Source organism: Glandiceps talaboti, chromosome 13, assembly GCF_964340395.1.
Source record: "Glandiceps talaboti chromosome 13, keGlaTala1.1, whole genome shotgun sequence".
Lineage (NCBI taxonomy): Eukaryota > Metazoa > Hemichordata > Enteropneusta > Spengelidae > Glandiceps > Glandiceps talaboti.
The window spans coordinates 9,193,128-9,265,216 of NC_135561.1; the positions used below are offsets into that span (position 1 = coordinate 9,193,128).

General features: G+C 34.6%; 4 protein-coding genes across 4 annotated transcripts in view; 2 read left to right on the forward strand and 2 right to left on the reverse strand.

The window, feature by feature from the left end:
• The window catches only part of LOC144444714 (mitochondrial inner membrane protein Mpv17-like), a 9,009-nt gene extending 8,380 nt beyond the window's left edge, over nucleotides 1-629 (reverse strand). The window contains exon 1 of the mRNA XM_078134239.1: nucleotides 391-629. Coding sequence (XP_077990365.1) covers nucleotides 391-466 — 76 coding nt within the window. The 5' untranslated portion in view covers nucleotides 467-629. The remainder of the gene's footprint in view (nucleotides 1-390) is intronic.
• A 1,170-nt stretch (nucleotides 630-1,799) lies between these two features.
• Nucleotides 1,800-11,057, forward strand: LOC144445046 (adenosine deaminase-like). Its single transcript, XM_078134597.1, has 8 exons — nucleotides 1,800-1,857; nucleotides 4,309-4,370; nucleotides 4,963-5,085; nucleotides 6,536-6,789; nucleotides 7,499-7,617; nucleotides 9,335-9,579; nucleotides 10,177-10,306; nucleotides 10,826-11,057. Exons 1-8 carry the CDS (start codon nucleotides 1,804-1,806, stop codon nucleotides 10,961-10,963), a joined length of 1,125 nt encoding a protein of 374 aa, XP_077990723.1. The 5' UTR covers nucleotides 1,800-1,803; the 3' UTR covers nucleotides 10,964-11,057.
• Nucleotides 11,058-20,634: 9,577 nt separating this feature from the next.
• On the reverse strand, nucleotides 20,635-55,451 carry LOC144444529 (doublecortin domain-containing protein 2-like). The gene is made up of 9 exons (XM_078133973.1): nucleotides 55,048-55,451; nucleotides 54,558-54,609; nucleotides 34,110-34,192; nucleotides 32,930-33,061; nucleotides 32,257-32,406; nucleotides 31,766-31,832; nucleotides 30,148-30,340; nucleotides 29,633-29,856; nucleotides 20,635-23,549 (listed from the first exon to the last, which is right to left on the reverse strand). The coding sequence occupies exons 1-9, from the start codon at nucleotides 55,320-55,322 to the stop codon at nucleotides 23,046-23,048; spliced, it is 1,680 nt and encodes a 559-aa protein (XP_077990099.1). The 5' UTR covers nucleotides 55,323-55,451; the 3' UTR covers nucleotides 20,635-23,045.
• A 7,812-nt stretch (nucleotides 55,452-63,263) lies between these two features.
• LOC144444198 (mitochondrial nicotinamide adenine dinucleotide transporter SLC25A51-like) lies at nucleotides 63,264-66,037 on the forward strand. Its single transcript, XM_078133615.1, has 2 exons — nucleotides 63,264-63,690; nucleotides 65,523-66,037. The coding sequence occupies exons 1-2, from the start codon at nucleotides 63,264-63,266 to the stop codon at nucleotides 66,035-66,037; spliced, it is 942 nt and encodes a 313-aa protein (XP_077989741.1).
• The last annotated feature ends 6,052 nt before the right edge of the window (nucleotides 66,038-72,089 follow it).

Sequence of the window (72,089 nt, forward strand, 5' to 3'; positions counted from 1 at the left end):
AAAAAACCAATGCTACATATTGCAGCTTTGTTAAGTTGGCAAATAATTGCCATTGTCATTTCTATACATTGTACTTGCATTCTTGACATATCATATGTGAATATATTTACATAATCACAATTTAGTTGTATTCTATTTGACCTATTGGTATTCTGTTACGATATAAATTATAAACTTGTGTGGAGGAGATCCTCATTGATCGATGAAAAACTTTGTTTATGTGTTCGATTATTATATACCATGGAGCTGGAGGTCGAAGCTTTATTTGTACATTCCTTATTATCGTCCATGTATGTATCCCACGCGTACGCAAGGCCCTACATGTATGGTCTATGGGTTAAGGTTAGATCACTATAGTGTAGGGTCTCAGAGTTAAGTTAGTTAGCTTACCTGCTGAATACGCCTGTGATTTCATTGGGTGTCTGGCTACATAGTTCAGATAACGCGCCCACACTTTTCCAAGCATGTTGTAGCTCAGTGTCCCGTTTGGCCCGGGACCAGTTTCTTTTATAAACAATTACTGGAAGGGTTCATTGGATGACACACGTCAAATTCTAACGCAAACACTTCAGTGTATATGAGTTATTGTCATTCGACGACCAAGCAGTATATGCAAAATGTCTTCTCAAACTTCAGTAATATGAAAATGGACACATTCAGCTACTTCTGAAGTGCGCCCTCTAGTCATCAGCCTGTAATTCATAATTAGGGTAAGGGAGTAACCTTCCATGGAATAAAGGGAGGGCAAACAATTCTTCGTGAAGATATTTGTGAACCCTCCCCCACCCAGTGTTCAAACAGATATTTAGGGCATCGATATTTTGTTTTTTGAAAGATTGGTCATCAAAGCCATCTTTGACATTGCAATAAAGGCTTCAAATACAGAATTAGTCAAACCTGCATCATACTATTTCCTTTTTGATTTTCAATGATTTTTTGAGCTTTGTTTTTGAGCTTTTTATCATTCCGGGGTTAGTTTGAGTGCACGACAATAATTTCGACCACGATATGTTGTTTGACTGCGTATGTTTGCCAATGTTAAATATATTCGTAGAGTGAAAAATATATCTAATATTGATAAAATAATATAATTATATCAAAAATTGCAATCATGACTTTTATATGAATATTTTACACAAATATGAGTGGTATTGTAAGGGTTGTGAAAATATAGGAGTACATGTACTGTACAGCAATCTGATAAAGAAAATATCACTATTGACTGAAGTTCATGTCTAGTGCAATATACATATAAATGGCAAACACTTCAAATGCATTGCATAAAAATTACATATTAAACATATGGAGGGAAAATATACTCGCTGGTTACACAGTATGGTATGGTTACATTGTTGCTAGATATAGTACTACTGTAGCGGTTTCGATACGTCGCTCTCAACTCTCGGTCCTCCGCGCGCAAACCCGCATAAAAGAAATAAACAGTAAAACGAACAATATTGTGAAAAGCTACATTTGTATACATTGTGACACTTTCGCTTTTAATTATTATACATTAACAGGAATATATTTATAGAATAGTCTCTCTCTCACACGCGTATTTCGATCAGATGACTATATCCGTCAACTAAATTATTGCATTATTAATAACACTGGCATCGAACCATTGATTGGTGAAATGAGTGCCCTTTGCATTGCTTTGTATCATTGATCGTCAGCAAACATATTCGAAGTGCGCGCCATCACCGTTTCGTACATACGCAGCTTAGTGTAAGTGCGTTAGCATTGGTTGGCATCTTTTCAAGCAACACTATAGTATCCCGTCTATGCGTGAACAAACTCATTATGATACGAAAAATGGCTGCTACTGGAGTTGCTCTGAGCTCTTCGAAATTCCGGGTAAGTCAGACGCTGTAGTTTTGCCGCGATCGGTGCTCAGACGCCGGAGATTCGCCATATGCCATTACGCATTTACTGTTTCAACATGTGCTAATTTTAAAAGCCATACTAGGTAGTAGGTCGCCCATTCTGCAATGTAAAATGTGTTGAAGAAAGAACGTACAACTGGACATATACACTGGTGTGTTATGTATAATAACGTTGCCTACGGTAAACCCTAGCATTGTTGACAATGACCGTCATGTAATTGGCACTTTCATGTGATTTACATGGCTATAGTACCTTCCATCATTTACAGAGTGCAGCATTACGTCACGTTCCTACGTAATGTGTGTGACTCATGTATACACTAAATGTATGACTATTTCATTTGATTAAACTCAGCTGAAGGAAATGTACTGTGTTGTATCATGGAAGTATAACCTTTCCATGGTTGTATACACTACATAGAGAGGGTCGATTGTTAGTATATATGTATGTCAAGGCTTTGGTGTCAGATAGATCATACCACGTTGACCTTTCTGACAGTTCGACCTTGAATAAGTCAGTTCATGTTTTGTAAACACAACACCCCGTTCAACACATACTCTCCTTTTTGCATCGTCTTGTTCGCATTTGTAATTTTTTTAGTGTAATAGTATAGTGTAGTGCACTTTCATGATTTCAAAAAAAAAATTCCTTTCATTGTTATAAAATAAACTTGTTATTAATTTCTGCTATTCTCTTTAGGTCACACCCAAAGCCAGTGTAAAATTATGCAGCCTACAACTAAAACTATACATATTATATATAGATTATGGGCAACATTTTGTGAATTTTTAAAAGTTTTATGTATTAGTAGGGGGTGGGGGTGTTAGAATTTTATATGAACAATATTATGTAATTTTCCAGTAATATTGTACACATCAGGGGGGGGGGGGGCTATACTTGAAAGTATTGATAACTGTTGTAATATATAATACAGTCATTGTGTTTCTCTAAACTTTAATTCGATTTTGTCTAGAAAAGGTTTCTTTTGACAAATTAGTTGCTTGCAGTTTATGTACCAGTAGCTCAAACCCCAACTGCCATAAACAGAGGCTTCACATTTTGCCAATTAAGCAAAACCTAATCTGGGAATGCAAGGAGTCTTATTTCAATTCTGGGACATGGTATTCCATTCTGGGATCCGACCTGCCCCATTTCTAGTCTGGGACTGGTTCCATTTTCAGTTTGGGAGTGCATCACGGTCCCAGTTCCAATCTGGGAAATCTGGGACACTGTTTGTGGTTCCAATTTGAGCTACTCTTACATAATATCCTACCAAAGATATTTTATGTTACATGAGCTGTGTGACACAATGCAAGTCTGGCAACTGTGAATTTGAATTTTCCTTGTTCACTATTAAAATGTGGTACTAATTGATGTAAAATGGTGTGTGGGGAGGGGGGGAGAGACAAAAAATTAGTCTGAAAATGATACAAAAAGTAGTCATGACCCTAAAAGAATGACATGAATTTGAGAACTGCACCTACCTATTTTTGAATGGTATGTAATCAGAAACATGATATATGTATTTTTTACTTGGCTTCTATGAAGTAGACAGAATTCCAAGTCAACATGTATGACATTATTAGAAAGTCGTCATATCGTCATTCTCTAGTTCACTTATATGTCCTGTCAGTGAGTTTATAATTATAGTGGCCATATGGATGAGCAATATGTATTTCTTTATGATTATTATTTTTCATGAGGCATAAAAAAATGTTTGGTTCCGGTTACCCAACCCCATCTAGTTTTTCACTGCTGACTCTAAACATTTTTTAGGTATTCAAGAAAAAATAATAAAATCGTGAAGAAATAGTGGATGCAGGAACTGAGATCAACTTAAAAAGACAATATATAAATGTTCTTCTAATCTGTAAATGGCTGTATATCTGATAGGAAGAAATGAATAACACAGAGACCATTTGGAAAATGATGGAGAATCTGAACTAGACACTCACACATGAAAAAAAAAATAAAAAAAATCTACCTACCCCTCCTATTCTAAAATTGAGTGTAATTGGAATCACATAATTGTTTTACTTGGGCCTATAAAACAACTTTTAGTCTGACAGATCCAGTCATTGGTCCACTTATGAATGGCACAGTTTTGGACAGTAGTGTAGTTTTATCAGTCCAGTCACAAGGAAGAAACAGGACCATCAGAGTCAGTAGACAACTAGTCTGGATGCCATCGTGGTCTCTAACGAAACCACAGAGGTGTAAATCATAACGATACTGTATAGGAACTAGAGTAGTAGACAACTGGTTTACACATCATTCTTCATCTTAATCTGACTGACCAAAACCTTTGCTGGCCTTACACATATATGCAAATCTCTGTACATGTACATGCTATAAAATTAACTCCAGTTGTAACTGACCCCATTTAGGATTTGACAATGTTGTTTTGTTATTGTTTGGTAGGTGGAACTACATTGCCACTTAGATGGTAGTGTCAGGTGTTCAACATTGTATGATTTGGCCAAGTGAGTATATAGATGTATTCTATACTATGACTGTCAATTAGTAAGTATTGTGCCAGTGTGTATTGATGGTGCAAATCTAGAAACCTGATTGGTCAAGACACAAAGATTTCTATGGTGTCACCATTACCATGAAATCGTGCTATTCAAGATTCCAAGTGGCCCTGGTGATCGATTTCATTTGCATCCACTTCAACCATTCATGCATCTGTACTGTTAATGGCCTGCAGAATATATAGATGTCCATGTTTGTCAAAAATAGATCTGTGAGGGAAAAATGAATGAGATGTGCCCTCTACTACATACACATATGGGGACTCTTCTAGATTTTACTTTAATACTTACCACCCTTAGCAAAAACACTGGTAGGGAACCCAGGTAAAATGACTAAGGAACTCTGGTAGATTTTACCTCCTTACCACCCTTAGCAAAAACACTGGTAGGGAACCCAGGTAATATGACACAGAAATGCAGGTAGATTTTACCTCCTTACCACCCTTAGCAAAAACACTGGCTTTTGAGATAATCTATGACGCTTTCAGTTCTGTTTTCTGCAAAGAATTTCTATTTATCACACTTCCTCTTGTTTGTTTAGGAAAAATGATTCTCCTGAAGCAAAGAAACCATACGAAGAATTTATGAAAGATGTGACATACTTAGGAATAGGCAACCTACAAAAATTTCTAAAAGTCTTTGATGTATTTACGCCCTGGATTGTGTAAGTATTTTTTGTGATTTTAGATATTTATCCTGTAACAGTTCTGTAACAGTGATTTTGTATGAGAATTTTATATTTAAACAATTTGTTCGTCAAGACACTTTCCTGTCTGACATGACTAATATTGGCTAAGTTGTGGCAAATAGTGTTGTCAAGTAAAACCAGATAACCAAGTCTTTGGGCTGTATATTTCTTTCATTTTTTTGTGATTTTGTAAACTCACAACTCTAAAATGTTTGTATTATTATAAATCACATTTTTAAAAAATATGATTTTTTTTTTATGAGTATGCCAGAATGAAATTATTTATTTATGTGTATTTATAATGCATCTGTTCCCTTGAGAGCCCAAGGCACTCACAGATATTACTCCTGGTAAGGAACTATAGTGGCAAAACAGCCCTCTATACTTCCCCAACTCACTGGAGAGTATTATACAATCCATTGCAGCTTCTAGTGCACAGGATTAAAGCATTCACATTGCAACCTCTATCCTAACAGGTCCCCAATTATACCCAATTGACTTGGGACACAATCATGGTTCAAATCTTGCCCAAAGACTTTAGCCATTTCAGACACAAACCAACAGTGGTGAGGATTGAGCCTGCAAACTGCAGATTCAAAGCCAACCACGGTAACCATCATGTACATTTGCCCATCACCTACATTAACAATGAAACCACAGTTGTTTGTTGACGTTGGCTATTATTGACTTTGGCTAGAGATGAATGTAATTACTCCATGCAATGATGTAATATTGTGTTGTTAACATCAAAAACAATAAACTGAATAGCCACACTTTCTACTATACACAGTAATTATTGACATACCAGTAGCGGTTTATTTGTGTATGTAGACATCAAATTTTCCTACATCTACAGAACAAATGCTATGCTGTAACTTGCAGGCACTGTACTTTTTTGTTTTCTCCAAACCAGGGCTTTATTTTCCTGTTTCAACAGTTGTATATGTTAATAGTTTAGCATTACATACAGTAAATTGATTTTAACATGAAAAGCATAATCCAGTTGTAAGTAGAGTTTAACAAGCTGGTGAGTGTCGAATTAATGTCTGTATGATCTATGAATTTTACAGCTGAGTTTAAAGCTGCACTGGCTGTAACTGAAGTATGATATTTTCAGTCAGACAACCAACCAACAATATATTCACTGGAAATTGTTAAAATACCAATAATTAGATATTGTGCATGATAATTAGGGGTTGATCACATCCAGAAGTAGTACATTTAATTTCAAATACTGACCATGTTCCGGTATTTTCCCATCGTCGTAAACCACAGCCTCTTTTATGGCACCGTCTAAAGACGCACCTCCCAAGAGGCTTTGTTGCCTCAGCAGAAGTGTATGGACTCTGATTTGCAAGAATGGTATTTGCCATTCTTATTATGTAAAATATTGGATTCTTCATGGATAGACATTTTGTATCCACAGGGGGGATAAGGAAGCCATAGAAAGAATTGCATATGAACTATGTGAAGATAAAGCTAAGAATGGTGTAACATACATTGAAGCTCGGTATAGTCCACATTTATTGGCCAATGACAACATTGTGGAACTCGGACGTACAGGTGGAGATGTATCACCTCGGGATGTGGTGATGTATGTAAATGAAGGCTTACGTAAAGGAAGCAAGGATTTTGGCATTACAGTGAAAAGTATTCTATGTTGTATGCGTGGATTTCCAGGTAGGTTTGTGGATGAGATTATGCAATGATGGTGAAGTTGTGGTTCATCTATTGTTTAAGTGTGTTAACTGAGAGTGTATGTGCTAATGTCAAAATGTCATGTTATGTCAACTACGTTCTCCCAAATGTTTTTGTTTGCATGGCTTTTACTTGTTTATTTCATCATGTGTATTATAAACTGAATAATGTATAATTCATTTATCTTTGATCTGGCTAAGAAAAAAAAAATGTGTGTTTTCAATAACACGGTCCCCGAAAATAGAGTAGGTAGGTCAGGATTTGATTTGATTTTATCTTTTTATTGAAAAATATTGAAAAAATATTGCTTTGACCAAAACAAACTCCTTCTGTGATGTTTTGATGAAATATGTACAGACATCACTGGGGAAAGAAAACGGACATGCATGAAGGTCAAGAAGACAAAGAATTTCTTATCTTTTTGCTTTAGATGTCTAAAAAAATGTTTAGGGTAGAAGGCTTAAACTAGGGTTGGTCGGGTTATCGGAAGCACACAATTTTTTAAAAATCTCTTTTGCGAATCTGTCCTATTTTATAGTCATTCAAATTACTTGAATTACTCTTTTTATTTTCATATCTTAGTATGTGTTTTTGTCATCAATTCATGATACTTAAAATAAATCATGTTAATTGATTTGCCGTCACTGCCCACTCATTTGTTAAAAACATGTCATTTGATTGGACATTGCAGGTTGGTCACATGATGTTGTTGAATTATGTAAAGAATTTCATAACGACACAGTAGTGGCAATTGACTTAGCTGGGGATGAAGATATATGTCCCAGTAAAGAAGACATCGATGCTTTCTTGGTATGTATTAAGCACACTCTAAATGCTGACAGGATGGGCAGTGGGAGTGGGGAGGGGAGGGGGTAGGATGGGTGAAACAGTATAGTGACAATTGACTTATCTGGAGATGAAGATATACATCCCAGTAAGGAAGACATAAATGCATTCTTGGTACGTAACGCACTCTCAATACTGACAGGACAGGCAGTTAGGTGGTGGGTGGCCCTGGGGGAGGGGTATGGGTGGGTGAAACAGTAGTGACTATTGACTTAGCTGAGGATGATCATGAAGATATATCTCCCAGTAAAGAAGTCTGACATAAACACTTTCTTGGCATGTAACACTCTCTAAATGCTCAGGGCGGGCAGTGGCAGTGGGGATGGTGGTGGGCTGGGGTGGGGGGTGGGGGGGTTGTGAGGTTATGGGTTTGACATAAAAAATGACATAAGTAAAGTCATAATGGTTCATTTACATTTATGTCTTAAAAATTTCAAGCTATGAATCGTGAAAAATACTGCATCATTACAGTTACTGTAGTCATTACATGACGTACAGTAAATTTCTTGTACTGATCACTTTTAATGGATTGTTTAAGAATAAATTAGTATTTACAAAATTCTCCAAACATTAAATTATGGTTTGGTTGCCTTTATTGGAAAGTTTTTAGAGTTTATGAAAAATAGAGAAAATAATTACAAGTTATGTATACAATCCTTGCAAACCCACATTGCTGGCATGTTGCATGAAGAAAAGATAATTCCTTGATTGCACATTAAGAGCCCCCCCCCCCCCCCCCCCCCCCCCCCCAATTAAAAGAAGAATTGTTTCTGGTCAGTAGAGTTTGTCTAAAGTGGTGTGATGATGCAATTTCTTTTTTATTCTCAACAAATCTTTTGCTCAGTCTACTATTTATGGCAGTTACTGTTCGTTTTATTTATTACTTTAGAGCAAGTATGTATGTGGGACAGATGTCATTTGCTTGTTCATGAATGGCTCTGCAGTTGTCATCTTCAATGAAGTAGGGAGGGTTATTTTTGTGTTTACCACTGGATCTGCAGACTGGGCTTGACAAACACACACAAAAAAGACTGACACGGGGATAATTAAGTGGTGACCCGAAACGATTTTTTTTTTTTGCCTAATACATGCAAGCAACCATTCAGAAATCAAATATGGAGGCACTGCTTTTTATGAGTAATAATGCATACCAGAAATAACATGGGTTTTTGAGTATGTCTTCCTTAGGATTGACTAACATGGCAAAGTTTGGATGATTACATTAGTCAGTGTTTATAGATGCAGACTACATTTTGTTGCATTCTCTAAAACACATTCTTGTTGTTCAATCTAATATTTATTGTGCACACATGTTATGTATGAACTGTATTTTGAAGGCAGTATAAAATATGTGTTGATGCTGTACATTCTTTCCTAATATGTCGTAGAGGGCGCCCTACTGACTTCACAGATTGCTGAATTATAGGAGTGAAGGATCGATGGATATAATTGCGTCGTTGTCATGACTTTACACAAACCTGTACAACTACAAGTACATTTGATAATTCCAAAAACTATGATTTAACGGAAATAAACAAAACATTTAAATAAAAAAAAAAGAAGAAGAAAGCTATGCTTTCATTCTCTTTTACATGTATGAACAAAAATAATATTCAAAGATTTTGTGCAAAAGTCAGGACAAGTGTGAAGTCAATTTGTGATCCATGTTCACATTTTATAGGAAGCTGAAAGTTGTGGTATTCACCGTACCGTCCATGCAGGGGAGTCAGGACCTGCTGCTAATGTGAAGGAGGCTCTAGATGTAATGAAAGCAGAGAGAATTGGTCATGGCTATCATGTACTATCAGATGAAAAACTATATCAAAGAGTTATTGATGAGAGGATTCACCTAGAAGTGTGTCCAATGTCTAGTTATCATCTTGGTACAGCTGGTACCACAGACTTCAAGAAACATCCAGCAGTCAGGTAAGGTTAACAAAGTATGAACTTATCAGTTATTGGTGGAAAGACAGATTCTGTTGAAACCCCTCCCCCTCCCCACCCCACCCCCCTTCTAGGTGTCCAAAGTCAGGACTGTTGATTTTAACCTCCTGTACATGCCCAAAGTCAAGAAAGTTGCTCTTGACCCAGAGTCCTTCTGTAGGTGTCCAAAGTCAAGACACTTTTTTATGTCACACGCACACGCACATGCAGGCATGCATGGATGCACGCACGCACACATACAATCAACCAATCAGTCAATCAATCAGTGAGTCAGTCACTCAGTCTATCAGTAGTCATTCAACCAATCAACCAACCAACTATCAATCAATCAACCTACCTATCACCAATCAATCAATCAATCAATCAATCAATCGATCTATTTCAATTGATCAGTCGATCAGCTAATCACACTACCAGCTGTTTGAAACCACATTGAAACTGGTTTGGTATAATGATGTTCCTTTAGACTCTATGAAAAGACCTCTGATACTTAATATACTGTAAACCCAGAGTTTGTGAACCATTCCTTCTCACCATGACAATACATGTAAGTATAACTTATGATATGTTTTGTTGCAGGTTTGCAGCAGACAATGTCAACTTTTCTCTGAACACAGATGATGATAGTGTTTTTCAGACAACCATAACAAATGAATATAATGTGGCATTTAACAAGATGGGCCTTTCAGAAGCTGAGCTCTCAAAAATTGTAAGTATTTATCACTTCTGTGATGAGCACCATTGCTGCACGAGCTGGAACTGGAATATTTATTTTTTTTGAAATTTTTTTGTTATACTCGTGATATCATGCACCCTGAATAGTATCAAATCACCTGTGGGTGAACATATTTTTTTTGTAGCTGTATACATGATATGGTACAAGAAATCAAATCAGATTTATTTTTGGGTCCATACCCAAAAATCAGCGCCCTCAATGGCGACCTCAATTTCAACCTGTTACTGCACTATTTATGGATAAGATCAACCACTGGTTAACATGTGCAGTGTCTAATTATTGGTATGTCAACACTTTCAGTGAATAGATTACAGTTGTCTGATTGAAAAACGATACTACAGTTACAAACTAGTGCAGATTCAAAGGTGGGGGTGGGGGGTGTACATGGACAGGTACGATATACGGTAACTTCAGAACTCTTTGATAGACTCATCCATTTTCTTTTCTTCATGTATTCGATACAAGTAATTTAATCTATTTATTTGTCTGTAGACTTTTAACGCTGCACGATCTGCCTTCCTACCTGACGACAAAAAACAGCAGTTGCTTCAACATTTGAAGGTCGCATTTGGTGTGATACCAAAGCCAGATGATGCGAACGGACAGCCTTGGTATTGTAACACTTTGTAAAGGCCCAGATCTACTATATTGTAAGGAGAGGACTTATATGACAACAATCACATACTATTTGATAGTTTAGGTCAGTTTGAATGGAATTTGTTTCTTGATTTACACTTTCTATTTGAGACTTATAGTTTTAGAGTACAATGATATTAAGTTCTTTAAATTCAACATTTACACAAACACTTTGAGATTTTGAATGATTTAGTCATGAAATTTCAGAACTTAGACACAAACATTTCATTGTCAGTTTGACATTGATTTAGTTGTAAACGTTTACAACTAAAACAAACATTTGAAAGTTAGATTTTGAATTACAAAGTTTAGAACTAAATTATACATTTTGGGTCATTTAGTTCTAAAAGTTTAGAAATAACACAAACTTTCAAACTTATTTTTGGGTGATTTAGGTCTAAAAGTTTAGAACATCACAAACATTTGAAATTTAGCTTTGAGTGATTTATTTCTGAAACTTTAGAACTTTAACCACAAACTTTAAAACTTAGTTTTTTGAATGAATTTATTTCTAAAAGTTTTGAACTAATACAAACAATTAAAATTTGGTTTCTAGGAGATTTAGTTCTAAAAGTTTAGAACTATCACGAACATTTGAAATTTAGTTTTTCAGTAATTTATTCTGAAAGTTCAGAACATTTTAAAAACTTATTTTGGGTGATTTAGTTCTGAAAGTTAGTAACACAACTCTTTCTAATTTTGACTAATTGTGTGGTGTGAGATTTTATCGCATGACATCTTCAGATTGTTAAATTTTATATTTTGATGAAATTCAACTTGTAGTATGAACACAAGGTTGTCTTAAAATCTTTGATATTGGTTTTGTGAAAAATGAAAACGAACTTACCTTGTTAAACTTTAAGACTTCAAAGGAAACATACATGGTCTTCAACTCCCAAGTATTTTTCGTCATTTTTGTTTCCAAAAAAAAGTTACTCATATTTTATGCTTCACTGTCAATTGTTTTATGGCTAATAGTCATTGGCAAAACTTCCATCATATTAACTGCTGTGATACTGTATTCTCATACTATATATATGATAGTGAAGGGTAAATTATAATAACCTTTTATTTGGCGACAAAAATACTCAGGAGTTGCAGGCCGTCTTCTTTTGATGTATAAATAGGATTGAATCTTTTTCATGGTTGTGTTTTATTTTGGAGTGAAATGAAATTAATCAGTAGTATGTAAGGTATGTCATGTTGGGGCGCCCTCGCACATCGGTCAAGAGAGAATGGGAGTAGGCCAGTGAGGGCAGAATGACATGATGTATCTTAGTCTAATTAGTTGAAGATTTTCCTTCCAGGTATTGTCAGAAATCTGATATAAGGTAAAAATGTGACATTTACAAAGATCCTCATCTCTTCTCAGATAATAATGATTAGAAAAAATATCATGTATGGATTTGGAAATTGGGGAAATTTTGTAGTTTGTTGATGGTACCATGCAGTATTTTTATGTCTAACACTTAATGTGTTATGTTGTGTTCACTCTAGCATTTGTTAATGTAATGTGTCATGACGTTATGTGTCATGTTGTATACACTAGCATTTGTTTATGTAACATTACATTATGTAACATATGTGTTATGTGTCATGTTGTATGCACTAGCATTTGTTAATGTAACATTACATTATGTAACATATGTGGTATGTGTCATGTTGTATGCACTAGCATTTGTTAATGTAACATTACATTATGTAACATGTGTTATGTGTCATGTTGTATGCACTAGTATTTGTTTATGTAACATTACATTATGTAACATGTGTTATGTGTCATGTTGTATGCACTAGCATTTGTTAATGTAATGTGTCATGACTTTATGTGTTATGTTGTATGCACTAGCATTTGTTTATGTAACATTACATTATGTAACATATGTGTTATGTGTCATGTTGTATGCACTAGCATTTGTTAATGTAACATTACATTATGTAACATGTGTTATGTGTCATGTTGTATGCACTAGCATTTGTTAATGTAACATTACATCATGTAACATATGTGTTATGTGTCATGTTGTATGCACTAGCATTTGTTAATGTAACATTACATTATGTAACGTGTTATGTGTCATGTTGTATGCACTAGCATTTGTTAATGTAATGTGTCATGACGTTATGTGTTATGTTGTATACACTAGTATTTGTTAATGTAATATGTCATGACATGTGTTATGTGTCATGTTGTATACACTGGCATCTGTTAATGTAATGTTTCATGACGTTATGTGTCATGTTAATGTAATGTTTCATGACATTATGTGTTATGTGTCATGTTGTGTCCACTCTAGTATTTGTTAATGTTATGTGTCATGATGTTATGTGTCATGTTGTATAATGTCATTTGTTAATGTAAAGTGACATGATGTGTTGTGTCATGTGTCATGTTGTGTACTGAAGCATTTGTTAATGTAATGTGACATGGCGTGTTATGTTGTTTACACTAGCATGTATCAATGTAAAATGATGTGTTATGCGCTACTTATGTGTCATGTTGTTTACACTCTAGCAATTGTCATTGAAATGTGTCATGACGTGTTATGTGTCATGTAATGTACACGCTAGCATTTGTTAATATGATGTGGCATTATGTGTTATGTGTCATGTTGTGTTAAAGTAATGATACTTTGCTATATGTGTTCATGTTTCACTTTATTGGAATTTGCTGTCAGGTATGTGTTTGTGTTTGATTTTTTGTGCTGTATTTCTTGTATGTATAAATATTTTCATAGTTAGAAATGTTAAATCTCAGGGCTTTTAATGTTTAAAATGCTGAAAGGAAACGTGTTTCTAGTATGTTGTTGCAATGTTATAGTTCGGAAAACCATAATATATATGTATGTTAATATTATAGATTAATATTTTTAAAACATCAACATGTTTCTGCTATTTTACACACAGAAAATATTATGTTTCAAGTATGTTTTAATGTTCTAGTGTTTAAACACAATATATCATGTTACTAGTATGTTAACATGATAGGTATTACACACATATGTTTCTGGTATGTTGTTGCAATGTTATTGTTTTACACACATGATGTTTCTGGTATGTTGTAATGTTATAGGTTTTACACAAAAAAATATTTCTGGTATGTTGTAATGTTATAGATTTTACACACATAAAGTAACATTTCTGGTGTGTTTTAATGTTGTAGGTTTTACATATTTCAAACATCTATGTATGTATGTTTGGCATAATTTGTACTTTTAATCTGTTGTTACAGATTTTACGCACATAAAATAACATTTCTGGTATGTTGTAATGTTATAGACTTTTCGCACATAAAATAACATTTCTGGTATGTAGTAATGTTATAGATTTTACGCACATAAAATAACATTTCTGGTATGTTGTAATGTTATAGATTTTACGCACATAAAATAACATTTCTGGTATGTAGTAATGTTATAGACTTTTCGCACATAAAATAACATTTCTGGTATGTTGTAATGTTATAGATTTTACACTTTTCAAACATCTATGTATCTATGTATGTTTGGCATAATTTGTACTTTTCACAAGAACTGAAGTCACCGACACATACTGCCCTTAATGTCAATGCACGTCGTATTATCCATAGCTAGCAATTTAAATATCCACTAAGAACTCAGGTTCTAAATATTTGAACAGAATTCTACAGGTAAAGTTTTAAATATATGTATCTCATCAATTTAATATCAAAATAACAATTTTTAAAAAAAAAAAGAAATATCTTTTGATTTGTAAAATGTATAGATGTCTGCACACTTGAAGGTGATCATGTTTTTAAATGTACAGTGATATGTATAATTCAGAAATCTGTTTCAGTTTTAGAGAAAACTTGATACAAATAATGACTCTAGAAAATAGAATATTACGACGTTAATTCTTCATCTGGAATTGTTCATACTTATCTGACTTTGTTTATTTTTTAAACAGTTTAATATCGGATATTTCAAAGGACATTTTTTTAAAATCATACTGCTAAAATGATTTTATGAACTTTTTATTTTTCATTTTTGATTTGTCGTTAATTGTTGTAACAAAGTCAGACTGTACCGTCTTCCTCAACTATATGAACTGAAAAGTTTTGGTACATTTTATGTTGTCTTTGTTATGCTGTGTTTGTCACTATTTTTGACTTGTGTAAACTTGTTGAAATACTGAAATAGCTAGTAAAGCACAAAAACTTTGACTTTTAACCCTCACACAGTGCAGCTGTAGTCTTTTAGCAATTGCAAGTACTATATGTTTTTCAACTAAGTCTTACAGATGCTGCAAATACTCAGAGCTTGGCTGTTTACATGTTAGTCCGGGATGTAGAATCCATACTACAACTGTATGCAACTGAAATAAGAACAAACTGCACAATTTAAATATTAGGCAAGAAATATTTGTATTTTTTGAAAATTTAACACGCCATCCTAGCTTAGCTGTTTTCTATGGCAATGTTAAATACTTGAGAGGCAAGAAATGTTTTTTTTTTCAAACAAAAAGTCTTCGATTGATATACCCTTTGTAGGCTTCCATTATTGCAGTGTTACTTGTAATCTTTTTGAGAGCAACAAGAAAATAATAGCTATTGCTCACATGAAATTTAGGTAGTGATGGGGCAATGTGTAGATGACGACATCATGATGTGCGCCCTCTACAGGTGAATGTAACAATCATGACTGAACTGGATAGCACTGATCAGAGCTTAAGCAATGTCCATTGTCTGTAATCAGCAGAAGTGTGAAGATAGATTACATTATTGTCTTTTTTTGTATGAAGTTAAGTTAGTCATTTCACTCTGTATACAAACTGTACTCTTTGTCAGGTTTATCAAATATAAGAAAGGTGAATATGTACTTGCAATGGTTTCACTGCAAACATATGGTCACATTTACCCAGACTCTTCCTGTAACTACCCCCACCCCCAGAGAATCTGGGGGAATGCAGCATCAGCAATTATAACATAAGATGGTGACTGTCACTAGACTTGCACAGTTTCTGATTGGATGAAAATGATACCTAATTTTCATTTTCATCAACTCTGTATATATTACACAAAAATCATGGTATTTAATTTTTTGAAAACCAAAAATTAAGAGAAATACAATGTTTGTGTTGATTTTACCATCATTTCTGTCTCAACAGTCACATGGGTGTCACATGAGACCCGTCCAGCCTCCTATGTATCCCAGGGTGAAAACTATTTTTCACGTAGATGTAAGTCCTTGTTGGTTGTCAATTAAAGGCACACAGTCTGTAACTTAATGGTTCCATTAAAGATACACTCTCTGTAACTTTATGGTTCTTGATGACTACATTAAAGAAACACAGTCTGTAGCTGTATGGATCTTGATAGCTTCTTTTGTAACACAGCAATTGTTCAAAAAAGACCTGTCTTCTGTTATCATCTGTTCTATTAGGTCATAGGTTAATACCAGGGGCAAGTGAAAGTCTGAGAACCACCGTATTTCGAAACATCTTACCATCCAATAACCCTCTTCCAAATGATGTACTATTTTTGAATTCATCAAATCCATGTAGAAATAAAGACTGGCACAATGAAACCTTGATACATGGCTATTTATTTAAAGACTTTTAGCATATTTTTAATCTTTTCTAGAGATGTGAATTTATTAATGACGATATCTGAATAAAACTATTTTGTGTGAAAAAGCTTGTGTCGTAAATTTGAATTGTACACGTATGTTCATGGACAGAAATGCTACAGCAACTGTGTGTTAGTATTTATAGTCCAGAAGAGTAACATTCTGGGATTATTAAAAAAAAAATTTAGTCAGAAATTTGGATAACCTTCAAGTTCAATCAAGGGATAGCCATCTTGTCTACAGAGGGCGAAATTCACAATAACATGTGGTTGATATATATTCAAAGATCCAACATGGGTCATCACTTTTGCTTTCATTTACCAAATACTGTTACTCAATACCATAAACCAAGTTCAAGCACAGACACGCCCTTGATTTTGGCAAGGTCAAAGGAAAATTACACAAAGGGCTTTTAATAATTCATTGAAATCTTAGCTGTCGGACTCCTAGTTTGGACACCTTTCTGCTTCTCACTGTTCTAGAGAAGGCTACATACAATATGTCTGGTAAATTCTACACAGAACCTGTACTGATATTGAACATATCAACACAACCATTGTTACCTAGCAACAGCTATGACATAACTTGCATTGCACCATGGGTATGAATCACATTGACAACCATACCATCAAATGTCTTTATAAATGCAACCAGAATTAACATAACAAAGGTAGATTTTTCATTTTCATTAGATCACAATTGATTGATTTAAACCTCAAAGTCAGAGTTCAGTATATTAGCTGCCATTTATCACCAAGTAGAAATCTGTATTATTAGTTTGACAATAGCTAATACATGTATGTCGTTCTAAGTTAGTTCTAGGTAGAAATGTCACCTACAAGCAGCATTGCTAGGTTGTCTGGTTTGGTGATCAATTTCACATAGGTGGGTATATATCACCTACAACTTGGTCCAGATGTAGAAATGCCCGGTTGCCAAGTGTCGGAACTAACTCACCTTTATCCTATTGTCATGACTTTGGTAGTAATAAATAAACGCTTATTAAAGCGGCCATATGGATGAGGATTGGGTATTTATTTTGGATTTTTTAATTAATAAAACAATTTTATCATGGCTTCCTGCTTGAAAAATCTATGTGGAACGATATGTGTAAATTAAATCCACCCTTGGTTTTAACTCGAAATCGTAATAAATATGTAAAATCTCTGTTATTGTATGTACACTAACAAACTTTTTACACACTTTTTAGCTTTTTTGCAATGTATTGAGTTACAAACACAGACTTGGTCTATGTTGTTTTTACATTGATTTTTCAAGTAGGAAGCCATGATAAAATTGTTTTATAAATCAAAAATTAAAAATAAATACCCAATCCTCATCCACTTTAACGTTTATTAGTAACTTGATATTGGATTTAATTTTAGTTCACCACAAAGATAACTGTTACATGTTAATGACTTTAACATTACAAAAAAAGTCCACAGGATTTGTTTTTAGAAAATACATAACATGTATTGTTCTAAGAACCGATAGGACAGTAAAATACAAACTTTAGAATGGCAATTTAGAAATGAAGGCTATGCACGATCAAGGTCGATCGTCCACACAGTAGACAGGTCAAAATGTTGAATTTGTGTCTGCTTTACCGACCCAAAATATGGAAAAAATATTTTGATAATGTTGTCTGCAGTAACTGAGTATGAAAGTTTGGTCAAGTTAAACTAAAAATGGCATCACAATTTTTACATCTAACTTAATGGCAGAGTTTGATCAAATTATCAATTGAAACAATACGATGATAATTGATTTAATTTACCATGTACATCGTGTAGGAAGCCAATGAGGCTTTCAGACCCCTTACTGTTCTTCTGAGTAATCTGCACTATACGGTACAACATTCATGCCACGCTGCCAGCACCCAATAATAAAGAAGCCTGATAGGGCAGAACAACACTACATATCTTAGAGTCTATGTTCTGAGGTGCATGGTTATCAACGCATGTCTAAATGTATGATATGTAGGTGAATGTTGAAACAATAGGCTTCTATGCACAAGGGGGAAAACACCCCAGGCATGTAATGGTTGCTATAGTGATTGCAAATTATGAGTTAAGTGTCAAGTGGTTTAATTACTCCAGTAATGAATCATACACATATCAACAGTTTGTTGGTAACCTTTCCAAGTATATTATTACAAGGAATGCCATGGTAGTAAAGCAATGTCCTCTTTACAGCAACACTGCCTCAAGTGCGTTCCATCAAGAGGAAAACATTGTAAAATTCACATGCCTTTTCACAGCACCAACTGAGATGCACTGCACTATTCAGACTACTAGTTTTCATTGCATCAGTACAAAAATCTATGCTCTAACTTCAGAGAATAAGGTGGCCAGCTCTGGTAGGGGTGTGTGGCCAATGCTGGAAACCCCAGGCCCCCTTTTTAGACCAACTTTGACCAAAAATCAATACCCCAATTTGAGACCATTACATGTTTCTAAAAGATGAAATTTTAGACAAAAAACATTTTCCTTAGGAGGCAACATTTGGGGGCAATTAATGGCAGTTATGATTTGGTAAAGGATATTGGACCACATTTTTGACCAAGCTAAATAAAAAATAATGCAAAGTGGACCCCGTTTTAGACGCTTCAGCTCGAAAAAAGCAGACCCCATTTTAGACCAAAGGGCCAGAAAATGTACCCCAAAGGGCGGCACATATAATATATGTACACTCAAATAAGGTAGCCCCCTCCGCCGCACTGATGCTTACAACCTAGGTACATGATATAACAGGTGTATCTCTCGTTTGTTTTTACCCTTTTTTGTCCATGAGAATAAAACACAGATATTCATACTTCCTCATTACTTTGCTACTAATGACCGATGGAACTTTTTGAAAAAATATTTTCTCATTTCAAGCGATTTCAAAGAATTTATCTCAAGCTATCAGGTTGGAATGTAGAAATTAATTAATATTAAAGTAACAGATTGATACTGTTTAATTGGTATTAGATTTGCACATCGTGACTTGACCAGTTGTTGATTTCAGTGTGGCCAGCTGTTTATAATTTTGTGAAAACAGGTGTAAAGTTAGAATGTACGATACAACGATGTGTCATATATGCCACATGTATCAGCTAAGGGTTGACCGATGCATGAGGAACTACCATGACTCTATACTGTAGAGAACACACATATATGTACATATAGGGACTTTAGGTGGACCTTATTCACAGAGTTTATAAAATCTTGGTTTGGGTTAATTCTCCAATGAGATTTTTGTCAGATCGTAAAAACACAAGACATTTATTTCTCGTAAAAAAACATTAAATTATTATTATGGTTGCTTGTCAGATCAATATCACGACCATGTCTTGTGTCCAGTGTTATGGATACTTTATCAAGGTGTAGTCTTGTAATTACTACATTATTTGGGGGATGTACACCTTGTGACCTCACACTGTTTGATAACAACTTGGATGTGTAAGTAACATACATTGGTTTCTTTCACTTTCACTTATCAGGATGGAGCTGGCATCGATCCAAACTTAGTTGGAGTGATGTACTGACAACTTCTGCTAAATGTGTTTGTATTGTTAATGTATAACAATGCACAATATGTTTAACTGAAAATCTGTAGCAAGGTCAGTTCATCACTTCCATACTTAGGTTCAGATTAAAGCCAATTGAAAAGTGAAAGTGAATGAAACCGATACATTTTATATAACATCCAAGTTTTTATAAAACATAGTGAATTCACAAAATGCCCTTTCCCTTCAATCACACCATTCATGGACTGAAAGAAATTAGCAATCACGGTGTACATACATCTTACACGCTGTCATTCCATGTGTTAACCCTTTCATAATTACAAGGAGGGGGTCTGGTATGTTGAGTAAAATATGGCACAACAAATTCCTCTGCCCCCCCCTGTAATTACTGAATGTTCCCTAACTGTAAAATACAAATACAACATATTATGTGATACAAACACTACAGCTTTCTCATTTCCACAACAGACAGACATCCAAACAAAAATATCAATTTTGACACAAATGTTAGATGTTAAATATAGAATATTTTATTGTAGCAAATTATAAGAATGATACATTAAGTCACACCAGTCCATTGCCATGGAAACATGGTATTTATCAAAGAAAGTAAGAAATATTAAGACTAGGGTAACTTATTTATGAAATAATTTTTTCTACTACATATTAAGTATGGACGGAAGTCTACAACTGTGCTGATTGTGTCCTGTACGTTGTAATACTGTAATGGTTAATACTCACTGCCATGTACCGCACACTCCATAGATTGTAAAATGTGTTTAAAAACTACAGAATTTATCACATGTTTCAGCTGAAACAATCTGAAATTGTGGAATGTATTGAAATACTATGACACATTCAATTGAGACCATGGAATTTTTATCTGCTGACTGTGACTAGTTTTTAATCTTACAGGGTCTGAAACCATGGAATTTCTATCTGCTGACTGTGACTAGTTTTTAATCTTACAGGGTCTAAAACCATGGAATTTTTATCAGCTGACCGTGACTAGTTTTTAATCTTACAGGGTCTAAAACCATGGCATTTATCAGTTGACTGTGACTAGTTTTTAATCTTACAGGGTCTGAGACCATGGGATTTATCAGCTGACTGTGACTAGTTTTTAATCTTACAGGGTCTGAGACCATGGGATTTATCAGCTGACTGTGACTATATTTATTTGACAAATATTGGTTCCACAGTCACAGTCCTGTACAGCTGATAAGTTGTTATTTTGTATCACCAAAACAGAATTGTAACAGCCCTGCATGTAGACTTTGAAAGATGTTATTTTGTACGGACTAAAACCAGAACTGGTCACAGCCCTGTACAGCTGATAAGTTGTTATTTTGTAGGGACTAAAACCAGAGCTGGTCACAGCCCTGTACAGCTGATAAGTTGTTATTTTGTACGGACTAAAACCAGGACTAGTCACAGCCCTGTACAGCAGATAATTGTTATTTTGTACGGACTAAAACCAGGACTAGTCACAGCCCTGTACAGCAGATAAGGTGTTATTTTGTAGGGACTAAAACCAGGACAAGGTGTTATTTTGTACGGACTAAAACCATTACAATTACAATTCATGATAATTCTCTTCATTCCTATCCAAATTAATTAATTTGAGGGATTAAAAGGTAAACAACCAAACATAATAACAAACAAACAAACAAACAAGTCATGGAAATTATTGTTCACATCTTCTAGCAGAAATTGTAAAATGAAATGTTACTAACTTAGGCCAAAAATTCAAAATCTTCAGCAAAAGTATGCACATAACAAAAATATGTTGCAACAAAATTATCAATCATAATACCTGTAATGTTTTAGGTGCAAATATTTCAACACAATGGAAAAATTTGCCAAAATCTCAAACTGAGCTGACAAGTTTGTTAGTAAGGTACACCATGTTGGGGCGCCCTCACACATCTGCCAACCTCTTTCAAGACTGTTACAGGTTGAAGCAACACCAATTTGTTGTACACTAGTCTAAATCAATGTGTTCGTCAACACATCTCACACTATGTTGATCGGCATATTGTATGGGCAAAAACAATATGATAAATAAACACATTAAACATATCAAAAAATGATTTTCATTCAAATATATATATACATTATGTAACTCTTTTCAAAGGTGGAGAATCTTCATCCGTATTAATTTCACCTTTTCATTACAAAATATTTGTACAATTTTTTTTATAAATGAAAGAACCAATGGCATTGATATCAAACATGGCATTATACAACTTGGTGGGTAAAAAAATTGAAATCATGCAGCTATTAACTCATATCTATTCACATTACTTGCTAGGTTATTATCGCAATCACCTGAAAATGTGAATCACTCATCAGCAGGACAAAAAAATTCGATTTTTGATCATTTTTCTTTGAAAATAATCAACTCAAAAATATTGTTTGAATTGGGTGATAGTTTAGTGCATAATTCTATGGGTTAGCACACAATTGACATGTTGCTTTGGAAACACCAGTCAGATTTCGATAAACGCCAATCAGATTTCGATAAATGCCAATCATATTTTGATAATTTTCTTTTTGAGACAGATCATCGGAAATGTATTGGTGATATACGATAATACCATACTATGACAACGCACTCACTATACAAATACAGTTTTGTTGCTTAGAAACCAATCAAAAACACAACAAAATTGACTAACTACAGTAAATAATATATAATACAGATAATTATCAAATATTTACATTAGACTACACTATTCATTTATTTGGAAAACACACTTCTTTTTGTCAATATTATATTCACTTTTGTTAAAATACATGGAAATGATACTGTCAACAGTCAACTCAAGTCAACTCCTCAGTTTTTCCATTTCAGATCCCCATCCTCAAAATCGACGCACTAGTATAAATATTTACATTGACAAATAAAAACCCCAACCTGTTATTGTTTTATGAGTTCTTTATTCAAAATCTTATCTTCAAAGATTATTTCACTCTAAATGTTATCAACTTTTGTTTCATCGTCATCATCAGCTGGTTTATTATTTGGTTCATCTTCGTTATCTTTCACATCATCTTGTTTATCTTCTTCATCATCTGCAGGTTTTTCCTCCTCTACTTCCTCCTTGATTTCATCTTCATCGTCCTTGGCTGGACTGGGACTTCTTGCTGGTGACTTAGGGGGGCTGGTCACAGTTAGGCTGTGTTTACTGCTGGTAGCACTTGATACAGGAGCTGACTTGGGGCGACTAAGTGTTGTGTTGCTTTTCTCTGAAGGTGTGGGTGACTTGGGTGCAGGTGTGGGTGACTTGGGTTCCGGGGTTGGTGACTTGGGTTCCGGGGTTGGTGACTTGGCTGGTGTATCTTCTCTCACTTCACTATGGCTTGTTGTAGGTGGTTGGGTTGATGGCACCCTGGTTGGACTTTGAACGGGAGACTTAGTTGCGTTGGACATCTGACTGGGAGTAGGACTTCTCACTGGACTGACTCTTCGATTCCACTAGGACGGGATAACAAGAAAGACAAAATTAGAGATCACATCTTTGAATGACAGCAATGAAGAATCATGTATATTTTTGTTGTTACATGAAAAGATTTCATTGTCACTGTCACAGTGGCTAACAAACAAGATCAACAACTTGAATCAACAAAGAAATACTAGTTCGGGTTCCTAACACTACGTATCCACAACTATAAAAGCTACTATAACCAGGTCAAGACATTACAGTACATAATGATGTACATGATTACGTTGACATCTGACACAAGAGTTGATATACAGGAAAAGGTCTCTATTCATCTGAGTGCTGGCCCATTTCTGTGTCCTCACCGGACATAAACTATTACCATCATGTGTCATTTTTTCTCAGGTTTCATCAATAGTGGCAATTGTTGACTTTAAAACCTTGCAAAGCAAATTTCAACATATCTCTGCAAACACGACATCATCTGCATTGAGACATTGTTGAAAAAAAAATATTGTGGCCAATATGCTATTTTCCCCAACTAACAGAAAAATGAAAGATTGCTAACTAGGAGTGCTGTCTTTGTATATCATACTTTGACAATTGCCCAGAGTTTATATAACAAATAAGACTTGACAATATAAAGTAGACTGTCGACACTCGTAGTTCATATCAGTATGCAGTAGTGCATTAGTATTCAGTGCTACGAAGCGAGGCGACAACTTTGTTTTGGATGAAACGTAGCAAAAAAAAGGCATGAACGACTGTCGTCAGTCTAACTATAAAGTGTAAAAGTTTAATACAAAGAGAAACAAGTAACCACAGATGATTGCGTTAATGGCTGTTAATTGATTGTGACAGTGAAATGGTCTATAGATATCCACACAATGACAAGAAATAGATTGGTTATTGAGATGACAGTAGTTTTGACAGATAGTACTTGACGGAATATTTTAGGATTATAGCATCTGAAAATATACACTGTAATGACATCATCAGTCTAGGCTCATCCTGCTTGGCTTGCCCACAACAGCTGATCTGTCTGTCTACTGACAATAGCGTAGGAACGACTTCAATCTGTCCACTTCCTGTATATCATATCATACCTCATGCATTCTATATGCTAATATATGTTAATGCTGTTCCCTCTTACACATGTAACTTTTATTACGATATTAAAATCACTGCCAACATTTTGAATATGATACAAGATTCGGACAAGAACAACAGCATTGAAATTGTTAGGACTTGATGTGAACTGTTCATTCTATTCTTTCAGTATTTCTAATATGAGACTTTCCAGGATGACATAAAATTAAAGATAAAAACTAACATTTTGATGACTTGATAGTGATGTGAACTGACGATAATAAAACACAATATTGCCAGACTTGGTCATGTATGAGAGCTATATTTGTAAATTGCTATAATATATCAAACTGTCTAGATTTTGTACTGTCGGTACACAAGACTTGATCAAGAACTAATTTAACAACATTTCTATTACATGACTGTGGTACAGTTAGTTGTATGGTAGCTAGGATGGTGTGATTTTAACACAATACTTGGACAGCAACCATAACATTGCCAGACTTGGCCACGATAGAATATAATACTTGGCCACAATATAATATGATACTTGGCCACGATATAATATGATAGCTATATTTGTATATTCTATCAAACTGTCTAGATTATAATATGTACACAAGAGCTAGTCTACCAACATTTTTAGATAATGTAAACAAGACTTGATTTATAAGAACTAATCTACTAACATTTCCAGATTATGTACACAAGACGTGATCAAGAACTCATATAGTCTATAACATTTCTACAACATGGCTGTGGTATGAACTGTTAGTGAATGCGATGTGTATACTAGGATGACATGATTTTAACACAAGACTTGGACAACAACCATAACATTGCCGGACTCGACAACGATATAATCTAGCTGTCAGTGTTAGTTATGTTCCATAAAAGATTTCTAGACTATTCCACAAGACTAAATTAAGAACTACAACATTTCACATTTCTACAACATAGCTGTGAAGTACGTGTTAGTTGTATGATATCAACATAGCGTAAGACTACAGACAATATGATTGTAACACAAATCATGGACAACCATAACATATTACTAGACTTGGCTATAAAATTCATCTACTACTAACGTGCCATATTAACATTTTTTACGATGACACAATATTCAACCACGGACAAATAAACATATAGATAGCGATTTATGCCTACAAGTCAACTTACCCTCCTCAACATTAGAATTGAGGTCACCGTCCCAGGCATTAGGACTGGGGTTACCCTCCCCAACACTGGCGTTGGTGTCATGATCACTCTTGCCATCATTAGAATCATGATCACCTCCCCAGGTGCTAGGATCGGGTTTCCCCTCCTCAATGCTAGAATCGGGGTCACCTCCCTCAACGCTAGGATCGAGGTCAGGCTATGTTAGGCATGCAAAGAGAGGAGATACAAGCACAACATGTATCAAATCCATACAGACACAATATTTTAATTTGGGGTCAAGGGTCAATGCTTGACTTTGTATATACATCTACAGCATGGTTTGCATGTCTACCATGTGTTGAAATATGCTAAGCACTTTCTATCTGTTTACTATAGTCTACTGTGTGTTAACATGAGTATACCGACATTAACTCTAAACAGACCACAGCTTGTCAGGAGAGAAACTGAACCAATTTCAATAACAAGGAAGGAAACAGAAAGACATGATGTCATAAAAACATGAGGAACAGACCATAATATGTTGTCAAGAGAGAAACAGAACTGTGAAGTTAAAAAACAACTATGAAGGAAAAAAACAAAAATGTTCTTGATTAGGAAAACATGAATGACAGACACGTACAGTTTGTCAGGACAAAACTTGACGGAAAATGATATGTTCCAGACTAATAACGTCAAGTAAGACAAGAACAAGAGACAAGAGTATCTCAAAAGATAAACTAAACTGATGAAAGACAAATCAAAGGAAACACACAATATGATGTTCCTGAATTATAACACCAAATGAAACATAAGATGTACTGGCCAACAAATATGGACAATACAAGATGATAATGATGCTCAGGGCAAAGATTTGTGCACCTTGCACTACATCTAATAGACTTTTAAACCTTCCAGAAACCCTCCACTACAATGTACAGTTACAAAATGACGTAGTAGAGAATGGGGTACGCAATTCGAACCCAATCATGTACATTGCTATTGGGTGGTAAAGTTACAGGCAACCAAATCAACATACAGCTGAGAGACAATTACACCTGTACTTCTTAAAGGCCCAGATTTTAATCCCAAGTTCTCTCATTAGTATTATCGTTATCAGTGGAGCCATACATAAAAATTAGGGTTATTCTTTTTTTTGGATCATCTTTTTCTATAGGTTTGCCAAGACAACTGGTTTTCACATCGTAATGTTAATCCAAATCTGAACAGGGACTTTAAAGAATTGGTGCTAGCTAGTCTTGGGCAGTAAATTAGTAAGAGCGGCATAAAACCAAAGCACTCAATGGACAGTACAATTTGAACATATGCTTCTTATAGAATGGACAGTACACTGATATTTGACAAAGATCTATAATTTTAACCGTATTTGTTTTAGAATGGGTGTTATGACAACTAAAATGGGAAATACTATTTGAAACATTGCTTGTTATTAGAATACGGGGTATAGCTACTGATAAACACCACAATGACAAAGATAACTGAACCTTTCCTTCTACATGTACTTTTAATGATCAAACTATTATAAAGGTGACAGATTGGATGGGTTTAGTTACAGGTGAGTAAAACTGTGGTAAATGGATGAAGCTGTGTATCTGCTTGAAAGACAAGATGATAGATATGGTGGTAGATTTATGGCAGATCGTGAGAAGGTGACAGATTAGATGGTGGAGTTGCAGCATCGTGAGAAGGTGACAGATTAGATGGTGGAGTTGCAGCATCGTGAGAAGGTGACAGATTAGATGGCGGAGTTGCAGCATCATGAAAAGGTGATAGTTTGGGTAGTACAGTAGCATCATTATGAGAAGGTGACAGATTGGGTGGTGCACCTGCAGCATCGTGAGAAGGTGACAGATTGGGTGGTGTAGCTGCAGCATCATGAGAAGGTGACAGATTGGGTGGTGCAGCTGCAGCATCATGAGAAGGTGACAGATTGGGTGGCACAGTTGCAGCATCGTGAGAAGGTGACAGATTGGACGGTAGAGTTTCAGATTTAGAATTCTGAAAAAGGTGAAAGAATAGATGGTATATAGTTAAATGAATGAGTAAAACTATGGCAAAAAAACAAGTTAGCCTGTGCTGCTACTAGAACAGGTATAACTATAACATACTGAGATGACTATAATAAAGGTTACAATACATGTATGTATGGTATAAAAAACGCAAATGAAAATTTGATGGTCACAACAAAACTCAACTCAATGGGTTTCCAAAAGTCCTGACTAGCTATCGCCCGCCATCATCAGTTCACTGTGGTATACAGTGTAGTTACCAAAACGACACAAAAACAATTGAAACTGTATATTTATACGAGAATTGGTCGTATAGTTACAGGTTATACTGATAAAAGTGACAGAGTGGATAGCCTAGGTACATACTATACTTTGCTAAGTTACATCAACTTGCACAGACAAAGGAGTTTGTTCATGGTACTTGACACCTGAAGTACCATGGTACCAGTAATGGTTTGGACTGTTGCTATACATAACATGACGGCACTTAGACAAAGTTGCAAACTTGAAGACACTTAAATTGAACACCCAGTCTTCTTTATGAAGTGGTTAATGTATGTATAGAGTTCATTAAAAATGTTGTACGGCTAGAAACACTACACGACAACTATGATATAATCCATACAATCTATACAATGAAGTGACCATTTGTATGTGTGTGTATAGAGTTCATCACCAGATTGTTAGCAGAAAGTTCACACTTAGCTACATCACCGTTGATAGTCACTATGGTGTGTAACAGGGGTGAACAAATCCACTGGTCCTGGGTCCGAAACTAGTGTTTTTTTTGGGGCCGACCACACAAATTTTACCTTGTCTGGTTGGTCAGACCAGTACCTTACTGTTAATAATTATGTTAAAAAGTCTTCTGAATATACAGATTCATAGGTAAGATTTAATGTTTCACATTAGTGGGACCTGGGTCACTAATTCTTTCAGCAGGACCACTAGATTTTTTTAAGGCAGTGGTCTGAGGACCACCAGTTCACAAAATGATTTGTTCACCCGTGTGTGTAGATTTACACCCAAAGTCAACAACAGGAGGACAGTTTACACCTGGTGGCTGGAAGATATTTTAAAGATATTTCACACCTGGTTTGTATGGTTAGATGTGGAAGATGTACACCTGGTAACTATCTGGTGTGTAGATTTACATAAAGTGAAAGATAGGAAGACATTTACACCTGGTTTATGTGGCTCAGGATTCCAAAGAATTCACACCTGGTAACTAATATATATAAGGCTAAATATCCCAGGTGTACAACTGGTACCTATCATCACAAAACTAACATCAGTCTCTGGTACTAACAATCTGAGGACAGTCTACGAGATGTCAACCAATGAGAATGTCATGCATGATGGGTAAAGTTAAAACACTGCAGGCCATGCGTGGTAGACAGGCAGATATGGGATATACTATCTCTATTGCATGTGCATGCATATGTTTGTCTGACTTTCACTGCATTTGTTTTTGTTTTGTATACTCATATCAGAAAATGATGCAAAACATTGAAATTTGTTGAAAATTTTGTTAGAATGATGACAAAGCAAATCAAAATGTAGCTGAGCTTGCTGAAGTTGTTAATTGACTGAAGCACAGCTAAGAATGGTAACATGGTCTCGTTGCCGATGTTTTGTCTGTCCACGGTTGCTGTATATGCATGACACAGCTAAGTGAACGTAGACATAACATCAACAACATACTAACCTTACACTACTCATTCTCAGCTTCATGGTTGTTTCGTTCGTCAGTGCATGCAACACACAATAGCTTTGCATATCATCTACCTACCAGATGCCCATCACCATGGTTACCATCACCATAGCTACCGATATTAACTCACTTGATCATCAGGCTGAGATTTGGTTTCAGACTCAGCTGCCTTGACATCATCGTCGTTAGCAATCTCTGGTTCGTCATCAGCGGGCTGAATCTCTTCCTCATCAACCTCTTCTGCAGCAACTTGATCTATTGGTAAATCTACAGCCGTGTCTTTGTCTTCTTTCACTTCTTTTGCACCTTTAGTCTCTTCCCTATCATCTTTAGCTTTGAATACGCTGTCAGGATCTGATTGGACAATTAAAAGAAAAGTTAGAATCTGATTGGATAAAGCATGTGCTAGGATCTGATTGGACAAAATAATGTCACAATCACATATCTTGATCTCAAATTCTGATAGGACAAAATAAACAATGTCATAATCTAATTGGACAAAAGACACCATGATATGATTGGATAAAATATCATCATAGTAGTAGTCAAGACGTGATTGGATAAAAGCTGTCCAGTGCTGATTGAAGCCTGTCATGAAATGACTGGTGGAAATTTCAAACATTGCGAATAAATTAATATTTTTACCATCTTCATATTTGATCTGTTCTTCATTCTCTTTGTCCTTGCTAACTCGTTTGGGAATGGTAGGTTTTGAGTGGAACACAGTCTCTGCCTCCTGTTTCTCTTCCGATTTCTTTTGTACCTTCTTCTGTCTCTTATTGTGATTATTAGTCGTAGCTTTGGGTGAATCTTGGTCTTTAATTCTTCTATTGGAATACTGTAAAAGTACAATTAATACAGCATGGTCAGAAGTTTGAAGCTTATTCCGGGCCTAGTAACACTCTAAAATGTGTATATCATGGTCACCATGACCACACACAAACAGAGAGTCTTGTATATTACCATCTCTACAAAGTTCAATAGTTTACGTAAGTCTTGAGTTGTTACAGACATCTCATACTTTATTTGTAATGTTACACTATATTTGTATTCTAGTATAGCTACCTGGGGTGACACAAGTGGTCAGAGGCATCAATGTAAATAATTGGTGTTATCTGTATGTATAGAAAAAGTATACACTTCCCAAGCCATCAACCTTGTTAAAGGCCCACATCAGAGTTAAGATTCAGGTGTGAAAAACAGTTGACTTACAGAGCTATAGAAAAAGTTGGTCTAATGAAACAAATAATCCTTATATTAGTAATTGTGGTGTATGGCTCATTCAACTGATATTATAACAATAGTGTGATGTCAGAATCTTGGATTGAAACCCTGGCCTTTCAGTTATATGTTATATGTAGATATATGTATCACTGATTTGAGACTGTGGATATCACTATTGGATGTTTACTAGTATAATTTACATAGACTCATTATTACTTTTCCTCATTTACAAACAATTTGTCAGAGTAGATTAGAATTACATAACCAAACCAACTTCAGGAATGACACTTGTGTAATCATTATGTAATGGATAACATGTTTGTTTAGAGCTAATTTCAATATTAGATTCACTTCTGTGGTTTCAGTATCGGATCTTTTATCAAACACTTACTGCCTGGCTACGAGCTAGGCACTAGTAGTTGTCTATTACCCTGATGGCTAAAACCCAAGGCAAATAGTTGCTACATAACAACACTGGGGGTGGGGGATGGGGGTTGGGGTTGGTTTAAATGACAGTGCTTTATATTCTCTGGCACATATTCTTTTCATAGTCAAACCACATTTTACCAAAAAGACTCCTGCAATACATAACTACTGCCCTAGGGAATAGAGAACATGACTAGTGCCTCTCTCAATGCAAATTGAGGCCATTATAGGCCACTAGTCCATATCATGTGACACAGTCTAAGCCATTCACTGAAGGCTGTATGAAAATTATGTTTCATAATAATACTAAATAAATGGTCAGAATTTCAGTTTCAGAAATCAATAACACAATCTAGCACACGGAGGAATCTCTATTCTGAAAGGTTTACTATTCTTTATATCTCTTTGATATTCTACACTGCTCGTCATATTAGAATTTCATGATTCTCAAAATTGTTGATGTTCTGAGACGATAAGTATTCAAAGAATCTAAAGGTTCTCACAATGTTTTCATTCCATTAAGTAAAGTTTCCCATTCCCGAAATCTCAATCTCTTATTTACAATCATTTCTTAAATTGAAAGACTGACTATATAGCTGATATTTATACTTACTTTGGTGGGTTGTGTTTGTGTTAACCTCTGTGGAGGTGGCCTAGGCCTATTCAAAGGTGGAAGAGTTCTAGAAAAGGAAACAAAAATGACAATTATTGACTGAAAACTTCATTTTACAACCAGAAAATCTCTTGACCATGTCATTTCAGGGAGATAACTGTAATACTTATATTAATAAGTTTATAACCCAAAGAGTAACTTATCTACTAAACTACAAATCACCCACTGGATGGCTTGCCCCATCCAACTGCGTAACTTATATCTCAATCAACCCAAATCACACCTAATCACAATCTCACCTCACACTTTACCATCCAACCCATTCCTAAATCAACCCACTTTCAACCCAAAACCTGGTCCTCAATTCTTACCTGACACTCTTGGTGAGTTCACTACCAACCCACTGGCCTCTGGGTTGCCTGCATGCCCATACCTACCCTACCACCTAGCAACCCACTTTCAACCCAAATTGTGATCCACACACTTCTTACCTGACACTCCTTGGTGAATTCACTGGTGATGATATGTCTTGCCCATATGCCACTTTCTTGAATTTCTTGTCAGTACCAACAGCAACATAATATTCACCATTTTGGATATCTTTGAGGTCAACAATAGGCCTGCCATCTAAGCTGTACAACCTATCAGAAAAATCAAATCAAAACTGATCACATTTATTGCTCAATGAGAATTAAATGATTGATTGTACAATTATAGTTATATGTACAATGATATACAGAACATTATCATGTGAAATTATAGTCATCAATGGGTCCTGATTTCTAGAGAGTCACTTTCATCATGGTTTTCGTCACCGTGTGATTCATTGTCTGAGGAGCACCTGTTACGCTTGACTTCTCACTGCACCTGTTCTGAGATTGGTTCTGTTACACAGTCTAGCACCATATACCCCAGGTGTGCAGTGTGACAATGTTTGTCACCCTGTGTGACTTACCTTCTCACTGCACCTGTTCTGAGATTGGTTCTGTTACACAGTCTAGCACCATATACCCCAGGGGTGCAGTGTGACAGTGTTTGCCACCCTGTGTGACTTACCTTCTGACTGCTCCTGTTCTGAGATTGACTCTATCTGTTACATAATCTAGCACCATATCCCAACTCTGCAGTGCTGTATGACAGTGTTTGTCACCCTGTGTGACTTACCTTCTGACTGCACCTGTTCTGAGATTGACTCTATCTGTTACATAATCTAGCACCATATCCCAACTCTGCAGTGCTTTCCTCGGTAAAAGTAATCGTATAGCTGGGTTCTTTTCATCTCCATTCCTATATACACTGTTAACAGATCAGATAAAAATAATATTAATGTCAGATACATGTAACCCACAAATGAGGCAATCGTGTTCATCCCCCAAAATGACCTGATATTTATTCTCTGTATGGCAGTGTTCCCAATGGCAGTATGAATGATGAAATACTGCAATGTATTTACATGATGTGACTGAACCTGTACCTGGGACCTGTCCTGAATTGGCATAGATTTAGCTACAGTAGTCACAACATTGCGTACACAGCGGCAAAATTGAATAACAGTTTACTTTGATAACACTACTGAACATTCATTGATACCTTGAGCTTTGTGTGAAGCTACATAACCATTCATCGACAAAGCTGAGATTTTAACTGTCTATTCTAGAATGTTGTCCCAGACAAACTTATTTAGACAGTATTAAAGTAAACTCTGACAATTATCCCTGAAGCGTGTTGGGATAAAAAACAAACACGAACGCAGACAAATTGATGGACCAGTCAAACTTAGTATCGGGTCACCACTGGTATTTTATACAAATCAAATTATATAGATGTACCAGTAGAATGACCTCAGTTTGAAGCAAGCCTCAACTCTTACAATAATAAACTTGTCTAGTTTCTGGGGTATTAAAGTACAGGAAGGTACATTTATCTGTCTAGTTTGACCACCTGAGGTTTAACAAAATAACAGTATTAACCAACTGACACAGCTATTTGGTTCCTGATGTGGTGCAACAGTTTGAACAAACAATCTAATAGTTGGTAGACTTTTACCTTTAATTTCATACCAGCTCAAATGTGTTTCAAGAGGAACACCACTCCAAACAATACAGATTTTAAAAAATCTTTGGGTTCTGGGGCATCATATCATTATTCCAAATTTTGCTCATTTGCCAAGAAACACCAAATTGAAACTCTTTGTTTTCACCTCTAAGGTACTTTCAGACAGTGATGCAGCACTGCATCATGGGTACTAGCAGATATGAATATTCATGACTATTTATGTGAAGGAAGTAAGCACTTAGGAGCTCTTTTGGCATGGTATCGTTTGATGAAGTGATAAGATACTTACTGTATTGAACAAGGTTGTACAACCCACTCTCGCCATCTTGCACCAATTTTGTCCCGGTAAATACTATGTCTGACAGGTGTGATCTGAGAATGATAAAATAAAGTAGAGACATTAAAACAAATTATTCATATAGACATTTTATACGTCATACATTATGAATGCATTTTCTAAAAGGTTAATATACGAAATGTACATGTTTGAAGATAGACATGTCTTAGGGTGGTGTACATGCACAACAACTCATAAACTAATTAAATTGATTCTAATGACATCATAATAATATGCTAACTGATAACTCATACACTAATTGACTGTAATATCATCATAATAATATGCTAACTGATAACTCATAAACTAATTGATTATAATAATTAATATGCTAACTGACAACTCATAAACTAATTAATTCTAATGCCATCATAATAATATTTTAACTGATAACTCATATAAAAGGTATTTATTCTATGACATAAATTATAATATGCTAAGTGACAACTCATAAACTACACTAATTGACTGTAATATCATCATAATAATATACTAACTGACAAATCATAAACTAATTGATTCTAATAACATCATTATCACTGCACTCATTACCTAATAAGCTAGGTACATTAACAGTTACTTCAGTGTTGGATGATAAGAGATTTCCCAAGAGAACAACTGCATTTAAAACGATTTGCTGTCTTATTATATAACATACTTTTAACTGGATGGATGAATGCACAATACAAACAATAATTTCTGACTGATAAGAACTGTAATTGATACATTCTACAAATGAAGATGACTTAGGGAGTCTCATATTATCAAATGAAGATGACTTAGGGAGTCTCATGTTATCAAATGAAGATGACTTAGGGAGAGTCTCATATTATCACATTAAAGTTTAGAAAGTGAAATTTATTCATTCTGAGAGTAACATCAAAGTTCAATATTAACCCATACAGTCATACATGTACAAATCTATCATTTATTTATATCAACATTAAATGTATTCCAGGACTCTAGATCAATAGTCTTTGGGAACTAGTTTGAAGTCTGTATTAAAAATGGCGACATCTTTCTAGTTGCTTAAACATGTAGGTTTACGATAATATTCAGTTATCTAATGACTGGTAAACATGTTACATGTGGTTGCAATTTTACCAAAAAAATAATAAGTTATAGTCTAGATACATGTACATGTAATGACATATTTCATCAAGAAAACTGTTTTACTTATAAATATACTTATAATATTGGCCTATTTCATTGTAGTGTTCTTTTAATACATGTGTTGTATTATTATTACATTTATGTATTCAAATAGAACTGTCAATTTTCTACATAGTTGTAATAAAGCTATCTAGTGTCTGTTTTATAGATCCACTATGTTCTGTCCAGGTGCCTTAGAACTCTAGTCAGAGGTAGCATACCTTTCTGTCCTAATCAATACAAGTTTACGATAATGTCAATTTTATTAGGCCTAATGTGAACTGTGCCAATATTAAATGGCAACCCACAGACCCTATCACTATAAAGGGACTGTAGGCAAACAAAGCCAACACAGGCACAGACAATGGGTCTGTTTGTTTTGACATCATAAAATACTGTATGTGTGTTTGTCCTTCACAGCTACTGTGTCAGTTGTAAAGTTTTACAATGAAATGGTCAGTATGTAGAAAGAAAACATTAGATTGTACAAGCTAGGTAATTCATGTTATGAACAGTATTACTGATACCTTCATTTAGATTACCAGGTGTACTAATTGAAAATACTACATCATAACAGGTTGAAATATCCTAACTACCCCAATTACTTCATTTCAACATGTATATGTATACCTAATGCCAGTAATGGCGTGATAACATGAATCAATATAATCAATTAATTGCTATTTACAGCTATATCTGATGGGACAGTAACTTTAGATGATGTGTTACTAAAACAACAACTATAAATGTCAATATACAAACAGACAGACAAACGTTAGGAGTCATCAGTTAGACAAACAAACAGAGATACATGTAATGATGTATAGACAGACATATAGACAGATAGATTAATAGATAGATAGATAGTAGAGATATATAAATAAACAGATATATGTAGATAGATGAATATATACATGTAGACAGACATATAGATATATAGATAGATAAAGAGATACATGTAGATAGATGAATAGATACATGTAGATAGACATATATAGAGATATATAGATATAGATATAGATAAATAGATAGATAGATAGATTGATAGATAGATAGATAGATAGATAGATAGATAGATAGATAGATAGATAGATAGATGGATAGATAGATAGATGTTATTGTAGATAAATAGATGAGAGCAGATAGTTTATGATAGATACAGGTACATGTCAAAAACCTGCAGAAAGAGAAACAGACAAAACATCAGTTACTCTGAAGTTGCCAGGGAAGTCATGCAAACTCAGGAAGAGAGTCACACAGAACAGACAGACAAATACACAGACTCTGACACACAACAGATGGACAAATACACAGACTTTGAGTTCGAGTTTGACTACAACAAACTTGCAAAAATGTTTACTTTTTACATAAACTGTCAAAACAATAACTATCATACAAATGTATTACTTGGTATCTGTTTACATCAGTGTGTCTACCTACATGTATGACAGACAATGTACCTGTGTTGTAATTGACTACCATGTATGGAGTGACTACATACATGTATATACCCCCAAGGCCATGTACGTGTGTTTGGCCAACTCAGCCAATGCTTGTGTGATTGTTCTGCCAATGACGTCTGCAACCACTCTCCTAATTAGTGATGTGACTTTGTAAGACAGTCTGTGGGAGTGTAAGCTTCACTCCATTGTTAATACAATGTAATGAAGTGACACAGCTGACGTCAGGTGTACACACACCTTTCTGACATCATAGTCAATGAACGTTCTAATCTCTCTCAACATACAAACTTGTTCACTGTGTTTAATAGACTATTTCTACATCGTAATGTACATGTTTACTGTGCAACAAGTATATTTCAGTGACAAATGAACTTTGGAGTGACTCAGCAACAAACGCTACGTTGTAGATGCCAGAGATTTGGCTATCTGGGATGACAATGTCGTTCGATCGACAGAACTGTATACACGTATGTCGAGCAGTCTCTAGATTACTGTACTACTCTGTACCTATGACATGTATAACTGCAAGTCTAATAATATATATGCACACCCAGCATTTGGTTTTGTGTACTTTATACAGTATACTACATGCATTTTTCCTAGTTACTATGGTGATAGTTTGATTGTTTATGGAGTAAACTAAACAAATCTTTTAACCACAGTATTGTCTCCGACAATAAATCATTGGTAACCAAGGTCCTGCCTTTGGGGTGTATAAGCTACAGTGTACATGTCTATAACACTAACATTTAACAATTGCATAATTTGTCTGTATCTATAAGAGTTCGAGATTTCGCTATCTGTAAAAAGTTAGGAGTAAAATCTTATCTACTGTAATTGTTGATAGTAATATAAAGACAGTCAAGTATAACATTAGCTATAGTATCTAGAGGTGATCCATGGATTTGAATCTAAAGTTCTCTCTTCACTCCATGGATTTCAAGATTCAAAGCCATGGATAGCCTATAGGCTCTAGACTATGGGCAATGGGTCCTTCTATTCTGCGATTCTCAGTACCTGCAATAGCTTTTTATCTCCTGCTAGAGGGTCAGAATAGAACATGAAGGTTGACTTTTTTCATGCGAGCCTATAGTAATGCATGTGGAACACGTGAAGCAGAAGTTATGGTGTCGACCAAGAAATCGAATGTTTGTTATTTTTATGATGTGCCTAGGCAGTAATATTCTATATCAGGTAGTTGATATTTCTAGTGCTCCATGACACAGCACATCTAACAAATATACATACATGTATATATAGGTGCTACTTTGCAAGAAATTGTTAAAAGCGTGGACTACCTTGCAACTTGTGGGTCCTAAAACAACTAAATGTTAAAGTTCTTGCCTGACTTGCCACTTGTGGAAGGCACAAAGCAACCAATATTCAAAAATTACGACTTGTTTGCCACTTGGTAGAGCCAAAATGACCAATATTAAAAGTTTTAGACTAACCTGCCACTTGTGGGAGCTGATACGACCGATGTCACCTCTATTGTACATGATGTCTGACAAATATTTTACCTTATACAATACCGACTCTTTATTTTATACTGTCTGCATTTATATGTTTTCTGTAAACATCACATCATGAATTGATTGGGAGATGTGCAATGTTTTCGGAAAACATCTTATTGTGGAGTGATTGGTGACAACATTCCGATATTAAATGATGCGAAAAACCACCCCATCCTGAAGTGATCGGATGATGTCGAAATGTTTTTACTGAAAACACATCGTCTTCAAATGATTGGACAATGCAGGTATGTTTTTGTAAAAACATTCCATCAAGTGATTGGTTGAAAATTCTAGCCATTTTTGAATCTGGTTTATCACTGATTACACTTCTTTTTTTTTTTTCAAGTGGATGAAAAGAGCTCTATTTGTGTGCTGGGTTATGTCTGAGTGTGTAGATTAAATCAACAGATAGTAATTATTGAAACTGTGAATGTAACATCTTTGAAGTGACTACATTCTTTAGTTAATGACAACGACAAGATAACTAATGTGAGATCACATCAATACGCTGACATCATATCATACATGTCAGTAAATTGGTAAATTTAACATTAATACCCAGTATAGTATACTAAATAAAACTGCATCACGTTTAATTGTCAAGTTCTGACTGGTTTTCAGATTGATTCCTTCATGATAAATGAATCAACAAGTGGTTATGAACTAACAAAACACACCTGTACTCAGGAATTAATGAACATCTGTACCAAAACCAGTCTGTAAACACTTATATACATGTATATTTATTGATATTAATTAATGCAATTTTTTATCAACTGATGTCAGATTCATGTCACTCTGCATTATAAGAATATAGATGGTGGGCTGACTGTATAATCAATGTACATGCTCATATGGAGTTACTTAGGATCGGGGTCAGGATAGCTATAGGCTAGGAACAGGACTACACCTTCTCATATTCATCATGTACATCTAAGATTATTTATATCATCAACTGATGCCAGATTCATGTCACCCTAGGTAACTATATAAACCATATTGTTGACTGTACAATTGATGTTCAAGCTAGGGAGTTAGGGTAAGCATAGGTGAGGGATAGGAACAGGACTAGACCCCCTAACATACATGTACATCTGATTCATATCGTTACTGTAAATGACCACATTAATAGACATTTTCCCAGTACACTATGCCGATGGTACATGTATATCAATAGAGTTGAGATCTGTATTTGGTTCTGGTTCATGTATCATGTGTATGTGTATGTGTATGTGTATGTGTATGTGTATGTGTATGTGTATGTGTATACATATGTATGTGTATGTGTATGTGTATGTGTATGTCACCATGTGTATGCGTATGTGTATGTGTATGTGTATGTACCGGTACATGTCATATTTTGCCCTAGTCCCTGTCTGTGTATGTACATATATGTACAGGAATACATGAGTGAAAGTTTGAATAATTCAACACTAAGTAACCATTTCCTGTAAATGCCAGGTGATATTGGCTAATACTTGACGAAGCAATCACTCAATACACTACTAGTACACATCAATTAAAATGTCTACATACTATATATTACACTGTCATTCACATTTCTACAATCAAAATTTCCCTTTTGACATCAATTTTTCAATTATCCATGTCACAAAATAGTATAATGTATTACTACTTTAACAGGAAAATGTCACACACATATTAAAATTGAATATTTTGATTTATATCTACGGTGAGAATGGAAGATTGATGGACAAATCTGCAACTACATTAAATATACAATGGCAGCATGTTCTAATTTTTTTTTAAATTAAGTATGTTTATAACAATATCTGAATCATCCAGTCAATACCTGCAAGTTGGTTTCAATCTTGACCTCTCACAAAAAATTGATATTGGTTTTACTAATAAATCAGGGTCTAAAATAAATTTGTATCTAGTATAAATTCATGTCCATTAATTTTCTTATTGTTAGCATGATTCTAATGTCTAAATAATTATGGACTGAAAACACTGAATTGAATGTTATATCTACATGTACCTATTATGGTTGTATGTTTGTTATCGCAACACATGTATCTTTCAGACATGAGAAGATAACCTTTTCACATCCCGAGTTTGTTCAATACGGTATACCTGCAGGTGTTTCATGACTACATTTGGATAATTCTGTCAGATCATGTATGTATAATTTAGTGAACTCTATCTAATATCTCTCTACGGCTAGATATAGTTTGGACACTCAACAAGAAGCGATTTGTCTGAAACATGTCTGTTTCTCGACCCCGAAGTGAACTTAGAAAGAGAAGTAGCAGTATTTAAATGATACATATATCTATTTCAGGTTTCTTTCTTGTCTCAGAATGTTTACATTGTCAACAAACAAAACTGACATTACTAAGTAAAAACAGTAACAGGTCCCCTGTAGTCTAACCGACATTACTAAGTGAAAGCAATCTACGATGCGTAAGGTTGAGTGACCACACAGTGAGGCCATGTCATAACCTTTTGACATGTGTACCTCACAACTAATCATATTGACTTTTACAATATTAATCACACAACAATAAATGTCAGTAAACAAAAGGAAGTACATAAAATGAAGTGAGGTGAAACTGAATCTTATAGAACCACTTTATACTATTATGAACTCATTTTATGTTCAACACTGACTTTGTTTGTTTGCTATTGTTGTTAAGCTGGAGGAATCAGACCCCTTAGCAACCCCTTGACAACCATACAACAATAGGCACTTCCATGTTGTATGACAAAATGTATACCTGTATGTACATGTATTAAAAGTCTGTATGTGGTTCATTTCATGTATGTAATGAATGTATCAGCTTGTATTTTGTCGTATAAAATGTGCCAGTTTGTATTTTGTCTTTAATAAATTGATTTGTGTGATTTTCGAATCTAGTGAAAATCCTAACAGAGTGTTGCAAATCTGTTGAAATTTACAACTTAATACATGTATGTATTTCCATAAAAAATATAATTGATGGCCATCATGTATAAATTAAGGTCTGATGTATATTTCATTCACACAACACTAACTTCACAATACCTAAATTAGTAACAAATTAATGATAATGAAGATGACACATAATTGACAGGACTTGCATGAGATGTTAATGATTCCACTACTGATAAAGACTTCACTTTGAATATTTATAATAACTGTTATTTCATTTTTTTTATGTTGAAGGTTGTTCTCATTTACTATCTATTTAACCATACGACTAAAGGGAGAGAAATTTTAAATATACATAATTCTGATAACGGAACTAGAGTGGGTTAATCTGTTAACAAAGACTGAAATGTGCAGTCGAAAATTTCAGGTACAATTTTTTAGAGTATGATATGTAAACTTTGAAGTATTGAAGGATGCAAGCGATAATATCAAATCTTTAGTTTTACAGGATTACTTGCTTGCCAGCCCAGAAACTTGACTATGAATATAAACAGCCGCCTGTGATTATTGTGATTACATGCCAAATGACGTCTCTAGGCTATTTTCTTGCTTCAAGTTCAAACAATTTGGCTATTTAAAAGTTAGCTTGGATTTTACTTGTATCAGTGTTACAAGTTACCATACATTGAAAACTGAAATGAAGTATTCTATTTCTACTGAAGAATCTTACAATTGACTCTTTTCAAGTATGTTATCATTGGGTATACAATACAGTACACTTGAACAGTTGGCACCCTTGTATGTCACAAGCCAAAGTCTTTTATATGTGCAGGATAATACTCCTTCATGTTAGTAGTACACTATATCAGTGAACGTCAAACAGAGATAACTTGAATCAGACCAAAATAAATAATAAACTTAACAGAGTTATAAACTAACAGCAGTTCTACCAATAAAACAAGTACATGTTGCGTGACAAAGGGGTTTTACCGGTGGTAATACCAGGAAAATATATATCGCCCATGTAAATCATGTAACAAATAGGATATAAGCAAAGGAAAGGAGATCAATATAATTATAAGTATTTACCTGTCTGTATCAAAGAATATTAAGGATTTATCACCAGGAAAGATGGGACTGTGATGTACAGAGCTAGGGACTTCAAAAGTTAAGCAATATAATATTTATAGTATTACTTGCATCAAGCAATATTCACTTTAAAACTCAAGGCAAGTTATGCTTTATAGTTTACAATGTAAGTATTATGGACACATCTGTGGGATTTGGCAGACAAAGTCTGTGCTGAGACTTGGAAGGCTGACCAGTGTATGATATAAGTACATGTATTACCTGCGTCAAGCTTAATAATTTTTAAACTTAAAATGCACTGACCAATATACAGAGTTTAGTTACAAATATTACCTGTGGCAAATGAGGTCTACTTGACTTGGAAAGCAGATTGATATACAATATAAAACATTGCCTGCGCCAAACAAAGTTAACTTTTAAACAGAGGGCAAACTAAGAAATATACAATGCAAGTATTATCAAAGTTCACTTTTAAACTCAGAAGGCAAACCAATATATAATGCAAGTATTACCTGTGTCACACAAAATCCACTGTATAACTTTGGAAGGTATGCCAATACAATCCAAGTATTACCTGTGGCAAGCAAAGTTCACTTTTAAGACTTTAGGAAGGCAGGCCAATATTATACATTGTACACTAAGTAAGTATTACTTGAGTCAAACAAAATTCATTTTAATAAGGCTTGGAAGGCAGACCAATATCACAATGCAAGTATTACCTGTGGCAAGCAAAGTTCATTTTACTTTAACTTATTTAATTTAAGACTCAGAAGGCTGTAAGTATTAGCGGACTATCAAACAAAGTTCACTTTTAACTTTACGACTTGGAAGTAGACCAATACAAACTCTGTCAAGAGCAAATTGAAAACTTTAACCACTAAAATCAACATTAATATGGTGACTCAATGATTTCAATTATCCAGTGTGGAGTTCGTAAACAATCCGTTCATACCAGTTCCTTCTATTCCAAACATTTCTTTTGTAGAGAGACTGAAAAGATCAAAAGGTATCAAGAGTGTGTGTGTTTGGTTGCCTGGTGTTACAAACACTTTACAATGGATCTGAATGTCTTCACAAACTGTCCCAAGACATGAAGTTCCTTGGTGTTAAAAGCACTGCACTGTTGAGTGTCGTCTCTAAATCCTTTCACACAGTGTACACTACATGTAGTTGCTTGGCGTTGCACACATCATACTGTTAGCCTTGAATGCCATCACAAACTGTACAGTAGTTACCTTGGTATTACACAAACACTTTACAAAAGGTACCTGATTTACTTCCCTAATGCATGGTGAAGTGTTTACAAATCTGCTGTAACCTTTATGTCTGTTTTCTTACTTTTATAAAACATAGCTTCTAACTACTACTACTTCGTAGCCAATAACATGCCTGACAATACAACTGAAAAAAAATTTGCTACGTCAACTTGAGAAAAGTCTAGTTCCTGTACAGTATTGTTACGATTTACACCTCCACTCGCACTGTGTTGTTTAGTTAGAAACCACGTTTGCATCCAGACTAACTTGAGACAATCAGCGCATATGTTTGTGTTAACTTACATCTACCAAAGACAACAATGGTGATTAATAATAGACAATTGCGCTCATGTAAATTCTCAAAACTTTGACTGTGTTGTCATCATTTTGAAAACAGCTCTCATTTACATAAATTTGCATACAAATATATTTATGATTTGTGTTTCTTTCAGAACACAATACTTTCCCTAACATTAAATTGTCAAATTATATCATAATTTATAGAGTTGCTACAATAATTGCATATTACAGGTTCAACCATAGGGTTTCCCCTCCACTGTCTATGGTTCGACCTTTATGCAAATAAGTACAACCACAAAAAAGTCAATAGTGCCATTTTAACTGTAAATTGAGACTGGGGTAATAAGTTCTGCTCTCAATTTTTTCCCTTAGTTCATCGACATAATTTTTATGTCTATCTTAGTTTAACTTTTCTGTGCTGATCGAACTGCTGTAAATTTGTAAGAAATGTGAACTATTTTCAAACAGCACTTCATAAACTTGTAAACTATGCAGATCTGTCATCCTTGGTGGTGTGTGGAATGTCTATCTCAAGTACTGTATCTAGGAGGGTCTACAGTACACACTGACTAACTGTCAATAAAATCACAATCTGTCAAACGATAGGTTATATAGATCGCTATATGATAAATACATGTGTATATACAACGGTCAAGGGGGTCGCAGTAATGTTGTCGTAACACTACGACTGTCATGTAAAACATTCATTCAGTTTGAAAGATTGGTCAAACCAAAATGAGGTTATGTTGCATCAGTCGAAGTATCTTTAGTCTGGGACCACCACTCTATTTCCAGACACAATAGCCCTTTAGTTCCATGCTTGTCCATTTCCAAATGCAAATGACTATCAAATATGAGAGTTGCTCGAATACAATGTATGACATTTACTGAGAATGTACTAGTGTTCGAATCTCTATATCTCTGATGATTTGATTGTTAGCATTTAGACTACCTGTACAATGACTATATGAGTTACACTACAGAATAGTGTGTACAACAGACAACTGATATCCACCACTGAAATACAATTATATCCGAATAACAATTACTGCTATCTTATCATGACATTAACATACATTCAAATACATGGCAGTTTGATAACCCAGTAATGATAGGTGTCAAACAGAAACAATCATACAGTTAAAACGACATGTATCTCCATGGTGATCGTGGTAAACATACCAAGTTAACTATGTGTGTGTACACCGGATGACATACTATAGTTTTAATTTACTACTATGTATGTCTATCACTCTTTGCCCTTGTTTTAGACTACATGAACATGTACAAATGTAGGAAACTATCTTTTTAACAGCACATTGAATACACATTCCTTTTTGTATGTATCTGACATCTTTAATGGAGAAATGTGGATGTGTATCATGACAATACAAATGATATATAGGTCCACAAGTCAAGATCTACAAGTTAAAGTATCACCAATTAAAAACAACACAGGTGTCATGGCTATACACAAGGTCTGGTCTGGCTGACATCTGGCCGACACATCTACATACCATGAAGTTTAAAAGATATATTAAATGGCCATCTAGACTACACTAAAGTCATGTCTTTTCAAATTCCAACATTCTCAATCTACATGTATGTAAATCTACTAAATCTCAGTGTCTGGTCAAAAAATATTGGAGTGTCATATACATGTACATGTATTTAGTGTAATTGTATTTATACATGTACGTGTATATCTACATGTAACCATAGAGTGGACTCCACTCGTTGCAATTATGGGATCCTACAATATTATTTTAGTATATGAAAAGGCAGGGGAAGACCAGGTACAATGTAGAGCATATAAACACTATGTATACATCATGATCTATAGATGTGCAAAGTTGGATTTCAATACCCTGACATTTTCATTTTATTTTTCAGTTGGTTAAATCAGCTAGAACCATTGGGATCACTGTGTTAGAATGAGAGCTAACAACACCTTGGGTTTATCTTACCTTAGTTACAAATTTGTTAATTACTTCCTTGTATAATCAATAAATCAATACGAAAGTTCACAGTACAAAATGTGAATCAGAATATGATGTCAGACGGTAACCTTACATCATGAATCTTGAGAATGAAAATTGAAATATTCTATCATTGTACCAAAAAAGGTATATTTTTAGTCTGGATCTAGATTTTAAGTAGCTTAACCCATGTTTACATATTTTGCTTTGTTTGTTTGTTGTTGTTGTTTTCAGCATAATTAAGGGATCATACAATCATGTGGCATGCTCACATACATATATTTCAATACAGTTTATCAGTGTAAAAAAACAGGAAGAACTCAACACAAACCACTAATTAACATAATAGTTGTAATAGCAAATGAAGAAATTCAATGATCCTATTTTCTCTGTCACAAATTACATTTGACATCAGGTTTACATTGTCCATGTAATTTGAAATTGTTAACATGTAGATTCATTCACTTGTTCTTTGTCTTTTTTCTCTAAATCTGACAAGTCGGAACTAATTACTGAAATTCCTGAATACAACTTTAGTCTTGAATACACGTACACACATGTACATGTATGTAAATAGCTTTCGTCATTGTTCAAAAATAAGCTGGAGCCTGTATAAGGAGATTTTTTCTGTTTCTTTTTTCAACTTCAACAACAACTGGGGCAATGAAATGTTAAATTTAAAAGGCTATAGGACAATAAACGCCGAGTCTAATCTCTTCTCACTGCCATACACCACAGTACAAATCTTGACCTAATCCGATATCGCATTTTAATCCGTAAAACCTGTATTGTGTATCTGTCTCTAGGGAGATACACATTATCGTACATTTACTAACAAACACGAGTGAGTACATCAAAAGATTTGTAAGTCTACGAAAAGTGTTGTCTCCTTTCACATAGGAAAGAAAACTTAATTATTACATACTGAAATTTATATCTTTTCTACCATATTGTATTGGATCGGAATATACTGACTCAATAATGCATAAAATTCAGTCTCTGGGAACCACATGCAGACAAAAATTCTGGAATTTTCTCGTCGGGAAATTAAGTTAATTTACAGTGTGTCCTATCCTTATCTCTTCCTACTATACTGTTGTCTGCCAATGATCTACAGTTGGTTAAAATATTCAAAGTTTTTAACAACAACAAAACCAAACAATAACAACAAATCAACTGTTGGAAAACCAGTGACAAACAATTTGTAAAATCTTTAAAACTAGTGTCATACTATCTGACAAGAAATTATATTTATACATTTCAAACTCAAAATTTAGATTTCAGTCAATCTCAACTCGTTTAATCATAACTCAGCTATTTCTAATGTGTTCTCAATTTACAAAGAAACAATGAAATGAAAGAAGGAACACTATACAGTAATATGTATGTCACTGATAAAGTTTATCTTGGTCATAAAATATTTACTCAGCATACAATTTTAAAACTTAGTAGTGAATCAACACAAGCTTTCAAACCACACGAGAAGTCAAACATTGTAATTTCATAGATTCCAGAGTAAAAATTCCAGTACTAAACTTTTAATGATTTCATTTGTGACATTTAGAACATACAAACAGAGCTCTACAAGGTACACGGGTCAGGCAGACAGTCAGGCTTTGTTTACGTTCAGTTGGTTGTCAAGGCAACTGTCACAGAGCATGGCCATGTTGGGTCTATGGTTCCGTCTACACTGTACAGTCAAGAGAAATATGAAACTGAACTATATATATTTCTGTGTCTTTTACACTCTTTTGTTAATTCTCAATCTACTTTTTTTTATCTTAAGGGAATGGAGGTGTTTGTTAGTTTGTTTATGGGTAGTATAGTTCAACTCAGTTGCAGAATGTGGGTACCCACATTAATATTGCATGAAGCTAAAGCTATTGTTCGGCCTATTGTCTACCTCCAAGTGTTACGTATTATTTTCATGTCATGAGGCTCTGAAGTGAAACTGTAACAATTTGTTGTCTACCGTCACATTATGAGCAAATATCTGACTTTTGTGTCACAATTTAAAATGAAAATAAAGGGAATAAAAGTTGCTATGAACCGAATTGACAGTACATGTAAATTTTGTAAGTTGTCAGTCTTAACAAATATTGAAATTTCTCAATTGATACAACTGTCTTTTTCTTTTATAACACACACATTTTATCATAACATCTATCAAGATTTAACAAATCTCAAAAAGTTCTCTGTCCTTTTAATTAAAAATGTCATTACAGAAGCAGTTATTTAAAAACAGATTTGCGCTAAATCTTAACACTCAGTTATTACCAGTGATCATGATAAATAGTCAGTATGCCAAATGTCATAGCAAGGTTAAACTATAAAAAATTTGATTTGGTTATTTGATAGCCATATTAGGAAATTTGATAGCCATATTAGGAGACTTGATGGCCATATTAGGAGATTTGATGGCCATATTAGGAATGTAATGTGATCTACTTTAGAGTGGCCATCAAACATTTATGAAGTGAAAGAAACACATACACTAAGCCATTAACATGGGAATTTGTCAGACTATGTCTATATGTTGTTATAATATCTTTGGACTTATTTTACTATAGTATGTACACATCTTGTTGTGTCGTTTTTGTACCGTGTAAATTATCTTCAATGTGCGTAGTGTTTAACATCTTATTTCAATTGTAACATATTTCACATGTGATGTTATTTTGAATTCATTGTTCAGCTATGAATGCAACTGCAATTTAGATTTCATATTGACCCAATATGTGTTCACAATCTCAGACTCTCTACATATTTATCTTGAGATCTAAATTTCTAATTTTACTAAATTTAAAAGTTTGTTTTCAGTGTACAAGTGTATAGTCATGAGACTTGGCTAGATTAGTCCATAGACCCTCCACCCCGGGAGGGTCTCTATGATTAGTCTAATGCCATCCATGGCATCAAATCTCAGGATCTCTCTTTGAAGAGTTGATTTGATACAACCTGGTGTAGCAATCTTTTCGACTAGGCGAGACTGGCTTGACAATGCTGTGTGGCCCACAATATTCTAGTCTGGATCTACCCATGGTATCGAATCATCTCTTGAGATCTTGGGATTCAATATACATGTTAGACTAAGAACATATTCAGGCCCAACAGCATTGTCAAGCTAGAATGAGATATTGAGATAGCCAAGTCTTTGGGCTTGTGTACATGCCATATGTACTGTATTATAGTATATTTTATTTATACTCTATCGCATCGACCTAATTTCAGTCTGTATTGTGAACATTTTGTATTAAGGCATATGTACAAGAAGCTTGGTCTTCAGTAGTCTAGATGCTATCCATAGCAAATCTCAAGATTTTTTTCCACGCTGGGGTGAAGAGATGATTCAATGCCATGGATTGCATCTAGACTACGGTAGGTCTTCATATATGTACATGTGTGTATAAACTTTAAAGATATTTCTGTTGAGACTTTTTTTTTAATCAACTGTGTGTCATGTACGATAAATTTTATTGTAACCAGAGCTAATGTTTTAAAGATGGTGGATCATGTAAGAATTTATGTCAATGGACCATGAGTTCACAAATTTTTACAAAGTCAACAAATTTTGTGAAATGTATCCCAAATTTTTCACTCACATCTTGTAAGAATCGTCAGGGGTGTATAGTACTATAATAGGCTCAACTGTCATCACTCTACATGTATATACACTCCCTGACAAGTGACTTTAGATATAACCAAAAATTTGAGATTTGTTCCAAAACAATTTTTAACTGTGAGATTGAGTGTAGTAATTTCCTACCTAAATGAAGGATGATCTTACTTTAGCTACAACTCAGTTGTATACATGTTCAAAATGTATGCATAGTGCATGTACTGTATAAAATGTATGTGGTGTGATTCGACTGACTTGATGCCTCAGGTGTGCACACTGTCATTATTGATAAATCTCAACTTGCTACAATACCACATTATTTAGGGTTCTGATGATATCAATTCCTTAAGTTCTTCATTGACTCAAGGCCAGGGTCAATGCATGGTTTCAGGGTATCGATGGTATTGGTTGCCATAGTAACAGTACTTTGACAACTCAAGTATAATATCAATGCAATATTCAAGGTGCTAATGATAGGGTTACTACAGTACAATGTGGTCCAACTCAACTCCAAAGTCAATGAAACAGATTACTTATACATGTAGTCTATTACCAAATTTTCCTATTTTCCATAGTTGCCACGACTGATTTTCAGGAAAATTCGGTAGTACAGGTATACTATGATGCACATTACATTTGTAACCATAGTTCATCTGTTTTTGATGTATTTTATTGCTCCTAGATTATGTGTCTTTACATATTATTCTGAGTCAAATAAATATACTACATGTATATATAGAGATCCCAAGATGTAGAGGTTGCTACAATACAAAAATTCATATCTAGTTCCATGGTCAATACTAAAATAGATTAAGTACAAGATTTTCTTAACTTTTAAACTGTACAACTCAGGTGCTACAGTAGTGATTTATATGTATACATAGCTATCAAATGAGAATGGAAGACAATGGCATCTGTGTTCAATGTGGACAATTCACACCTCACATGTTTGATTTGAAATGACAAGAGAGACGGAGAGGCTTCATAGTCGCATGATAGACGTTCCCCCACTGATTATGCTTCAAAATACAGGTGTGTGATTTATAGTAAGCCTTTACTGGGAACCAGCACAGACTTGTACACAATAGATAGATTAAAGTGTCAACTACATATATGACAGCTGAAGATTCAATTCTACTAAACAGATTTGAGACTGGATATAAGGACTTCATCTTTTATATTAAATAATTTTGTTACCGACAACACAAATCTAAAACCATAAATATTGTCCTCTGTATACCATAGTTACCAATCACATAACGTTACGATATAGCATAGCAACCAGTTTGTTGGGTTTCTAGAACTTTTAGTGACCCTAACAACAAGACTTAGGAAAATCGTAGCACCCAATTTGAAAATAATATAGTTTGCCTTCTACACTGCAAGTCGTCAACTAATTTGATTTGTATTTGTTGGTATGCATGTAGTTACCTATCACTGCAATGTCAGATGTATAGAAACTTTTCAGCTTGTAGAGTCCCTCACAACACGACTTGGGGAAAATCATAGCACCCAATTTGAAAATAATAAAGTTTGTCTTCGAGTTCTACACTGCATCACATACTGCACTGTACAGATCCCTGAATTCATTGCCAATATTACATGATATATAATATATATAGACTTTTAACTTGTAGTGTACATGTTCTGAACAACAGACTTGGGAAAATCATAACATCCAATTTGAAAATGATAAAATCTACCTTCTACATTCTGCATTGTATACTGCAAATCAAACTCTACTGTACTGATGTATTATTTCACAGTGTGACATCATATAGGCATACATGTAGTAACCTATCACATTATGTCTGAAGTACAGGAACTATTAACCTGTGGTGTCTCTAACAACACGACTAATTGGCAAAAAATCATAGCACCTAATTAGAAAATATTAAATGTTGCCTTCTCCACTACAATTGAAATCTTCAACTACTTATAAGTTATAAAAGACACTTGTATTCATTGACTTTCACGACATGAAAGGTATAACAACCTAACACGGGTGTACATACACGTTTATAGTACGTTTCCACTTATATTGTACCTAGCAACCTGACTACAAGAAATCATAGCACCAGATTTGGAAATAAGAGAATCTCCCTTCTCCAGTACTGTATAATCACTAATTTAATTATGTCAATCTTATTTGAAACTTGTAGAGTAGTCACTAATTGTCAAACAATTAACCAATTCAATATTACCATGTACATGTATATGTATATTCATATGATTTCAAATTGAGATAGGGGTGGGGCATTTTTAATATTAATATTTTACAAAACCTTTCTCTGTCTAACTCTTGCGATATAATATTTCTATAAATTATTAATATCATGTTCTGACATGTTGAAATTGAATACTTTTTACCTCAGGGTACGATTTTTGCTTTTTGTTGAATCTACTCATGCCTTGCTAGATTGCATACAGTATCATGTATGTATTATTTTTACCCCGCTATTTCCTATCAACCCCTAAGATTCAACATTAAGCCTTTTAATGTATATGACCCACCCTTGTACAGAATGGATTAACATTTAAGTGCAAAAGGTTTAAAATGGATTGAAATTTTATGATATCAATAAATTTTAGCACTAGCTAAGAATCATCTGGTAATTTTTCAGTCATTTCACTGCCATCTGTTTTGAGAGACAACAGACAACAGACTAATCAATATTTCATATCATTCAGGGTATTTTATCATTAATAGAGCAAAAAATCTATTTTTTTTAGGTAACTGGATACAAAACTGACTTGAATTTCAGACAAGTTTCATTATTTCATGATTTTTTGTGTGGAAACTATACGTCAAACTAAACATATCTAAAAAAAAATATTTCATCGTTAATTATCTTGAAAAATATGAAATATTGACTGATATAAAATCTTGCTGCCATGGTTGACTTGGCAAAGATCTCATAGAACACAATATTTAGTGATTAGGTAACAATAGGTGACAGCACATTATGTATATATTACGACATTCATCGCAACAGTTTCTCACCTAGGTCTCTTCTATCAAATAACATGTCATTAAAAATCCTTCCTGATTCAAGCGTTCAAATGTCCAGATTTGTTGCTGTTACCATGGATACATAATATACTCAAACTTAACATCGCAGATTACACTGTACAAACACTCGTCTTTTCTTTCATATTTTCTATACCTACATTGTACAACCATATCGAATTCACTAAATGCTTGCAGTCTTAGCCTTTCAAAGTTCATCCACCCTGCGGGATTCCGGAACATCTATTTTTCACAACCAGTAAAATCTGAGATTTACTGGGAAAAAATAATCTATGCTGAATACTATGCTAATGGCTAAAAATGTAGAAACACATGCAAACCATTTAAAATTTGAAAGGTAATTTTTGTCGATTACTCAAAGTGGTTCTGTCTTTGGTTTCCTGCCAACAATACATATGACCACAATAGTAACTATTTTGGGATCACGACGTCTTTCAGTTAAGTGACTATGACGGATTGCAGAAATGACCAATTCCTTATAAAATGGTACTAGCATATCATTGAATACTTAAGTATTTTAAAACCACATATGAACACTTATTGAAGACTTGTAAGTATTTTAAAACCCACAAATAATAGCACAGTGACATGTATTCCTAACTGCATAGACACCAACAACAATTGAGAATAAAACACTAGCTAGTTAGCAACAATAGTAGGCAAAACACAATACACATTCATGCGGTCAAACTTCTACATTGTATGTGTGTGGTTTTTTGTGGTAACAACAAACATACTGTTTTAACATGAAACAATAATATATTTGAAACAAAGTTCACTGATGAAATTCTATCACAAACAGAATTACTACTGCTAGGAAAACTCCATAAATTTCAATTGTTATGCATTCTACATGTACATGATGTAGCTAATAGTGTGTTTTGACAAAGCTATCAAATGTAGTTAACATGTACATTGTATTCTGTAAACATACTATCTTCCTAATCAGTACAATTGTTCACCTGGAACTACTTATGTACCTTAATGTTCCAAATATTAATAATTGACGGATATTTTATTCTTTTCTGTTTCTTGTCTACAGCTATGAATTTAATAAAATAATATTTACATCCATTTATAAATCTAGACTACTAGTACTATTACACTATCAATTAAATGAATTAAATTAATTACTATCTGTTGCTTTGTGGATAAAAATTATCATTTTTTAAAAATATTTTTTTCTTCAACATTTTTTCCTCTCTTTGGCAGTCTGTCTAAATACCCAGTTAGATCTTGACCTTGGCTACTCATGTAGTAGGTAATTTTCAACATAGAAGACCTGAGAGAAAAATTACTATCAATGTCAAAAGGATGGTTCCTTGTATATATCTATTTTGATAGCGTTCTTTTGCCTTTTCTATTTTCATATATTTATTTATCTATTTATTTGGGGTTTTAGAAATTAATGTACAACCTCTTTTAGCAATGTTTAGTGACCACTGTTTTTGACAGGCAAACTTTTTTTCCCTTCAGATTTTACGATATTTTTCATGTGAAATTAACCATCAGTTAGTGAATTTGTATTTCAATTGAACAGTGCAGATATGGTGACAAGCAACCTACATGTTAACTTGTTTTCAAATTTGATAGGATATATATTTGATTTTGGTACGTTTACAACTGCTTTCTCAAATCAAAATATGGATTTAATTTTTTTTTTATGTCGAGAACTAGCCAATACATGAGACATGTCTATGAATACAACTAATTACATCAATTTAATGTGGTTAATAGCAGGGGTATAAATAAATAAATAAATATACTAAATACTTCTTTTATCGTTACATACTTGTGAGTCTGTATTTAATTTGTATACCCAAACTTTTTTAATGCCAAAGTTAGATGTATTACTGTGAATGCGTACGATGTATTAAAAGTCACGTTCTGGCATAGTCTACTGGCTGACGTCTACGCACGTGCATCGTACGTATGCATCCACAAACCGTTTCATGACTTTTGGCACCGCTATAATTATTTCTTCTATGTGGGGGTTTGCATGCTGTTAGTTTAAATAGAATTAACAAACAACTAGTTTGCGAGCACACAGTGGCGTTACAAACAGTGAATTCAAAAGTACACGAATCGCTGTCACGCTTTTCAAATTCTACAACACACTCACCTCTAAAGTCCGCGGCCTTTGCGTTGCTTTCTTACTACCAATGTCGGAATAACTGCACAAGAGAAAAACAACCACCAAATATGTGTTAGGAAAACACCATTGAATAGTTAAAATAGTCGGGTAAAATAGAAGGGGCGGATTTAATGTTTGGTATTGTATACGCACTACTAAGGCAAACAGAAAAGGGCAAAAGCCATTCTTTGCAGTGTACAACGTGGACACGGGGTTTCAACTATTAAAGCCGTCGCGTGACACTCAAAGACGGCATAAAACTTTAACAGATTGTATCAACTCAATGAAGTAGCATTTGGAGGTCAGGAATGTTTTAAGTTTGTTAAGTTAACGATGACCAATGCGTCGCTTTATGAAGTTGAAGAAAGATAGCGGGAGCACCTTACATTAGTGTTTGTTATTGATCGGGAGTACATATCATGAGCACTTGACGCACACAAACACGTTATGGTTACCCATTTGTCCAGTTCATACTCACTCTATTTTCTTGAACTTCTCCACACCACCAGCCACGTAAGCGTTGCCACTTTCAAGAGTTTCCAAGCCACCTACTCGATGGCCGTGTACAGGGGTATAAATATTTCTGACGGCATTACTAGCTCTGATGCCCAACGTAACTTGACTCATGAAAGCGTCAAAGTTACGAATCTGTTTCTGATTCACAACAAATTTACGTCCCGCATAAAAATTGTCCCCATTCTTGTAGACGCGAATACTCTTCGCCGTCACAGGTTCGGCCCTTGTCGTCGTCATCTTTGTCGATTCACTTCGACCTCAAAATCTTGAAGGTATACCAAACATTACATTAAGACATTATAGCATATCCGTGCTGTGTTGTTCCACTTTTCGACATTGATCTCAACTACGATCCTCAAAAATCGAGAGTTGCGCAATGCACTATGGGAAGCTAATATTGTTTACGGCGGCACAGTTTGGCAGTGTCACCATGGAGACAATTATTCGTGTTACCATAAAGGGCATTAGTAATAGGAACAATTGATCAATCGATGACTTGTTGGTCTATGATGACCCGTATTTAGGTGAGTTCGTCCGCCAATTTACCGTGAAAGAAACAGGTACATGCAGTGGCGCAACAATGTCACATACCGATCATGCCTGTTTGGCGAAATCCATAGCTTGGCAATGGGTCCAGTTCACGGGGTCACTGGCGCTGCAGCCACCATTAGATTTAGATAAGATACGATTTACTTCATTCATTTGCATTGTCATAACATATAACAAAAAAGACTTGTCAATTCAAAAGAAACCAATTCAATTAAAATCTAAATGAAATATGGTATTTTGTTATTTTATAATTGCTACGATAGCTTGTCATCATTTATATTCCTAAACGATAACAATACTACTACTAGCTGCTACAATACTACTAGCTATATATACATGTACTTAGGCCTGTGACAACCTATGATTACTCTTAGGAGTAAAAAATTGTGTGATTCCGATTACATTCAATTTTAGGTGGTGTAGGTAGATTTTTTTTATAAATAAATAAATAAGTAAATTTTATTATATATTTTTTTTCGAGTCATGTGTGAGTGTCTAGTTCAGGTTTTTCACTGGGATTTTTTTTCCAAATGGTCTATGTGGTGTTTATTTCTTCCTATCGGATGTGCAGACATTACAGATTGGAAAAGTAATTTTATATTGTGTCAGTTTCCGGCCGCACCCACTATTTCTTGCGAAACTTCACGATTTTCGCGATTTTATATTTATTATTATTTTTCTCGAATACGTAAAAAAAAGTTAGGATCGGCGTAAAAAACTTTTTTTTTTTAAATTTAGCCTAACATCATTTTACAAATTACCATGATCGCTATATTTCAACCAATTAACTGAATTACAGCTGTCGTGGGTGCATTTGTTGAGGAAGATGAAAATAGGGAACTCATGAAGTTGAATTCGGCAGGTGTAGCCTCAGGAGACCTATGAAATCAATTTCATCAAATACCATGTTCTTGCATACTCTTGTTATATATATATATATATATATATATATATATATATATATATATATATATATATATATATAATACTTGGAGTTTAAAAACAAAACAAAAAAACTTTCACATTGAGACGCTCTATGGTTTGTTAGCTTGTTAATTAATAGAGTCTTGCCACCATTTTTATGATATAGCTGTGGTATGAGGGCGCTCGACCACAAAAACTTAAGCCTGCTGAACAGTGCTATGCTCACCATACTAAATGCAAATCTACGATGAATTACAACATAGAGACTTTAAATGTAATGAAGTGTTTGTTTGTTTGTTAGTCAACCGTAAACCCAGTTTGTTCCCATGCAGTATCGGTTCTGTTCTGTTCTGTTCTGTTCTGTTCTGTTCTGTTCTGTTCTGTTCTGTTCTGTTCTGTGTTCTGTTCTGTTCTGTTCTGTTCTGTTCTGTTCTGTTCTGTTCTGTTCTGTTCTGTTCTGTTCTGGGTGCCATTGTCGGAAAAAGCCATACCATTCCAAGCTTTCATTTTTCTAGGTTATACAGGTACAAGTGTAACTTTTGATTTTTTTTTGTCTTTTATTAAAATGACGCACCAAATCAATCAAACACAGATGCAAAAAAAATACTGATTAAGACTTACCTTAAAATTGCCATATGGATATGGCTGAGGAGGAATGGCTAATTATTTTTTTTAAAGCCTTACTATAATATATACTATTCTACTTTTTAAAAAAAATGTGAAACAACATGTTTGTAACTCAATCACGAATTAAAAATGTAGAGTAGTCTCTAAGCTTCTCATCCATGCATATAAGGCCAGTAACAAATGCTACACAAGCCGGAGGGAAAATACATTTATATTGACATCGACATGCACTCAAGCTCAGATTCAATATTGCAAGTTGAAAAAATCAAACATTTAATACTGTCGTAGAGGGCGCTGGATATAATGAGACCGTGGTGAATATTACAGAAACTTATGAATGTACACGACTTTGACACAACGGACAAAATTACTTCTCAGCAGCAATGGTCAGATCTGAGTCGGCAAAGAATTATCTAGAAAAGACAAAGAAGTAGATAAGCAACATGTGAGGGCTATTGAAATTTTTCAGGACATTATGTATCAGTTACATAGTTGATAAAAGTTTTCATTATTGGTCACATCAAAGTAGAACCATTTTCACCTGTATGTTATTGATTAATCACAATACAGGGGGAGTCGAGGTAGAAATGGATGGAAATCTAAATAACACCATCCAGAGTTGAATGTGCTAGCCTGTTTACATCGCGATCTGTAATATAATTTTGCATCGATATCTGATTTATTTTGATAGTGCTAGTGTGACATGTCGATAGTGAAGCAAAATAATAGATTGTGATGTAAAAAGTTTAGGAATGTGCAGAGATAAATAAACAAAACATAAATAAATAAACAAACAAACAAATACATACATACATACATACACACATACATACATACATACATACATACACACATACGCAAACAAACAAACAAACAAACAAACAAACAAACAAACAAACATACATACAAACAAACAAACAAACAAAAAAACAAACAAACAAACAAAACAAATAAATAAATAAATAAATAAATAAATAAATAAATAAATAAATAAATAAATAAATAAATAAATAAATAAATAAAAAAATAAATAAATAAATAAATAAATAAATAAATAAATAAATAAATAAGTAAGTAAGTAAATAAATAAATTAAAACAAACTTGATGACTTGTCTTCTTCCGTCAACACTTATATTTTTCCTTTCATGTTCTGAAAAACGTCACGTACGGTACGTCGAGCATCTTAATAAATCAGCTGATTTAATCTTTTTATCAAACTGTCACCGGACCATTCACTAACCTTAACGAGTAGATCATAGACTCTCTGTGGGTTAAGGGTCTATGAGTAGACTATAGGTAAACATCGAGGGTTTGCTGTGCCGATTTCTATGTGACCAACTCACTCACTCACTCACTCACTCACTCACTCACTCACTCACTCACTCACTCACTCACTCACTCACTCACTCACTCACTCACTCATCACTTACTTAATAACCTACCTACCTACCCATCCACCCACCCCACCCACTCGTTCAGTCTTCAGGCTGTTTTGTTAAATACAATAACTTACCTCGTAATATCGTACACCCTAAATAGTATTGAATCACCTATGGGTGATCGCATTTTTGTAGCTGTATACATGATCAACATAATCAAATTAAATCAATTTGATTTTTGGGTTCGCACCCAAAAATCCGCCCATCAACGGTGATCACGATTTAAACCCATTATTCAATACTAATTGACTAACCCCTGGGACTAACACGTGCGATGTCTGATCATGATTATTGGGCGAAAACAATACAGTTAACAGTTTATAGTACAGTTTTAACACAGTACCATATTAAAATCCAAGCTTTCGCTTGTCCCTACAAACCTACGGATAATATTGACCAACAGATACACTGTCTTTTCAATAAGTAATGACCAGTGTTAGTGAATATATCTTTGATTACTTGATGAAAAAACATCACAGCTGCACCTTTCAATGAATTTTAATTTTCTTCAGAGATCACCAATATATATATATATATATATATATATATATATATATATATATATATATATATATATATATATATATATATATATACATACAAATGAAAGAAGACGATTCATTTGTATGTATGATAGCTCTCCAAGGTGATTGAGCACTCTACTTGGCGAAAGAAGAATGAAATTATATGTATATATATATATATATATATATATATATATATATATATATATATATATATATATATATATATATATATATATATATATACCTCGGTGAGTATCAATCTGCTAAGACAGTGCTCTATACCGCAGTGGCAGAGCGTAATAGTTTTGGTAGTACTGGAACTCTTTCTTGGGTGTAACTCGGAGTTTCACGCATATTGCGATCATCAGACACTCTGATCATGAGTGTCTGATGATCGCAATATGCGTGAAACTCCGAGTTACACCCAAGAAAGAGTTCCAGTACTACCAAAACTATATATATATATATATATATATATATATATATATATATATATATATATATATATATATATATATATATATCGCAGTGGCAGAGCGCAATAGTTATAACTATATATAACTATATATAACTATATATATATATATATATATATATATATATATATATATATATATATATATATACACACATATATATATAGTTTATATATCTTCTCATGTTTTTGATTATTTTTCCCAACTCGACCCGTACCTCCGTAGTGATGCCTGCACCCCTGTTTTGTGAAATGTGTGATTCAGCGTGACCCAAATTAGCTTTGTACTTCCGGGTCATAGATGGCAGCCGACGAACATGAGTTGGCGTCGTGCTGGTTGCAAATACATTGTAAATAGTGAAGTATTTGATGGACCGCTCTATGTATAAGAACTACGATAGGTCCCGATGTGGATGAGATATTTCAGGTCAGTTTGATATCAATTGCATCTTTGGTATCCAGGTTAAAGACATTTTGTTTCAGCCCTATCCAGGGAGTCCGACCACCCACTGCCGTCCGTTGCCTCCGGACTAAGGACACCTCCCTATCCTTGCATGCTGGAGCCTTCGTAACCCTCGACCCGATTCATGCCCTAGATAGACCGAACTTTGCAAAGACTGCTAATTACAGGTCCGGCGTTGGTTTTACATGTAATGTTGCTTCCACACAGAACATAGCACCTAAAGCCATTCACGTTGCTGTTTTATATATGACACATACATACTTACTGTGTTGATCGAATTTGCGATCGTCAAAATAATTCAACATGGAAATATTTCAATGATAGTGACAGCGGGGCTGACTGACTTATCACTGTCAGTCAGATTTAGGTCGATCTGTGAGTCACTGCTTTTAAAAACGTAGCTAATATATTTGGTTGAAGTTATACAGGTAAATTGGACAGGCTACATTACAGTCATGCATTACGACTGTTTTCATCTTGAAACTGAACTTGTACGTGTGTGCACTGTTTACCCCATGATAACATATGCTACATTTTATAACCGTCAGAAAGTAAGATCAGCATTGGTGAATTTAGCTGTAAATTTTGTCTGGGCCTCTCTCTTTATTCTGATTGTAAAAAAGGCCTAATATACTAAAGGGTATTGGACCCATTATCCACTCTGTGGGTAAATAAGTTGTGCGTTTACAAGACTTGACCTTGAACTTATCCTGACCCTAAAAGTAAAACCCAACTGCAGTGTCAATTATACATATATAAATAACAAAAAAAAAATCATTATTGGCCAACAAATGTTTGGTTTGGACTATGGAAGACACAGTTTGCCTCACAGTTATGTAACTTTTATTCGCATATATTAAATGTAGAGATGATGTTGATATTTAATAGTGGGAAGTTTATTTCCACTTAGATAAAATTTTCAGAAAATGCTGCAAAATATTGTACTAAAATATTGTGTAAAATATTCTACTGAGGGTAGAATGATTTATGCAAACATGGTATGTCAGCATACAAGCTTGATGTTATAATGATTTATACATATTATAGTTAAAGATTTGTCAGAAATTTTTTGAAAACTTTAGTTTATCAATTATGTGCATAAAGACATGAAACCCATTGACGAAGACTAAAGTGTGCAGTCGAAAATTGCAGGTAAAATTTTCAAGCTGTTTTTTGGAACAAAAGTTAAATTGAATATTATGAAACCCATTAGTTTTGATAATCCAGACCTGAATACATCTCTAAAGTAATTGCAGCTGTACGTCATGGCAACCAAAATAGGTTCATTCAGGCCAGGGAAGCTTTATGGGAAGAATTCATCACTATAAATGGACTAATAATGTATGAATTCTTTCAGTCACAGTAAATCCATACCTCTAAAGGGATAGCAAGTATACATATGAAGATAACCAGAATTTACCAGGATAAATGTAGTGATCCTGAAACATGTGTGGGAAACGTACATTCCAAAATAAACCTACTTTCCTTGATAAAATATTGTTAGAAGAACCCCTATAAGAATGTACTGTAGATTCTACCTATTACTTTGGTACTTATGACATTACAGAAAGACTTGGATAGGGAACTGCATGGAATATCTTATGACCAGTGTGCCCTCTAAGCCAATTTGACGCCCACTAACGCACACAATTTCTAGCGACGCACCAAAATTTGGTGTTCCCATATCTCTTACTATGTGGTGACAAGTGTGCCCTCTAAGCCAATTTGACGCCCACTCTGACGCACACAATTTCTAGTGACGCACCAAAATTTGGTGTTCCCATATCTCTTACTATATGATGACCAGTGTGTCCTCTAACTTCTAAGCCAAATTGACGTGCCACTGACACACAATTTCTAGTGACACACCAAAATTTGGTGTTCCCCTATCTCTTACTATGTGATGACTCACAAGAAATGCCATTTTTTTGCATTTTGACTCACAACAAAATTTGGCTATCATTAGAGGGCACACAGCACGTTATGACATCAGTATTTACATAGTACTAGATTGTAGTGTGTAACTAACTATCTATATAGTATGATTCACAAGACAGATATCACTACGTTACAAAACTACTGCCACTGCACTGAAAATGATCACTTCAAAAATGATTGATTTCTTTACTAATGGCGTAAAGACTCTCAAAACAGTTTTTAGCATGTTTTGATAAATAACTTTCATCGTAGGAGCTTGTTTTATTCAAATATACAAATAGTTTATTATATCATTAATATTGTAAGTTTGAATAACATATTAGTAACATAGCAGTATTTTAAGTATATGCGATGCAATTTCTTTTCATATTTGATTGATTAATTATACTAATATTTTATGGAAATTGACCAATTTGATACAAGTATGAGTAATGCACCAAAAACGAGTACACTTGAAAGACATATGACAAATTCCATATCACTATTTTATAGATGAGGTTTTTATGAAGAGCAGTAGCAAATTAAAGCTGATTTAAAGTGGTCATGACGAGGATACATACAGTATTTTTTTACCTCTGCAAATAAGAAAATAAATGTGTAGAATGAATCTATAAAACTAACTCTCTGATGGATCAATACATACCCCATTGCATCTTCCCCTTCAAATAATTATGTCTTTAAAATGTCTAAATAAAAACTTCCATTCTCTATTATCAGATTACTAAAATGCATCATAAAATAATCAAGATGTATTTTTTGAGTGTAGCTGAGAAAACAAGGGAGATACAGAAACCTCAATACATATATGTCTAGGTATACATGTATATGTCTTTTGTCATATTTACAGGTATATGTATGTAACAGTATTAGTATGTGAATGTGGTATTTATCTAGTTTTTCGTTTGACTTGCAGGTTACAGTTAAAAGTAGTGCTGTTGCCATTTTTCAATGTAAATATGTTGCCATGGAAATGAAATGACCACAAGACAAGTTTAGGATAAGGAAGAGGAGATGAGATTGCCATGGATATGACAGTGTTGGATTACTGATTGCATCGTTTATGTTGATGAAGCAGTGATAAAAGAGTGTTGTCATCTGATTGGTTGATTTCACTGTTGGATCTGAGAAATAGGAGGGGTGTTCCCCGATGATATTGTAGGAGGGAATCTTTGCTTTGTCCATCGCATGTATATTATATCGTTAGATTTCATCAGAATTACACCTATATAGTCAGAATGCCGAATTGTACAAAACTTCAACCAGAGAACAACTGGGCTGAAACACACTTGAACAAAAGTATCGAGGTGAGTGATTACTTCCACATCACTGAAGCAGATAGTTTGACTGAACGCCATAAAAATACAACCCAGGAATTTATTTGCGGCTGGGGTGCAGCTTTTGTCAACATCACGGCAACTTTTCCAATGAACAAATTGATGTTTCGACAACAACTCCACGGAATACCATGTTTGAAGGCAGCTCGTCAGCTTCAAAAGGAAGGTTTCCTAAACCTATACCGAGGACTTCTTCCACCATTGATGCAGAAAACAGCATCGGTATCCATGATGTTTGGACTCTATGATTACTTCAAGAAAGTGCTTCACTTGCATTATCCTACTCTATCAATGCCAGTAACTCAGGGAATTGCCGCCATGTTAGCAGGTAAGCTGAAACTTTAAAAGCATTCTACTTGGCATTTGTAGTCTGCACATTTCAGGTGTCTTTGCAAGAGAGATCATGTATGATACAGAAAATGATGTACCAGTGTTTTATTAAGGGTGGTAGATAAAAAATCTATCTGAGTCTCTCCTGTATTTTGCTTGGGTTCCTAACCAAAATTATGGTAGAGTATGTGTAAATTTGTACATATTTTACCAGATATATCCCCTCTGTTTACCAATATTATGGCACAAAATATGCAAATTTTACCTGAAGCCGTCTATATGTTAATGGGTTTCCATCTTCTCGGCAAAAACACTGTGTTTTGACAAAATATTTATCACAGTGACATGAACAGAGTGCTAGTATTCTGTCCTTGTTCAAAATATGTGTAAACCAAAATAAGCTGATAATGTAATGTGTTTCATATTAACATCTTGATACTAATTAATTCAGAAGTGATTTGAAAAGTAGTTTTAGCTATCAGGAGGGCATTTCACAGGGAGAATAATGCAATGACCTAGTATAAGAGAGAAGTCATGTACCTGTAACTCCCATTACACCTCCTTGCGCTGGGCCATCACAAAGGACATGTAGCCAGTTTTTTTGGTAAGGGCGCTAAACAGGTAAAATCTACTAGGGTTCCCCAGTAATTTTACCAGGGTTCCCCCCAAAATTATCGTAGATTGTATGGGAAACTAAGTAACTTTTACCCTTTCCTCCTTGCTGTTACCAGGGTTCCCTAACCCTCAGACCACTAAAAACTGAGCCTAACCCAAGTAAAAACACTTTGTAACTGTATGTTAAACTTGGTGTGTTATATAACTTATGAATTTAGTCCATTAATGAATGACATGTACTTGATGACTACATAACTAGCTGATTAGTTATACATGAGTCGACAGAGCTCCAAATTAGCTACTGTCCAAATTATTGACACATTATATCTAGACCACCAAAATTATAAGGTGGTAGTCTGTTAGACCAATTGAAATCAATAGAAAATTGTAGCTGAAATAGTACACTTTGCTAAATCTGACTACCAAGTGTAGAATTGAAATTGGAATCGTGAATGGATGTGGTACATTAATAAACATGTGTGATGTAATTCAAGTTGCATGTAGTCTATTGTCTCATTGCACACACACACTACCCTGTCTGTAGGTGGAATAAAACAACCTCTGTCTGTGGAATAAATAACCTACTGTAGTACTGGCATAAGCATAAATCTACAACTACAGTCTTCAGAATGAACTTTATAAACCTAACTAATCTCAAGAGCCTTCTAAGTTAGTGTGTTTCTGAACTGTAAGTTGTGCTTGAAACTGGCATATGATGAAGTGATCAATAGGCCATTTCAGACTGCAAACAGGAAATGGAGTATACAGCGCCCTCGCTCAAATTGGGGGTATCATCACCTCATAGTACCTTTCATTGTCCCTTGGTATTCTGTAGAGGTGTAAATCAGGGATGTTTTTCGTATTGTTCAGACATCGAGGAAAGCAGCAGTGCTCTATGATTAACTGAGTAACCTATACCATGTATACCCCCAAGGTACACACAGACAGGAAGTAGAGCTCCACCATGGCAAATTTTGGCAAATTTTGGGAAGGCCTATTGATTGATTGATTGATTGACTGATCACAAGCTATACAGTGATGAATGTAATATATATAAATATTTTGCCTAATTTGTTGATCACCACAGAACCAGTAATGTAGACATGAGTTGTCATGACATAGAATGACCAGGGTATATAATCCATATTTTCTGTTCAAATACAACATCTTGGCTTGTGCGTGGTATAATACTCATTGTTTTGCTTTGCCGTACAGGAAGTACAGAGGCAGTGTTGGCTCCATTTGAGAGAGTACAGACCTTACTTCAAGACCATCGGCACATAAAGAAATTCAACAACACAGTTCATGTCTTCCAGGAATTACGTCAGTATGGGCCGAAGGAGTATTACCGTGGACTGACACCGATACTACTACGTAATGGACCCAGTAACGTACTGTTTTTTAGTTTACGAGGACCATTTAAATCTGCATTGCCAGAACCACAAAGTCAGCTGGGTCATACCATTAATGATTTTCTCAGTGGTGCTTTAGTTGGTGCCCTTATCAGCACCGTCTTCTACCCTATCAATGTTGTCAAAACAAGAATGCAGGTCAGAGTAGGTGGCCGTAATTATTCCACACTGAAAACATTTCACATTATATGGAAGGAACGAGGCCGTAGTGTGCGTCGTATGTTTTATGGCGTTCATATCAATTTCACAAGGTCACTGGTGTCCTGGGGTATAATCAATGCTTCCTACGAACTCATAAAGAAGACTTTCTTCACATGATTATCATAATGTTGTCACATGATCAATCATGACCAATCATGTGACTAACAGTGGCTAGTTTACTAATCAACACTGACCAAATTTGGCCATTTGACCATGTACCAAGTAGCTTAAAACAATAGTCACATGACCAACATGTGTGTATCACATGACACATGCACTAGTCATAGTAGCGCACTTTCACATGACCAACATGTGTATCACATGACCCATGCACCAGTCGCTGTAGATCAGTCACATGACCAACGTACACTCATCACATGACCATGCACCAGTCACATAGCTCACTGCTTATCACATTACCAACCTTAATCCCATCACATGACCTGTACACAATCACACTGTAGCTTACTAATTATTACATGACCAACCTAAACTAATGATCCATGCACCAATCACGTAGCTCACAGCTTATCACATGACCAACCTTAATCCCATCACATGACCTGTACACAATCACACTGTAGCTTACTAATTATTACATGATCAACCTGAACTAATGATCCATGCACCAATCACGTAGCTCACAGCTTATCACATGACCAACCTTAATCCCATCACATGACCTGTACACAATCACACAGTAGCTTATTGATTATTACATGACCTAAACTAATGATCCATGCACCAATCACATTGTAGCTCAATGTCACATAACCAGCGCACTAAGTACCTTAACAGTTACACTGATCACATGACCAGTGATTAAAACACCTACAACACAGCAAAGTTTTTCGTTAAGATTGATCATCTGAAAAGTAGTACCACTAATTCCTATTATGATGGATATCACCATGGTGACTTGGCTAGAACGATAACAAATTGCTGATAAAGAGGTCTTAGAAACCATAAAGTGCACTACACAAACTTCTACTCAAATGGGATAAATTCTAGGCGACAAGTCTCCATTGTAGACAAAAGTCCCTCGACACAGAAATGAAATCACAATGTGGACAATCTGCTTTCAACCTTCACCTGTACAGTGTTTTAGCTATGGCTGCTGAGTAGGTAAACATTTACCAGAGTACCCAATGAAATGATGGTATGTATACCGTGTTGAAAGATATGCAAGTTTTACTATATTTGCGAAACCATAGCAACATCAAGTGTGTGTTTCTATTCAAATTGTGGCACAAGATGTGGGAAAATCTATGCAAGTTTTACCTGGTTTCCCCTCTCTGTTACCTATAGCAAAAACTCTTATCTTTACCTGCTTTCAAATCAATATTTCAATATGTTGTATGTCACCAGCTGTAGAGAAAATGTATGGTATTGGTTAGGATATTAATTAATGACTCAAATGTTCAGATTAATGTGTATACAGTGTGTAGTGTACATTAGTGTCCTTGTGTAGTTATAATGACTATCACATTTATAACAGACCTAATAATGCTGTTATTACTGTAACTTATGTTGAAATAATTTGTGAACCAACAAATCTTCCTTCCATCCAATCACATTTATGTATGAAAACAGCAAATAAAGCTCATACATGAAAGCTATTTACCAAAGGTGATTCTTCAGCCAAAGATTAAAACTTGATGTGAGATGAGATGTTGGGAATAATCCTTCTGATAGATGTGGATATTGTCGTAACCAAAAGCTGAGTGGTATTTATGTCAGTAGCCAATCACTGCAAAGTTGGTTTGTTGACTGACTATGATACAGAGCTGTGTATGTTGGCAGCCAATAACAGAGACATGTATGTCAGCAGCCAATGATAGGGAGGTATCTTACTCAGTAGCCAATGGCAGGAACATGTATGTCAGTACTCAGTAGCCAATGATAGGGTGGTACCTATGTCAGTAGCCAATGACAGGGTGGCATCTATGTCGTTAGCCAATTACAGGGAGGCATCTATGTCAGTAGCCAATAACAGTGTGCCATCCACGTCAGTAGCCAATGACAGGGAGGCATCTATGTCAGTAGCCAATGACAGGGAGGTGTGTACATATCAGCAGCCAATTACAATGTTTATATTTACCAGCAAATGTGTAACGGTGGTCAGTTTAGTTTCCTCAGGTTTGAAATAATGATTTATGAAGTGCATTATAATGTAAATCAACTGTGAATTCATATACAAAATATATTCTGTGATACAACAGGAACCACCAGATCTGGTTTATACATAGTAAATATGATAAACATATGTAAAAATGAACACTTAAAGACTTCAGAGACAACAACACAACTCACTTAGATACAAAATAGGGTTAACAATTCTGCAATACAATGCATTGCGGTGTATGTAGTACGTTTGCAATCCATTCTGAGTTTTGTTTTAATAAGTAAGTAAGTTATAATGGTAGTGATCTTTGATGTGGTTTGTGTTTCATTGGCATTTCTAGCTAATATTCGAGTTAATTTTGGTGGTAAATTAATTATTAAGTAGATTGTTTTAACAGATATTGTGTATTACACCTCACGCAAGTCAAGTTGAACACATATGGACAAAAAATATGGAGTTTATGCCGTGGTTGTTCTAAATTGCGGCAACACAGAAACTGGATCTGTGTCAATGGTTTTATTATTTATACTCAAATAAGACTCAAAATTTGAGTCAAAACGTCAAAATACCAAAGTGAATTTCCAACTAGATTATGTAGATTCAGATTGATAGATATTTACATTAAGTATTTTTTTATATTTTACTTTCATTGCGGGGCATGACAAAGTCAGAAATGAAAGTGTTTTTACAATTTTTTTCCAGCCCTTCTTAACAGGATTCTTTTTTCACAAGGGCATTGTGATGAAGGTATTTGTGTATTTCTGACATCCATTCCTACTAGTACTTGTAATATCAATATGAAAATGTGCTTATTAATATACATCAGGGGTCGAAATAATGAAAAAAAATCCTCATCCACTGGACAAGTAGAAAATGAAAAGTACTTGCCCGAATCAATAAGTGCTTATCCATTTCAAATAGTGTTTTCTTTTTTAATTTTAACAGAAATGTTATGATTTTTACGACGCAATAGTGTTATATGTTGCCACCTTGATTGCTACCAATATTATGCAAATTTATGTAAAGTAATTGTGCCAACTACCAATCATATATGACTTGCCGTAATTAGTACTCAGAACATCTATGTAATGCACAATGATGTCGTCTTGTGTAGACAAGGAGTGTAATTTAAAATCTTTTTGCTAAAAAGTAGAATTCATGCCTGTTTTCATGATTGTTTTTCTTTTTACAATTTAAAAAAAAAAGTTTTAGTAATAGGAGAAATGAGAGATTAAAAATAGCAAAAACTGAGATGGCACAAACTCAATAAACAAACATCGTTTGTTTAGGACAAAACTCCGTACCCTAAATGAACTTTCACAAGTACCACATTGACACTTTTATATATGATGTAAACCATGATGAAAACTGTAGTGCTCACACCACTACAATGAATCCTATGTAAAAACATGCTGGTAAACATGAAGTTCCATCCTAACGAACTTGTTTACTGTTGGGAGATTGTGGTGAACACATCAAAATACTACTGGAAACCCAGCACTGTATCTCACATTAGAAGTAAATTTTCATCAACTCACTAGTAAATGTTTTCATTGAAGGCGTGAAACTTTTTGAGATTTGGTTAGAAGTGCGAAAATGAAGTTCAGCAATCGCATTGATGCCAGACCCCCTTCCCCCTGATCAAACGAAATTATCATATTGAGCTTGTATGACTTTGTTCAATTGTCCCTAAAGTTTTGATAATGTCGATATTGATATGATGTTCTTTGAAATGTATTTTTTTCGCATTTCTTCAAGTTTCAAAATTTAGTGATCGAGGTAATTTGTAATGTGAGAATATTTTTTGCGGGGTTTTACATTTATTTTACAGTTATAGATCTTAATCTTCCATCAGAAGTAATTCCAATTTACAGAAAGCGTTATCTGGCTTGTGTTGTTGCATAGATGTTAGATAGTTTTCTCTCCAACTAACGCTCTGTGGTGAGCGTTAGTTATTTTCATTTCCAAACAAAACAATGATGTATGTATACAAACCTAATGTTGTTGACATTTCTATTAACTCCTTTAATTAACAGTGATGATAAGATTTCACAATTGTGTGTCAGGTTGCATAAATATATGATTAAGTTTTTATGAATTTGATGTGAAAATGATGATTTGGAAACTAATTATGTAAGTTATAATGATAATTAATATTTCCCATTTTTTGTTTGATTCACTTACTTATCAATGAATTACTACCTTTCAAGGTGCGAAAGTTTGTAATTTTTTTTCAATTCAGTTAATTCTGTAATCACTAATGAGGGCAAGATGGAAATCAGTATATTAGCTTTAAAAGTGATTTTGAAGTGGTGTTTTTTTTTTCAAATGCTGTCATTGATTGTACATTAATTAATCTTTTATGAATTGACACTTTGTTATTAATATTATTTATGATATAAATATATGCTGCATTTGGAAATAAGTTCATAATGTTAAACATAAATATTAATATTGCTAGTCACAGTCAGTCTGAAAATTGTTGAGACATATCGTCAGTATCATTAGGTGTGTGTACTAGTGTTCTGATGTGGTATGTCTTATATGTGAAACAAGAGGGGGTAACTCTGCCAGGGCTGAAAATTAATTTTTTTTCTTTGGTAGTCCTTGTGGGCTACCAATTTCAGAAAGTGGTAGCCGAAGGATGGTAACCAATAGTCCTGTATTCCTGAACTGAAAAGAATTCCTCTATTGGAAATATGTGTATGCTATACTTTTATGTCTGTAAGTCTTCCATCCTTCAAATTCAAATCATTACGTAATCAGTGGTAGTCTGAGTGGGCTACCAGCTACAAATTATGGTAGCCCCATGACAAGGATTGGTAGTCTGTGGACACAGGACATACTGTTAATTTTGAGCCCTGCTGTGCTAGGATCTCAATACTAGTGTCACTATTGAGGTTGGGTCTTCTTTGATATGTGTTCCTGGCAATGTATATAATGTAATGTAAATTCAAATGTTGTACGAGGCCCAGTAAAGCCATTTTGTGTATGTGCATAAAAATTCACTACAATTTAGACAGGAAGTGATATTGATAACATTACATGTAAAATGGCCATCATGTTGGTGATAGTTCATGAGTGAGTCTTACCAGCTTTGTGCCATGAAAACAGTTCCCTCAATGAGGCAGTGTGAGAGGGTATGACAGAGATTACCAAGTATTGCTTTTACATCCAAGCTGCAACCATTTTGCTATGTACATTGTATCTCAGGGGACATTGCTATAATGAGAAAATATTTCATTGTATTTTTTTTTTATGTCATTTTACTGAAAATAATGAAATCATTTGAAGCCATTTGACTTGGGATGATTAATATCTAAAAATACACTCTTATTCTATATTTGGGAAGTGTTCTGAGTCAATAATGAAATTATTGATGAATAGCCTATTCCATATTTGGGCAAAGTGTTCTGTTACCCACAGTGAAATGAAATGGTTGAATATGCCATATTTTATATTTGGGCAAAGGGTTCCATATCACACAGTATATATTGAAATGGGTGAATATGCCATATTCCATATTTGGGCAAAGTGTTAGATGTATATCACAGTGTATATTGAAATGGGTGAATATGCCATATTCCATATTTGGGCAAAGTGTTCTGTATATCACAGTGTATATTGAAATGGGTGAATATGCCATATTCCACATTTGGGTAAAGTGTTCTGTATATCACAGTGTATTGAAATGGGTGAATATGCCATATTCCATATTTGGGTAAAGTGTTCTGTATCACACAATATATTAAAATGGGTGAATATGCCATAATCCATATTTGGGCAAAGTGTTCTGTATCACACATTGAATAGAATTTAGAAATGGTTCATTACACCATGATTTATATTTGGGTAATATGTGTTGTATTACAGTGAATTGTTATTGAGTGATATTCCATATTTGGGCAAAAAGTTCTGTACTACATAGCCGAGGGATATTGATGAATACTCCATGTTCCATATTTTTGTAAAATCTGTGGCATGGTATTGAATGATATGCCATATTTGGTCAATATGTTCTACATCATACAGTGGAATGATATT

Coding starts and splice junctions, on each gene's coding strand:
- LOC144445046 (XM_078134597.1), top strand. CDS start 1,804: ATGATACGAAAAATGGCTGCTACTGGAGTTGCTCTGAGCTCTTCGAAA. Junction 6,790..7,498: donor TTGTATGCGTGGATTTCCAG/GTAGGTTTGTGG, acceptor TGGACATTGCAG/GTTGGTCACATGATGTTGTT. Junction 7,618..9,334: donor AAGACATCGATGCTTTCTTG/GTATGTATTAAG, acceptor CACATTTTATAG/GAAGCTGAAAGTTGTGGTAT.
- LOC144444529 (XM_078133973.1), bottom strand. CDS start 55,322: ATGACGACGACAAGGGCCGAACCTGTGACGGCGAAGAGTATTCGCGTC. Junction 32,407..32,929: donor AGAACAGGTGCAGTCAGAAG/GTAAGTCACACA, acceptor TTTTTCTGATAG/GTTGTACAGCTTAGATGGCA. Junction 29,857..30,147: donor ACAGATCAAATATGAAGATG/GTAAAAATATTA, acceptor TTGTCCAATCAG/ATCCTGACAGCGTATTCAAA.
- LOC144444198 (XM_078133615.1), top strand. CDS start 63,264: ATGCCGAATTGTACAAAACTTCAACCAGAGAACAACTGGGCTGAAACA. Junction 63,691..65,522: donor AATTGCCGCCATGTTAGCAG/GTAAGCTGAAAC, acceptor TTTGCCGTACAG/GAAGTACAGAGGCAGTGTTG.